Genomic DNA, 72,089 nt, shown 5'->3' on the forward strand with positions numbered 1-72,089 from the left:
GGGGGAGACCTGCATTGTCAGTGGGTCAGAACTGAGGGAGTGCTGCATTTTTAGGAGGTCAGTACTGAGGGGGTGCTGCATTGTCAGAGGGTCAGTGCTGAGGGAGTGTTGCACTGTCAGAGGATCAGTACTGAGTGAGTGCTGCACTGTTCGAATGTCAGAACTGAGGTAGTTCTGCACTGTCTGAGGGTCAGTGCTGAGGGAGTGCTGCTTTTCAGAGGGTCAGTGCTGAGGGAGTGCTGCATTTTCAGAGGGTCAGTACTGAGGGAATGCTGCATTTTCAGAGGGTCAACACTCAGAGTGCTGCACTGTCAGAGGGTCAGTGCTGAGGGAGTGCTGCTGTGTCAGAGGGTCAGTACTGAGGGAGTGCTGCACTGTCAGAGGGTCAATACTGAGGGAGTGCTGCACTCTCAGATGGTCAGTGCTGAGGGAGTGCTGCACTGTGAGAGGGTCAGTACTGAGGGAGTGCCACACTGTGAGAGTGTGTTCAATCTGAAGAGTTCTGTTCTGTCTCTCTCACTCTCTCTCACTGCCTCCGTAGGGTGGAGTCAATGATCAGATTTCTCTGTCAGCTTATGTGACATAAGCTTTACTGGAATCAACACTTTCAGGTTTTGAGATGGTGAGAACTTCAACTCAAACATTGGGAATCTGGGATTGGTGGGAATGAGGCATCTGGGCCAGAGAAACGTGTTGGAACAGGGATTGGTGGGAAATGGGCGCCTGGGCCAGAGAAACATGTCAGATTGGGGTTTGGTGGCAATGAGGCATCTGGGCCTGACAAACCTGTTGGATTGGGAACAGGTGGGAATGGGGCATCTGGGAATGAGAAATATTTTGGATCGGGAATTGGTGGGAATGGAGCATCTGGGCCTGAGAAACAGCTGGGAGTTAGGATTGCGGGACTCAGAAACATGTAGGATCTGGGTTTGAGGATGTAAGATGTCTGTGGTTGGGGGTTTGTGAAGTGTCTGCAGGTGGGGGTTTGGCAATCTGAGGGTGAGGGGTGATGGCATCCTGAGGGTGAGGGGGTGTTGGGTGGGGAGAGTTGTGAGTGGGGACTGTGTGTCCCTTAGTCACTTTCTCCATCGTCTTTCTAGAGTCGGATTACAGACAGAGGCCTGAGCTGCCTGCAGACTGCATTACAGACAGTGAACAGCACCTACACTCTCGCATTGCTCGCCTATACCTTTACCCTGGGCCAGGACCAAGTTGCTAGGAAAATAACTCTCCAGTGGCTGGAAAAGTTGGCCATCAAAACAGGTCTAGCTATGTTCATCCACAATCCCTCTGTGTTTGCCTCCTGCTATTTCTCCCCCCCCTTCCCTCTCATTGGGGTGTGCTGGAACATTGATCTGTTGGCTGTCCAATAACTAATGGTGAACCTCCTGTCTCTGGGTTACAGACAGATTGACTCATTGGCAGCAGGAGGAGACCCTGGAGAGCGAGGAAGAGCATGGTTACTGGTGGAGAGCACCCTCTGCAGACGTTGAAATGACAGCCTATGTGCTTCTAGCCCTTCTCTCTCAGCCACAGGTCCCAGACTCCGAGTTGGACGATGCCACGTCCATTGTTCGCTGGCTGGTTAAGCAGAGGAATCCTTACGGAGGCTTCGCATCAACCCAGGTAATACTCCGTCCTCTGTACCATTTTGGCTATGGGATCTGATCACTCTGCAGAGGCACAGATCATTTCAGGATTGAGTAAAGAAGGTTGATATTGGGGAACTGATAGATGTAGTAGATTTCCAGAAGGCATTTCAGTAATGGGGGAAAAATGATTTAATAGGCAAGTGAGTTACAGGTGGCTTATTCACATGGCTAAGGGAATGCTTGTTGGTCAGAAAATAAGCCGAAAAATGAACAATTGGCAGGTATCGAATGGAGTGGTATAGAACAAGGGACACTACTGGGGGATTAGATATGACCGACTTGAATATCAAGATGGGGACTCACGTGTCGAGTTTTCCTGATATTTTCCCACTCAGTACAAAGGTAAGGGAGACCTGAGAAGCTTACAGAGAATCTTGGCTGTGCTTGGACAAGGATCACAGGCAGTCAGCATGTCGTTACACCAAGGAAGTAGGCAGGCGGACCACCCGATGCTCCCAGTTGTAAAGGAGTACAGCAATAAAATCCCATTCTGATCAGACAGCGGGCTGGAGAGGCCACAGCTGAAATACTACAAGCAGTTTTAACCTCTGCATTCTGGGATTGCAGGCAGTTCATCAGGTTCGGCCCTGGGATGGAGGAGCTTGTCCTGTGATAGGCTGCTGAGTGAATTGGGACAATATTGCCTGGAGTTGAGAAGAACGAGAGGTGATTTCATTGAGACTGACAATGTTCTATAGGGTTAAAAATCACACAACACTAGGTTATAGTCCAACAGGTTTATTTGGAAGCACACCAGCTTTCGGAGCAATGCTCCTTCATCAGGTGGTAGTCAATGTTCTACAGGGGTTAGGTGACAGTGGAATCACTGAGAGATTGTCCTCACCCCGAACCCATCCCGGGTCGGGGAACCTAAAACAGAGTTATGTGGAGATATAGCCTCAGGGGAAGGGGCCAACCTCTGAATGAGATGAGAGGACATTTCTTCCCTCAAAGGGGTGTGCATCTTTGGATTTCTCCAACCCAGGGGGGTGAAGCTGGCCCGTTGTGGAATATAGTTCAGACTGGGCTCTGGTACAGTCTAGTCTGTTGGGTAATGGAGGGATTTGGGAGTGGGGGATAGGGGAGTGAAGTTGAAGCCAATGATCTTACTGAACGGTGGAAAAAATCCTCTACTCCAGCCTTTAAAAGCTCTTGTGTCCAGGCTGGGACCTGTGCCCAGCCTGGGCCTTTCCTAGTGTATGTGTGTCACTGTGTATTCTTGATCGCTGGTGAAGTGTACTGTCAAAATGACTGGCACTTTCTTTCTGCCCCCAGGATACAGTGGTCGCTCTCCAGGCCCTGGCTCTCTACGCTGAGAGGACCCATGTGGATGGCCATCAGAGCTCAGTAACTGTAACCTCAGAGACAACATTCCACAAGGACTTTCATGTTGACACTTCCAACCAGCTGCTGCTCCAGAGGCAGGACTTGGAAGAGATTCCCAGAAAATACAGGGTGCTAATCACAGGGAACAGATGCATTCTTCTCCAGGTCAGTCACTACCTCCTCAATCATCCTGAGGGAGGGACACGGCGGGGAGGCAAGAGTGAGGGGCATGGATAGGGGGGAGTGAGGGGCATGGGGAGGGGGGAGTGAGGGGCATGGAGAGGTAGGAATGAGGGGCATGGATAGGGGGAGTGAGAGGCATGGGGAGGGAGGGTTGAGGGGCATGGGGAAGTGGGGTGAGGGGCATGGGGAGGCGGAGTGAGGGGCATGGGGAGGCGGAGTGAGGGGAATGGGGAGGTAGGGGTAAGGGGAATGGGGAGGGGGAGTGAGGGGCATGGGGAGGCGGAGTGAGGGGAATGGGGAGGCAGCGGTAAGGGGCATGGGGAGGTGGGAGTGAGGGGCATGGTAGGGGAGGAAATGAGGGACATGGGGAGGAGGAGTGAGGGGCATGGGGAGGTGGGAGTGAGGGACATGAGGGGGGGGAGCGAGGACCATGGGGAGGCAGCAGTGAGGGGCATGGGGAGAGGGAGTGAGGGGCATGGGGAGGGGCGAGTGAGGGGCATGGGGAGGGGCGAGTGAGGGGCATGGGAAGGTGTGAGTGAGGGACATGGGGTGGTAGGAGTGAGGGACATGGGGAGGTGGGACTGAGGGGCATGAGGAGGGGGGAACAAGGGCCATGGGGAGGTGGAAATGACAGGCATGGGGAGTTGGGAGTGAGGGACTGGCGAGGCAGCAGTGAGGGGCATGGGGAGGTAGGAATGAGGGGCATGTGGATGGGGGATTGAGGGACATGGGGAGGAAGGTGTGAAGGGCATGGGGATGGGGGTGTGAAGGGCATGTGGAGGTAGCAGTGAGGGGCATGGGGAAGTGGGAGTGAGGTGCATGGGGAGGCAGGAGTGAGGGGCATGGGGAGGGGGAGAGAGGGGCATGGGGAGGGGAGAGTGAGGGCCATGGGGGGGGGAGTGAAGGGCATGGAGAGGTGGGAGTGAGTAACATGGGGAGGGAGGAGTGAGGGACATGGGGAGGAGTGAGTGAGGGGCATGGGGAGGTGTGAGTGAGGGACATGGGGAGTGGGTTGTGAAGACATGGGATGGCAGGGGTGAGAGACATGGAGAGGGGGGAGTGAGGGACATGGGGAGGTGGGAGTGTGGGACATGGGGAAGTAGGAGTGAGGGACATGGGGAGGTGGGAGTGAGGGACATGGGGAGATGGAAGTGAGGGAAATGGGGAGGTGGGAGTGAGGGAAATGGGGAGGTGGGAGTGAGGGGCATGGGGAGGTAGGAGTGAGGGACATGGGGAGGTGGGAGTGAGGGAAATGGGGAGGTGGGAGTGAGGGGCATGGGGAGGTAGGAGTGAGGGACATGGGGAGGTGGGAGTGAGGGAAATGGGGAGGTGGGAGTGAGGGACATGGGGAGATGGGAGTGAGGGAAATGGGGAGGTGGGAGTGAGGGGCATGGGGAGGTAGGAGTGAGGGACATGGGGAGGTGGGAGTGAGGAACATGGGGAGGTGGGAGTGAGGGACATGGAAATGGGGGAGTGAGGGACATGGGGAGGTAGGAGTGAGGGTCATGGTGAGGTTGGAGTGAGGGATATTTGGAGGGAGCAGTGAGGGACATGGGGAGGCAGGAGTGAGGGACATGGGGCGGGGGGAGTGTGGATCATGAGGAGGGGCGTGTGAGGGACATGGGGAGGCAGGAGTGAGTGGCATGGGGAGGCGGGAGTGAGGGACATGGGGAGGTGGGAGTGAGGGAAATGGGGAGGTGGGAGGGAGGGGCATGGGGAGGTGGGAGTGAGGGACATGGGAATGGGGGAGTGAGGGACATGGGGAGGTGGGAGTGAGGGTCATGGTGAGGTTGGAGTGAGGGATATTTGGAGGGGGGAGTGAGGGACATGGGGAGGCAGGAGTGAGGGGCATGGGGAGGCGGGATGAGGGTCATGGGGAGGGGGGAGTGAGGGACATGGGGAGGTGTGAATGAGGTAGATGGAGAGGTAGGAATGACGAGCATGGGGAGGGGGGAGTGAGGGACATGGGGAGGTGTAAATGAGGTAGATGGAGAGGTTGGAATGAGGAGCATGGGGAGGGGAGTGTGAGAGACTCCCCCGGTAAGGGGGAGTGAGGTTTGGTGGGGCGGGGGGGAGTGAGGGACGTTGGATGTTGAGAATGCTGCTGTGGGGAGTAGTCAGTGAGACTTGATGCTATTTTCGACATGAAGTAACTGGTGGTTCTATCTGCAGACTGTTCTCCGTTATAACGTACCCGTCAAACCTCAAGATTCTGTCTTCAAGCTATCTCTAGCAACGTTGGAACAAAATGTATTGGACACTACCCTCCAGGGGGAGCCAACTTACAGGATTTTTCTCAGTATCACGTGAGTCATGAGAGGAGCTTTTTATTATTCATGAGGGGACGTGGATTCATCACCCACTCCTTGTCAATCTTTAACAGATTGGGTTAGGGTTAGGGAAATCCTTGTGCTGTAGGGAGACCCATAATGCTGTTCGGAAGGGAACTCCTGGAGGAATTCCAGGAACTTAACCCAGCAACCTGGAAGGTACAGTGATACATGATCGTCAACCATACAACCAATAAATATGTACCCTCACTCCCACACCAAGTAAATACTAACCATCACACTCAGAGTCACGATGATGAGGGCTGAGAGGGTAACTCATAGGCGGTGGTGCTCCTATGTATGTATCTGCTGTCCATCCAGGTGGAAGTGGTCATTAGTTTGGAAGGAGCTACCCGAAGAAATATTTGTGAATTCCTGCAGTGCATTTTATAGGTAATTCACTGGAAGGAAGACGTGGTGTGAAATACAGGGTCAGTATTAATTGGACATTGGAGTATAGTTCAGTGTTGACCCGTTGGGAGAGTAATGGTCAGTACTCACTGGGTGTGAGAGCAATGATTAACTGGAAATCAGAGCAAGTGTCACTATTTGCTGGATGGGGGAAACAGCGCTCAGTAATTACTGAGTGTGGGAGTGAGAGACTGTGTTTACTGGGCATGGATGTGATGATTTGTCGCTAACAGTGATCATTTATTGAGACTGATGTTCATTAGTTATCAGTACATTAGTTATCGGTATATTGACTGGGTATGAGTGTCTGAATTTACTCTGTGTGTGAGTGTTGGTGTGACAGTCAATACATATTGCCTGGGTGTGGAGTGAAGATCAGAATTTACCATGTATTGGTGTGAGGGGCAGTATTAATTGGGAGTGATAGTGAGTGTTAATATTTACTGAACTTTGAGGGAGATGGTCATAATTTCTTCAATATGAGAATGATAGTCAATATTTACTGGCTGTCAGCAGTATTTATTGGGCTTGAGAGTGATCAATATTTCAGTGTGTCAGCATTTATCAATTGAGGGTGTGATGGCCAGGAATTAATAGGTGCAAGAGTGAGAGTCAATAATTACTTGCTATGAGATTGCTGTGCAATATTTATTAGGCATGAGAGAGGCAGTCAATATTATCTGGGACTGAGATTGAAAGTCTGGGAGAGATGATCAGTATTGACTGCACATGGGATGGATGATAAGTATGGTCTGGGCAGAGGAGTGACTTATTATCTCCTGGGTGTGGAAGCAAGAATCAGTTTTAACTAGGTGTGGGTGAGAAGGTCAGTATTTAATAGGGAGCTTATCGCAGTGAAAGTGACGGTCAGGATTTACTGGGTGTGAGAGTGAGGATCTGTAGATAATAGCTGTGAGAGGGATGGTGAGTATTTACTAAGTGTGGGAGTGAGGGTCTGTAGTTAATGGCAGTGAGAGGAATTGTCAGTATTTACTGGGTGTGGGAGTGAGGATCTGTAGTTAATGGCTGTGAGAGGGATGGTGAGTATTTACTAAGTGTGGGAGTGAGGATCTGTAGTTAATGGCTGTGAGAGGGATGGTGAGTATTTACTAAGTGTGGGAGTGAGGATCTGTAGTTAATGGCTGTGAGAGGGATGGTGAGTATTTACTAAGTGTGGGAGTGAGGATCTGTAGTTAATGGCTGTGAGAGGGATGGTGAGTATTTACTAAGTGTGGGAGTGAGGATCTGTAGTTAATGGCTGTGAGAGGGATGGTGAGTATTTACTAAGTGTGGGAGTGAGGATCTGTAGTTAATGGCTGTGAGAGGGATGGTCAGTATTTACTGGGTGTGGGAGTGAGGACCTGTAGTTAATGGCTGTGAGCGGATGGTCAGTATTTACTGCATGTGCATTTGCGGTTTTGTCATTAATGGCTGTAAGAGGGATGGTCTGTATTTACTGGGTGTGGGAGTGAGGATCTGCAGTTATTGGCTGTGAGAGGAATGGTCAGTATTTGCTGGTGTTGGAGTGAGGATCTGTAGTTAATGGCGGTGAGAGTGATGGTCAGTATTTACTGGGTGTGGGAATGAGGACCTGTAGTTAGTGGCTGTGAGCGGGATGGTCAGTATTTATTGCGTGTGCATGTGTGGTTCTGTCATTAATGGCTGTGAGAGGGATGGTCAGTATTTACTGCGTGTGGGAGTGAGGATCTGTAGTTAATGCTCTGAGAGGGATGGTAAGTATTTACTAAGTGTGCGTATGAGGGTCAGTATTTACTGGTTGTAGGTGTGAGGATCTGTAGTTAATGACTGTGAGAGGGATGGTCAGTATTTACTGGGTGTGGGTATGGGGATCTTTAGCTAATGGCTGTGAGAGTTAGTGTCAGTATTACTGTGTGTGGGAGTGAGGATCTGTAGGTAATGACTGTGAGAGGGATGGTCAGTATTTACTGGGAGTGGGAGTGATGATCTGTTGTTAATGCTATGAGAGGTATAGTCAGTATTTACTAAGTGTGGGTATGAGGGTCAATATTTACTGGGTGTGGGAGTGAGGATCTGTAGTTAATGCTGTGAGAGGGATGGTCAGTATTTACTGGGTGTGGGAGTGAGGATCTGTAGTTAATGCTGTGAGAGGGATGGCCAGTATTTACTGGGTGTGGGAGTGAGGATCTGTAGTTAGTGGCTGTGAGAGTGAGTGTCAGTATTTAAGGGGTGTGGGAGTGAGGATCTGTAGTTAATGGCTGTGAGAGGGATGGTCAGTATTTACTGGGAGTGGGAGGGGGATATGTAGATAATGGCTGTGAGAGGGACGGTCAGTATTTACTGGGAGTGGGAGGGGGATATGTAGATAATGGCTGTGAGAGGGACGGTCAGTATTTACTGGGTGTGGGAGGGGGATATGTAGATAATGGCTGTGAAAGGGACGGTCAATGTTTAGCGTGTGTGGGAGAGAGGATTTGTAGTTAGTGACTATGAGAGTGAGTGTCTGTATTTACTGGGTGTGCGAGTGAGGATCTGTAGTTTTTGGCTGTGAGAGGGATGGTCAGTATTTATTGCGTGTGCATGTGGGGTTCTGTCGTTAATGGCTGTGAGAGGGATGGTCCGTATGTACTGTGTGTGGGAGTGAGGATCTGTAGTTAATGCTGTGAGAGGGATGATCAGTATTTACTAAGTGTGCGTATGAGGGTGAGTATTTACTGGGTGTAGGTGTGAGGATCTGTAGTTAATGGCTCTGAGAGGGACAGTCAGTATTTACTAGGTGTGGGAGGGTGATCTCTAGTTAAATTCATGAGAGGGATGGTCAGTGTTTAATGTGTGTGGGAGTGAGGATCTGTGATTAATGACTGTGAGAGTGAGTGTCAATATTTACTGGGTGTGGGAGAGAGGATCTATAGATAATGACAGTGAGAGATTTGGTCCGTATTTACTGTGTGTGGGAGTGAGGATCTGTAGTTAATGCTGTGAAAGGGATGATCAGTATTTACCAAGTGTGCGTATGAGGGTGAGTATTTACTGGTTGTAGGTGTGAGGATCTGTGATTAATGGCTGTGAGAGTGAGTGTCAGTATTTACTGGGTGTGGGAGGGAGGATCTGTAGTTAATGGCTGTGAGAGTGATGGTCAGTATTTACTGGGTGTGCGAGTGGGACTCTGTTGTGAATGGCTGTGAGAGGGATGGTCAGTATTTACTGGGTGTGCGAGTGGGACTCTGTTGTGAATGGCTGTGAGAGTGATGGTCAGTATTTACTGGGTGTGCGAGTGGGACTCTGTTGTGAATGGCTGTGAGAGGGATGGTCAGTATTTACTGGGTGTGCGAGTGGGACTCTGTTGTGAATGGCTGTGAGAGGGATGGTCAGTATTTACTTGGTGTGGGTGTGAGCATCTGTAGTTAATGGCTGTGAGAGGGATGATCTGTATTTAGTGGGTATGGGAGTGGAGATTTCTAGTTAATGGCTGTGAGAGTGAGTGTCAGTATTTAATGGGCGTGCGAGTGAGGATTTGTAGTTAATGGATGTGACAGGGATGGTCAGGATTTACTGTGTGTGGGAGTGAGGATCTGTAGTTAATGGATGTGAGAGTGTGTCAGTATTTACTGGGTGTGGGAGTGAGGATCTGTAGTTAATGGCTATGAGAGGGATGGTCAGTATTTACTGCATGTGGGAGTGAGGATCTGTAGTTAATGCTGTGAAAGGGATGGTCAGTATTTACTGCGTGTGGGTGTGAGGATCTGTAGTTAATGGCCGTGAGAGGGATTGTCAGTATTTACTGGGTGTGAGAGTGACGATCTGTAGTTAATGGCAGTGAGTGTGAGTGCCAGTATTAATGGGTGTGGGAGTGAGGATCTGTAGTTAATTCTGTGAGCGGGATAGTCAGTATTTACTAACTGTGGGTATGAGGGTCAGTATTTACTGGGTGTGGGTGTGAGGATCCGTAGTTAATGGCTGTGAGAGGGATGGTCAGTATTTACTGGGTGTGCGAGTGGGACTCTGTCGTTAATGGCTGTGAGAGGGATGGTCGGTGTTTACTGCATGTGGGAGTGAGGATCTGTAGTTAATGCTGTGTAAGGGATGGTCAGTATTTACTAAGTGTGGGTATGAGGGTCAGTATTTACTGGGTGTGGATGTGAGTATCTGTAGTTAATGGCTCTGAGAGGGATGGTCTGTATTTAGTGGGTGTGGGAGTGAGGCTCTGCAGTTAATTGCTGTGAGAGGAATGGTCAATCTTTACTGGGTGTGGGAGTGAGGATCTGTAGTTACTGGCTGTGAGAGTGATGGTCAGTATTTACTGGGTGTGGGACTGAGGAGCTGTAGTTAATGCTGTGAGAGGGATGGTCAGTATTTACTAGGTGTTCGTATGGGGGTCAGTACTTACTAGGTGTGGGTGTAAGGATCTGTAGTTAATGGCTGTTCGAGGGATGGTCAGTTTTTACTGAATGTGGGAGTGAGGATATGTACTTAATGGCTGTGAGAGTGAGTGTCAGTATTTACTGGGCGAGGGAATGGGGATCTGTAGTTAATGGCTGTGAGAGGGATGGTCAGTATTTGCTGGGTGTGGGCGTGAGGGTCTGTAGTTAATGGCTGTGAGAGTGAGTGTCAGTATTTACTGGGTGTGGGAGTGAGGATCTGCAGTTAATTGCTGTGAGGGGAATGGTCAGTTTTTACTGGGTGTGGGAATGATCATCTGTAGTTAATGGCTGTGAGAGGCATGGTCAGTATTTATGGGCTGTGTGAGTGACGATCTGTGATTAATGGCTATGAGAGTGAGTGTCAGTATTTACTGGGCGTGGGAGTGAGGATATGTAGTTAATGCTGTGAGACGGGTGGTTAGTATTTACAAAGTGTGGGAGTGAGAATATGTATTTAATGGCTGTGAGAGTGAGCGTCAGTATTTACTGCATGTGGGAGTGAGGATCTGTAGATAATGGCTGTGAGAGGAATGGTCAGTATTTACTCGGTGTGGGAGTGAGGTTCGGCACTTAATGGCTGTGAGAGGGATGGTCAGTATTTACTGGGTGAGGGAGTGGGGATCTGTAGTTAATGGCTGTGAGAGGGATGGTCAGTATTTACTGTGTGTGGGAGTGAGGATCTGTAGTTAATGGCTATGAGAGGGATGGTCAGTATTTACTCGGTGTGGGAGTGAGGTTCGGCACTTAATGGCTATGAGAGGGATGGTCAGTATTTACTGGGTGTGCGGGTGGGGCTCTGTAGCTAATGGCTGTGAGAGGGATGGTCAGTATTTACTGGGTGTGGAAGAGATGACCTGTCGTTAATGCTGTGAGAGGGATGGTCAGTATTTACTAAGTGTGGGTATGAGGGTCAGTATTTGCTGTGTGTGGGTGTGAGGATCTCTAGTTAATGGCTGTGAGAGAAATGGTCAGTATTTCCTCGGTGTGGGAGTGATGATCTGTAGTTAATGGCTGTGAGAGTTAGTGTCAGTATTTATTGGGTGTTGGAGGGAGGATCTGTAGCTAATGGCTCTAAGAGTGTGTCAATATTTACTGGGTGTGGGAGAGAGGATCTGTAGTTAATGGCTGTGAGAGGAATGGTCAGTATTTACTGGGCAAGGGAGTGAGGATCTGCAGTTATTGGCTGTGAGAGGAATGGTCAGTATTTGCTGGGTGTGGGCGTGAGGGTCTGTAGTTAATGGCTGTGAGAGTGAGTGTCAGTATTTACTGGGTGTGGGAGTGAGGATCTGCAGTTAATTGCTGTGAGGGGAATGGTCAGTTTTTACTGGGTGTGGGAATGATCATCTGTAGTTAATGGCTGTGAGAGGCATGGTCAGTATTTATGGGCTGTGTGAGTGACGATCTGTGATTAATGGCTATGAGAGTGAGTGTCAGTATTTACTGGGCGTGGGAGTGAGGATATGTAGTTAATGCTGTGAGACGGGTGGTTAGTATTTACAAAGTGTGGGAGTGAGAATATGTATTTAATGGCTGTGAGAGTGAGCGTCAGTATTTACTGCATGTGGGAGTGAGGATCTGTAGATAATGGCTGTGAGAGGAATGGTCAGTATTTACTCGGTGTGGGAGTGAGGTTCGGCACTTAATGGCTGTGAGAGGGATGGTCAGTATTTACTGGGTGAGGGAGTGGGGATCTGTAGTTAATGGCTATGAGAGGGATGGTCAGTATTTACTGGGTGTGCGGGTGGGGCTCTGTAGCTAATGGCTGTGAGAGGGATGGTCAGTATTTACTGGGTGTGCGGGTGGGGCTCTGTAGCTAATGGCTGTGAGAGGGATGGTCAGTATTGACTGGGTGTGGAAGAGATGACCTGTCGTTAATGCTGTGAGAGGGATGGTCAGTATTTGCTAAGTGTGGGTATGAGGGTCAGTATTTGCTGTGTGTGGGTGTGAGGATCTCTAGTTAATGGCTGTGAGAGGAATGGTCAGTATTTACTCGGTGTGGGAGTGATGATCTGTAGTTAATGGCTGTGAGAGTTAGTGTCAGTATTTATTGGGTGTGGGAGGGAGGATCTGTAGCTAATGGCTCTAAGAGTGTGTCAATATTTACTGGGTGTGGGAGAGAGGATCTGCATTTAATGGCTGTGAAAGGGATGGTCAGTATTTACTGGGTGTGGGGGGGGGATCTGTAATTAATGCTATGAGAGGGATGGTCAATATTTAGTAAGTGTGGGTGTGAGGATCTGTAGTTAATGGTTGTGAGAGTGATGGTTAGTATTTACTAAGTGTGGGTATGAGGATCAGTATTTACTGGATATGGGTTTGAGGATCTGTAGTTAATGGCTGCGAGAGGGATGGTCAGTATTTATTGGGTGTGGGAGTGAGGACCTGTAGTTAATGGCTGTGAGAGGGATGGTCAGTATTTACTGTGTGGGTGTGAGGATCTGTAATTAATGGCTGTGAGAGGGATGGTCCGTGTTTACCGCGTGTGGGAGTGAGGATCTGTAGTTAATAGCTGTGAGAGGGATGGTCAGTATTTACTGGGCGTGGGAGTGAGGATCTGTAGTTAATAGCTGTGAGAGGGATGGTCAGTATTTACTGGGCGTGGGAGTGAGGATCTGTAGTTAATAGCTGTGAGAGGGATGGTAACTATTTACTGGGTGTGGGAGTGAGGGAGTGAGATGGTCAATATTTAGTAAGTGCGGGTGTGAGGGTCAGTATTTAGTGGGTATGGGTGTGAGGATCTGTAGTTAATGGCTGTGAGAGGGATGGTCAGTATTTACTGGGTGTGGGAGTGAGGATCTGTTTTTAATGGCTGTGAGAGTGATGGTCAGTATTTACTGGGTGTGGGAGTGAGGATCTGTAATTAATGCTATGAGAGGGATGGTCAATATTTAGTAAGTGTGGGTGTGAGGGTAAGTATTTACTTGGTGTTGGTGTGAGTATCTGTAGTTAATGGCTGTGACAGGGATGGTCAGTATTTACTGGGCGTGAGTGAGGATCTGTAGTTAATAGCTGTGAGAGGGATGGTCAGTATTTACTGGCTGTGGGAATGACGTTTGGCAGTTCATGGCTGTGAGAGGAATGGTCAGTATTTACTGGGTGTGGGAGTGAGGATCTGTAGTTAATGGCTGTGCGAGTGATGGTCAGTATTTACTGGCTGTGGGAATGAGAATCTGTAGTTAATGACTGTGAGAGGGATAGTCAGTATTTACTGGGTGTGGGAGTGAAGACGTGTAGTTAATGGCTGTGAGAGTGATGGTCAGTATTTACTGGGTTTGCGAGGCGTGATCTGTCATTAATGGCTGTGAGAGGGAGGGTCAGTATTTCCTACGTGTGGGAGTGAGGATCGGTAGTTAATGCTGTGAAAGGGATGGTCAGTATTTAGTGCGTGTGGGAGTGAGGATCTCTAGTTAATGGTTGTGAGAGTGATGGTCAGTATTTACTAAGTGTGGGTATGAGGATCAGTATTTACTAGATATGGGTTTGAGGATCTGTAGTTAATGGCTGCGAGAGGGATGGTCAGTATTTATTGGGTGTGGGAGTGAGGATCTGTAGTTAATGCCTGTGAGTTTGAGTGTCAGTACTTACTGGGCGTGCGAGTGAGGATCTGTAGTTAATGGCTGTGAGAGTCTCTCAGTATTTACAGGGTGTGGGGGAGAGGATCTGTAGTTAATGGCAGTGAGAGGGATGATAACTATTTACTGGGTGTGGGAGTGAGGATCTGTAGTTAATGCTGTGAGAGGGATGGTCAGTATTTACTAAGTGTGGGTATGAGGGTCAGTATTTACTGGGTGTGGATGTGAAGATCTGTAGTTAATGGCTGTGAGAGGGATGGTCAGTATTTACTGTGTGTGGGAGTGAGGATCTGTAGTTAACGGTTGTGAGAGTGATGGTCAGTATTTACTGGGTGTGGGAGTGGGAATCTCTCGTTATTGGCAGTGAGAGTGATGGTCAGTATTTACTGGATGTGGGAGTAAGGATCTCTTGTTAATGGCAGTGAGAGTAATGGTCAGTATTTACTGGATGTGGGAGTGATGATCTGTAGTTAATGGCAGTGAGAGTAATGGTCAGTATTTACTGGGTGTGGGAGTGAGGATCTCTCGTTATTGGCAATGAGAGTGATGGTCAGTAGTTACTGGATGTGGGAGTGATGATCTTTAGTTAATGGCAGTGAGAGTGATGGTCAGTATTTACTGGATGTGGGAGTGATGATCTGTAGTTAATGCTGTGAGAGGGATAGTCACTATTTACTAAGTGTGGGTGTGAGGATCTGTAGTTAATGGCTGTGAGAGTGATGGTCAGTATTAATTGTGTGAGGGAGTGGGGATCTGTAGTTAATGGCTGTGAGAGGGATGGTCAGTATTTACTGGATGTGGGAGTGAGGATCTGTCGTTAATGGCTGTGAGAGGGATGGTCAGTATTTACTGTGTGTGGGAGTGAGGATCTAAAACATAGAACATAGAACAGTACAGCACAGAACAGGCCCTTCAACCCACGATTTTGTGCCGACCACTGATCCTCATGTATGCACCCTCAAATTTCTGTGACCATATGCATGTCCAGGAGTCTCTTAAATGTCCCTAATGACCCTGCCTCCACAACTGCTGCTGGCAACGCATTCCATGCTCTCACAACTCTCTGTGTAAAGAACCCGCCTCTGACATCCCCTCTATACTTTCCTCCAACCAGCTTAAAACTATGACCCCTTGTGTTAGTAATTTCTGCCCTGGGAAATAGTCTCTGGCTATCGACTCTATCTATGCCTCTCATTATCTTGTATACCTCAATTAAGTCCCCTCTTCTCCTCCTTTTCTCCAATGCAAAAAGTCCGAGCTCAATCAACCTCTCCTCATAAGATAAGCCCTCCAGTCCAGGCAGTATTCTGGTAAACCTCTTCTGAACTCGCTCCAAAGCATCCACATCTTTCTTATATTAGGGCGATCAGAACTGGATGCAGTATTCCAAGTGCGGTCTCACCAAAGTTTTATAGAGCTGCAACAAGATCTCACGACTCTTAAACTCAATACCCCTGTTAATGAAAGCCAAAACACCATATGCTTTCTTAACAACCCTGTCCACTTGGGTGGCCATTTTAAGGGATCTATGTACCTGCACACCAAGATCCCTCTATTCCTCCACACTGCCAAGAATCCTATCCTTAATCCTGTACTCAGCTTTCAAATTCGACCTTCCAAAATGCATCACCTTGCATTTATCCAGGTTGAACTCCATCTGCCACCTCTCAGCCCATCTCTGCATCCTGTCAATGTCCCGCTGCAGCCTACAACAGCCCTCCATACTGTCAACGACACCTCCAACCTTTGTGTCATCTGCAAACTTGCTGACCCATCCTTCAATCCCCTCATCCAAGTCATTAATAAAAATTACAAACAATAGAGGCCCAAGGACAGATCCCTGTGGAACACCACTCACCACAGACTTCCAGGCAGAATATTTTCCTTCTACTGCCACTCGCTGTCTTCTGTTGGCCAGCCAATTCTGTATCCAGACAGCTATGTTCCCCTGAATCCCATTCCTCCTGACCTTCTGAATGAGCCTGCCATGGGGAACCTTATCAAATGCCTTGCTAAAGTCCATATACACCATATCCACAGCTTGACCCTCATCAACTTTTCTAGTCACATCCTCAAAGAATTCGATAAGGTTTGTGAGGCATGACCTGCCCCTCACAAAGCCGTGTTGACTGCATTTAATCAAGCCATGCTTTTCCAGATGGTCATAAATCCTATCCCTCAGAATCCTTTCTAACACCTTGCAGACGACAGACGTGAGACTTACTGGTCTGTAATTGCCGGGGATTTCCCTATTTCCTTTATTGAAGAGAGGAATTACATTTGCCTCTCTCCAGTCCTCAGTACGACTCCAGTGGAGAGCGAGGATGCAAAGATCTTTGCAAGTGGCGAAGCAATTGCATTTCTCGTTTCCCAAAGCAGCTGAGGACAAATCTGGTCCGGACCTGGCGATTTGTCAATCTTAATGTTTGACAAAGTTTTCAGCACATCAGCTTCCTCTATCTCTATCCATTTCAGCATGCACACCTGCTCTTCAAAGGTTTCATTCACTACAAAGCTCGTTTCTTTCGTAAAGACGGAAGGAAAGAACTCATTTAGGGCTTCCCCTACCTCCTCAGACTCCACACACAAATTCCCTATGCTATCCCTGATCGGCCTTACTCTTTCTTTGACCATTCTCTTATTCCTCACATAAGTGTAAAATGCCTTTGTGTTCTCCCTAATCCGTTCTGCCAAGCCTTTCTCGTGCCCCCTCCTGGCTCTCCTCAGACCATTTTTAAGCTCCTTCCTCGCCTGCCTGTAATCCTCTAGAGCTGAGCTTGACCCTAGCTTCCTCCACCTTATGTAAGCTACCTTTTTCCTTTTGACAAGAATCTCCACCGCTCTCGTCATCCAAGGTTCCTTTATCTTACCACTTCTTGCCTGTCTCAGAGGGACATATTTATTCATCACTTGCAACAACTGTTCCTTAAACAGTCTCCACATGTCTCTAGTGCCTTTACCATGGAGCAATTGCTCCCAATCCATGCTTCCTAACTCATATCCAATCGCATCATAGTCTCCTCTTCCCCAATTAAATATCCTCCCATTTTGCCTAATCCTCTCCTTCTCCATAGCTATGTAGAATGTGAGGCAGTTGTGGTCACTATCACCAAAATGCTCTCCCACCACAAGATCTGATACCTGCCCTGGCTCGTTTCCGAGCACTAAGTCTAGAATGGCCTCTCCCCTCGTCGGCCTGTCAACATACTGAGTTAGGAAACCCTCCTGATCACACCTTACAAAAACAACTCCATTCAAATTTTCTCCTCGAAGGAGGTTCCAATCAATATTGGGAAAGTTAAAGTCACCTATTACAACAACCCTACTACGTCCACACTTTTCCAAAGTCTGCCGACCTATGCTTTCTTCCATCTCACTGCTGCTATTGGGCGACCTGTAGTAAACCCCTAAAGAGGTGACTACTCCCTTGCTGTTCCTAATTTCCACCCATACTGACTCGGTATGGAGATCTTCCTCGACAATGGAAGCTTCTGTAGCTGTGATACCCTCTCTGATTAGTAGTTAATGCTGTGAGAGGGATAGTCAGTATTTACTAAATGTGGGTGTGAGGGTCAGTATTTACTAGGTGTGGGTGTGAGGATCTGTAGTTAATGGCTGTGAGAGGGACAGTCAGTATTTATTGGGTGAGGGAGTGAGGATTTGTAGTGCATGACTGTGAGAGTGAGTGTCAGTATTTACTGAATGTGGGAGTGAGGATCTGTAGATAATGGCTGAGAGAGGAATGGTCAGTATTTACTGGGTGTGGGAGTGAGGTTCTGCAGTTAATGGCTGTGAAAGGGATGGTCAGTATTTACTGGGTGTGAGAGTGAGGATCTGTAGTTAATGGCTGTGAGAGTGTGTCAGTTTTTACTGGGTGTGGGAGTGAGGATCTGTAGTTAATGGCTGTGAGAGGGATGGTCAGTATTTACTGGGTGTGGGAGTGACGATCTGTAGTTAATAGCTTAGATTAGATTAGATTAGATTACAGTGTGGAAACGGGCCCTTCGGCCCAACAAGTCCACACCGACCCGCCGAAGCGAAAACCACCCATACATTTACCCCTTACCTAACACTAGGGACAATTAAGTATGGCCAATTCACCTGACCCTGCACATCTTTGGACTGTGGGAGGAAACCGGAGCACCCGGAGGAAACCCACGCAGACACGGGGAGAACGTGCAAACTCCACACAGCCAGTCGCCTGAGGCAGGAATTGAACCCGGGTCTCTGGTGCTGTGAGGCAGCAGTGCTAACCACTGTGCCACCGTGCCGCAGCTGAGAGGGGAATGGTCAGTATTTACTGGGTGTGGGAGTGACAATCTGTAGACAATGGCTGTGAGAACACCGCTGGTCACAGTTCTCCATTTTGAGAAGCTTCCTTCCACTGAACCCTGTCTCCTATTGCCCAACCAGTTCTCTGTCCATCTCGCTAGCACACGCTGGAATCCATGTGACTTTACCTTCTTCATCAGCCTACCATGAGGAATCTTATGAATCGCCTTACTTGTGTCCATGTATATGACATCTACAGCCCTTCCCTCATCAATGAACTTTGTCACCTCTTCAAAGAATTTTATTAAGTTTGTAAGACATATTCTTACTTGCACAAACCCATGTTGCCTATCAGTGATAAGCCCATTTTCTTCCAAATAAGTATATATCCTATCCCTCAGCATCTTCTCCAGTAGCTTCCCTACTGCTGATGTCAGGCTCACCAGTCTATAATTACCTGGAGTATCCCTGCTACCCTTCTTAAACAAGGGGACGACATTAACAATTCTCCTGTCCTCTCAGGCCTTCCTGTTTTCAAGGATGTGGCAAAGATATCTGGTAAAGCCCCAGCTATTTCTTTTCTCGCTTCCCTCCGTAACCTGGGATAGATCCCATCCAGAACTGGGGATTTGTCCAACTTGATACTTTTAGAATACCCAACACTTCCTCCCTCCTTCTGCCATCTTAACCTCGAGTTGTCAAATATCTATTCCTAACCTCAAATCTGCCATGTCCCTCTCCTCAGTGAATAACGATGCAAAGTACCCATTAAGAATCTCACCCATTTTCTCTGACTCCATGCGTAATTTTTCCTAATTTGTCCTTGATTGGGCAAACGCTTTCCCTCATTGCCCTCTGACTCCTTAAATATGAATAAGACCCACCTATCTACTCCCCTTACAATTGAATCTTCTATGACTATAGCCCTTCAACTCTTTGTCCCACCCTTCTGTACATCAGAGCCAGCCACAGTGTCATGAACATGGCTACTTCTCCCTTCCCCTGGTGAGCCATCTCCCCCAACAGTATCCAAAATATTATGCCTGTTTTGGAGGGAGATGACTGGTTTCCCTTAACCCTGCTAAGGATATCTCACGACCCCTTTTAGCCCTCTTAATTCCTCACTTCAGATTGTTCCTGCATTCCCAATATTCTTCTAAAGCTTCATCAGTTTTCAGTCGCCTAGACCTTATGTATGCTGCCTATTTCCTCTTAGCTAGTCTCACCTGTCATCCATGGTTCCCTCCTCTTACCACTCCTATCCCTTATTTTCACAGGAACACCTCTCTCCTAAACTCTAGTCAATCTCTCTTTAAAAGCCTCCCACATATCGAATGTGGATTTAGCTTCAAACAACTGTTCCCAATCTACATTCCCCAGCTCTTGCCGAATTTTGGTATATTTTGGCAATCTCCAATTTAGCACTCTTCCTTTAGGACCACTCTTGTCTTTTTCCATGAATATTCTAAATTGTGAGCAATATAGAACATATAGAACATAGAAGAATACAGCGCAGTACAGGCCCTTTGGCCCTCGATGTTGCGCCGATCCAAGCCCACCTAACCTATACTAACCCACTATCCTCCATATACCTATCCAATGCCCGCTTAAATGCCCATAAAGAGGGAGAGTCCACCACTGCTGCTGGCAGGGCATTCCATGAACTTACGACTCGCTGAGTGAAGAACCTACCCCTAACTTCAGTCCTATATCTACCCCCCCTTAATTTAAAGCTATGTCCCCTTGTAATACCCGACTCCATACGCGGGAAAAGGTTCACACTGTCAACCCTATCTAACCCCCTAATCATCTTGTACACCTCAATCAAGTCACCCTTAAACCTTCTTTTCTCTAATGAAAACAGCCCCAAGTGTCTCAGTCTTTCCTCATACGATCTTCCTTCCATACCAGGCAACATGGCAATATTCCCAAAGTCAGCCCTTACTGAAACTTCAACCACCTGACCCGGCTCATTCCCCAACACCCAGATCCACTGTGGACTCTTCCGAGTTGGGGTATTTATATATTGCTCTAGAAAACCATCCTGGATGCTCCTTACAAATTCTGCTCCATCTAGCCCTCTAATACGAAGTGAATCCCAGTCAATGTTGGGAAAATTAAAATCTCCTATCACTGCCACGCTTTTGCTCCTACATCTTTCTATAATCTGTACACATACTTTGTACTTCTGTCTCACGCTCGTTGTTGGGAGGCCCCACATTGTTAATGCACCCTTCCCATTTCTGAGCTCTGCCCGTGTTGCCTCACTGCTTGAGTCCTCCATGGTGCCCTTCTTCAGAACAGCTGTGATATCTTCTCTGACCAGTAATGCAACTCCTCCAGCCCTTTTACCTCCTTCTCTATCCTGCCTAAAGCATTGATTTCATGGGATATTTAGTTGTCAATTGTGTCCTTCCCTCAACCAAGTCTCAGTAATAACAATAACGTCATGCTCCCAGGTACTACTCCAAGCCCTAAGTTCATCTGCCTTAACTACTACACATTTCACATTAAAATAAATTCACCTCAGACCACCAGTCCCTTTGCATTTATCATCTGCTCCCTGCCTACTCTTCCCCATATGCATGCTGACTGCATGATCTAGTTCCTTACAGACTTTAGTTACTACCTTCTTACTGTCCACTAACCTCCATGTTTGGTTTCCATCCCCCTGCCACATTAGTTTAAACCCTCCCCCAACAACGTTAGTAAAAACATCCCCAATGACATAGGTTCCACTCCAGCCCAGGTGTGGGCTGTCCAATTTGTAATGGTCCCCCCATCCCCAGAACCGGTCCCAATGTCTCAAAAATCTGAACCCTCCTGCAGCATCTCTCATTTATCCTGCAGCATTTATCCTGCCTGTTCTTTCATTTGTACTCTGACGAGCACATGGCACTGGCAGCTATGCTGAGATTACTAACTCTGAGGTACTACTTTTTTAACTTGGCTCCTAACTCCCTAAATTCTGCTTGGAAGACCTCCATCCCATTTTTTATCAATATCATTAGTGCCTATATGCACCATGACAACTGCCTGATCACCCTCCCCCTTCAGGATGTTCTGTAGTCAATCTGATACATCCCTGACCCGTGCACCTGAGAGGCAACATACCACTTGGGAGTCTCGTTTCTGACCACAGAGCCACCTATCTACTTCCATAACAATTGAATCCCCGATGACTATAGCCCATCCACTCTTTGTCCCACCCTTCTGTACAGCAGAACCAGCCATGGTGCCATGATCCTGGCTACTGCTACCTTCCCCTGGTGAGCCATCTCCCCCAACAATATCCGAAATGGTATACTTGTTTGGAGGGAGATGACTGCAGGGGACATCTGCACTGCCTTCCTGCTCTTTCTCTGCATTTTGGTCACCCATTCCCTTTCTCCCTCAGCAATCCTAATCTGTGGTATGACCAATTCGCTGAACAGTATCCATGACCTCCTCAGCATTGCTGATGCTCCAAAGTGAGTCCATCCATAACTGCAGAGCCATCATCTGATCTAACAAGAGCTGCAGCTGGATACACTTGCTGCACGTGAAGAAGTCAGGGACATCAGCAGTGTCCCTGAGCTCCCACATTGAGGAGCATAACACAGGTCTGAGATCTCCTGCTATTTTTAATCTTTAAGCTTTATCTAAGTTGAGACTAAAGTTACGAAAAAAGAAAGAAAAGTTTTTTACCAATCAAACAATAAAACAAAATAACAGAAAATCCTTATCTTATCCACACACCAGAGTCCTTTCCTTAGTTCTAGGAGGAGGTTGAGTTGGTTGACCCTCCCGGGTCAATATTTACTGATTAAGACAGTGACTGTCTATTTTTACTGGGTGTGGGAGTGATAGGCATTATTTACTGGATGGGGGAATGAGTGTCTGAATTGATTAGGTATTGGCATCAGTGTCAATATTTACTGTTTGTGAGAGGGATGGTCTGTATTTAAGAGAGAGAGAGGGTCAGTATTTACTGTGTGTGGGTATTGTCTTCACTTCCTGTTCTCCCGTGAGCCTCAATCTCACTTTCTTTCATATTATTTTAGCTACACTGGTGACCGTCCTTCTTCGAACATGGTGATTGTTGATGTGGGACTGCTATCTGGATTTTCAGCTGATAAAGAGTCTTATAGAAATGTGAGTTTGTTCCTCTGCTTAATTTCCCGGACTTTGCTAAAAGTTCCACTCTCTATTCAGCCCCCCATGGTTCATCTTTCTGTCCCTCCTGTGTCACTTTGTATCCAGTTATGGGATACTCTTCCAAAATATCATCCTTTTCCCTACGCTGTGGATTTACACTGCTGTGGTTGGCTGGGACCGCAGAGAAAGATGTTGGGGTGAGCAGAACATTAAACATTTCGAAGAGATCAACAACAGACATCATTACTGGAAACAATGTCAAAGATACCATCACTGTCTAGAATGTATCTCCCGTGTGCAAAGGAATGGCAGGGCTGTGAATGCTGAGGAGAAGAACCGTGAAATTTGGAGCATATCACAGAGTGGTCAGTTGGGCAGATATAATTCAGTCTGGAAAACTGCCAGACGAATACTCTTTTTCCCTTTTCATGGAAGGTGGATGTCACTGTCTCTGCCAGCTGTTTTTTTTGTCTGTCCCAAATTATCAATGTATTTACAAGGCAGCCCCATTCCTGAGGGTCTGTGGACACACACACACAAACAGGCACTTTAGCTCAACTCATCCATGTCGACCGGTTTCCGAAACTGAACTAGTCCCATTTGTCTGTGTTTGGCCCATGTCCCTCTCATTCTTTTCTATCCATGTACCTGTCCAAATGTCTTTTAAATGTTGGAATGATATTCATTCCTACCACATCCTCTACCATGAGCTCGTTCAATTTATGTATCACCCTCTGTAAAAACAAATTGCCACATATGTCTCTTTTAAATCTTTCCTCATTCACCTTGAAACAATGCCATCTAATTTTGGATTCCCCTATCCTGGGGAAAAGATCTTGGTTATTCACCTCATCCATGCCTCTCATAGAACACAGAACATTGCAGCGCAGTACGGCCCTCGATGTTGCACCGACCAGTCATACCAATCTGAAGCCCTACACTATTCCATGTACGTCCCTATGTTTGTCCAATGACGACTTAAATACACTTAAAATTGGTGAATCTACTACCGTTGCAGGCAAAGCATTCCATACCCTTACTACTCTCTGAGTAAAGAAACTACCTCTGACATCTGTCGTATATCTATCACCCCTCAATTTAAAGCTATGCCCCCTCGTGCTCACCGTCACCATACTTGAAAAAAGGCTCTCCCTGTACACCAATCTAACCCTCTAATTATCTTGTATGTCTCTATTAAATTACCTCTCAACCTTCTTCTCTCTAATGAAAATAGCCTTGAGTCCCTCAGCCTTTCCTCGTAAGACCTCCCCTCCATACCAGGCAACATCCTAGTAAATCTCATCTGCACCCTTTTCAAAGCTTCCACATCCTTCTTATAATGTGGTGACCAGAACTGTACACAATACTCCAAATACAGCCACACCAGAGTTTTGTACAGCTGCAGCATAACCTCATGGTTCTGGAACTCGATCCCTCTATTAATAAAAGCTAAAACACTGTATGCCTTCTTAACAACCCTGTCAACCTGGATGGCAACTTTCAAGGATCTATGTACCTGGACACCGAGATCTCTCTGCTCATCCACACTACCATTAGCCCAGTACTTTGCATTCCGGTTACTCCGACGAAAGTGAATCATCTCACACTTAGGACATAGAACATAGAAGAATACAGCGCAGTACAGGCCCTTTGGCCCTCGATGTTGCGCCGATCCAAGCCCACCTAACCTACACTAGTCCACTATCCTCCATATGCCTATCCAATGCCCACTTAAATGCCCATAATGAGGGAGAGTCCACCACTGCTACTGGCAGGGCATTCCATGAACTCACGACTCGCTGAGTAAAGAACCTACCCCTAACATCTGTCCTATACCTACCACCCCTTAATTTAAAGCTATGCCCCCTTGTAATAGCTGACTCCATACGTGGAAAAAGGTTCTCACGGTCAACCCTATCTAAACCCCTAATCATCTTTTACACCTCTATCAAGTCACCACTAAACCTTCTTTTCTCCAATGAAAACAACCCCAAGTGCCTCAGCCTTTCCTCATACGATCTTCCTACCATACCAGGCAACATCCAGGTAAACCTCCTCTGCACCCGTTCCAGTGCCTCCACATATTTCCTATAGTATGGCGACCAAAACTGCACACAATACTCCAGGTGCGGCCGCACCAGAGTCTTATACAACTGCAACATGATCTCAGGACTCCGGAACTCAATTCCTCTACCAATAAAAGCCAGTACGCCATATGCCTTCTTCACCGCACTATTTACCTGGGTGGCAACTTTCAAAGATCTGTGTACGTGGACACCAAGATCCCTCTGCTCATCCACACTACCAAGTATCCGACCATTAGCCCAGTACCCCATCTTTTTGTTACTCTTACCAAAGTGAATCACCTCACATTGAACTCCATTTGCCACCTTTCTGCCCTGTTCTGCAGCTTATCTATATCCCGCTGTAACCTGCCACATCCTTCCTCACTGTCAACAACTCCTCCGACTTTTGTATCATCTGCAAACTTGCTCACCCAACCTTCTAGCCCCTCCTCCAGGTCATTTATAAAAATGACAAACAACAATGGTCCCAAAACAGATCCTTGCGGAACACCGCTAGTAACGGCACTCCAAGATGAACCTTTACCCATCAACTACTACCCTCTATCTTCTTCCAGCCAGCCAATTCCTAATCCAAACCTCCAACTCACCCTCAATGCCATACCTCCATATTTTTTGAAGTAGCCTACCATGGGGAACCTTATCAAACGCCTTACTAAAATCCATATACACCACATCTACCGCTTTCCCCTCGTCCACCTCCTTAGTCACCTTCTCAAAGAATTCAATAAGGTTTGTGAGGCACGACCTGCCCTTCACAAAACCATGCTGACTATCCTTAATCGCATTATTCCTATCCAGATGTTCATAAATCCTATCCCTTACAATTCTCTCCAAGACTTTGCCCACAACAGAAGTGAGACTCACCGGCCTATAGTTACTAGGGTTATCCCTACTCCTCTTCTTGAACAAGGGAACCACATTTGCTAGCCTCCAGTCTTCTGGCACTACTCCTGTAGACAAAGAGGACATAAAACTCAAGGCCAATGGCTCTGCAATCTCCTCCCTTGCTTCCCAGAGAATCCTAGGTTAAATGCCATCAGGCCCAGGGGACTTATCTATTTTCACCCTTTCCAGAATTTCCAACACCTCTTCCCTACATACCTCAAAGCCATTCATTCTACTTAATTGTGACTCAGTATTCACATCGGCAACAATGTCCTGTTCCTGAGTGAATACTGACAAAAAGTATTCATTCAGTGTCTCCCCAATCTCTTCAGCCTCCACACGCAACTTCCCACTACTATCCTTGACTGGACCTATTCCTACCCTAGTCATTCTTTTATTCCTGACATACCTATAGAAAGCCTTAGGGTTTTCCCTAATCCTACCAACTAAGGACCTTTCATGTCCCCTCTTTGCTGTTCTTAGCTCTCTCTTCAGGTCCTTCTTGGCTACCTTATAACTCTCAATCGCCCCAATTGAACCTTCACGCCTCATCTTTACATAGGCCGCCCTCTTCCATTTAACAAGGGATTCCAATTCCTTATTAAACCACGGCTCCCTCACACAACCCTTTCCTCCCTGCCTGACAGGTACATACTTGTCCGCATTAAACTCCATTTGCCATCTGTCAGCCCAGCTCTGCAGCTTTTCTATGTCTCTCTGTAACCTACAACATCCTTCATCACTATCCACAACTCCACCGACCTTAGTGTCGTCTGCAAATTTACTAACCCAACCTTCTACGCCCTCATCAGATCATTTATGAAAATGACGAACAGCAGTGGACCCAACACCGACCCTTGCGGTACACCACTAGTAACTGGACTCCAGGATGAACATTTTTCCATCAACCATCACCCTCTGTCTTCTTTCAGCAAGCCAATTACTGATCCAAACTGCTATACCTCCCACAATCCCATTCCTCCGCATTTTGTGCAGTAGCCTACTGTGGGGAACCTTATCGAATGCCTTGCTGAAATCCATATACACCACATCAACCGGTTTACTCTCATCTACCTGTTTGATCATGGTTTTTAAAACTTCTTTATTGTCATCCGTCAGCCTCCTACGCTCAAGGGAAAAGTGCCCCAGCTTATCCAGTCCCTTTTTATAACTCTAACCCTCCAGTTTTGTTAAAATCCTTGTCAATCTGTTTTTATTTGCAGTCTTTGGCAGTCAGGGACTGTCTGCAATAATTAGCCACGTGGTTTTCAAGGGCTGAGGGTGTCAGTAGATCCCGAGAGATGGCGGGATCCTTGATGGGAGGACATTAGTCCCATATCCTGCAGAGGGGGGTTGGATCTCGGACGAAGGGGACACAGCTTCAGGTTTATAGCTCTCCCAATCGTTGGGGAGGATTAGCTTTTAGCAGGGTGCTTAATCTGGGCCTCACCTGACTGGATAAGGATGGCCAATTTCATTCTTTAAAAAAAATTCATTCATTCATTGCCCTTACAAAAAAAATTCAGAAATGGTTAACTGTCCACCCATAGGCACTCTAATTTCAGCTTCAGAAATTAGCCATAGGTGCTGGATTACTGGTCAAGTTACATTCCTGGTGGCAGCCGAGAAGGTACTGAAGAGATCACTGAAATTCACATGGCTGCTAGATAAGGTGGTTAAGAAGTTATGTGGGAATCTTGCCTTTTTTAGCCAAGCCACAGAATATAAGGACAAGGTTGTTGGAACGGTATAAATCAAAGGCTAGGCCACAGCTAGATTATTGTGTGGAGTTCTGGAATCCGCAGTACAGGAAGGATAGAAAGATGGTATGAATGAGATTCATCAGAAAGCTGCCTGGGATGGAGCTTTGAGGAAACTTTGGTCAGGCTGGGTTTATTCCCCTTGAAGTAGTGAAGGCTGAGAAGGGACCTGATAGAGTTGTATAAGATTGAGGGGCATAGATGCAGTGAATAATTTCTAATGGAAAGTGGGATAGTGTGGATGGTATAAATTGGTTATCAAAACTTGATGGGCCAAAGGGCCCTTTCTCTGTTGCGTAACTCAATAACACACTTTTTCTATCGCTCTCTCTCCCTCTCTCTCTCCCTCTGTCTCAATGATTCAATAAGAAGGCATATGTTCCATTAGTACAGGATTTATAACAAGCAGCATAGATTTCAGTGAAAAGGTAAAATGTTAAAGAGGGGAGTTGAGGCAAATTATTTTTTTTTCAATGAGTGTGTGATGGGAACTTGGAACACACTGCCTGAAAGAGTAGACAGGCAGGAGGCTGGAAGGACACAGCAAGCCAGGCAGTATCAGGAGATGGAGAACTGATTCGGGATATTAAGCATGGCTTTGTGCATGGGAAATCATGTCTCTCAAACTTGATTGAGGTTTTTGAAGAAGTAACAAAGAGGATTGATGAGGGCAGAGCAGTAGGTGTGATCTATGTGGTCTTCAGTAAGGTGTTCACCAAGGTTCCCCATAGGAGACTGCTTAACAAGGTTAGATCTCATGGAATACAGGGAGAACTAGCCATTTGGATGGAGAACTGGCTCAAATGTAGAAGACAGAGGGTGGTGGGGGAGGGTTGTTTTTCAGACTGGAGGCCTGTGACCAGTGGAGTGCCACAAGGATCAGTGCTGAGTCCACTACTTTACGTCATTTACACAAACGATTTGGATGTGAACATATGAGGTATGGTTAGTAAATTTGCAGATTACATTAAAATTGGAGCTGTCATGGATAGCAAAGAAAGTTACCTCAGAGCACAATGGGATCCTGATCAAATTGACTGATCATCTGCTACTCGTCAGCTGATGAGTGGCAGACGGAGTTTAATTTAGATAAATACGAGGTGCTGCATTTTTGGGAAAGTAAATCAGAGTAGGACTTGTATACCTAATGGTAAGGCCCTAGGGAGTGTTGCTGAATAAAGAGACCTTGGAGTGCAGGTTCATAGTTTCTTGAAAGTAGAGTCGCAGGTCGATAGGATGTGAAGTTGTGAAACTTAGTTACAAATCACACAACACCAGGTTAAAGTCCAACAGGTTTATTTGGAAGCACTAGCTTTCGAAGCGCTGCTTCTTCATCAGGTGATTGTGGAGCAGGACCTTAAGACAGAATTAATTACAAAACATGACAGTGATACAATGATACATTGAACAAACCTAGATCGTTAGGTCTTTCATCTTTTCGAATCGATTTGCTGGTTTCGGGTCATTAATATGTAAATCCCTGAACTTCTTTTAAGTCACATTCTCAAGATAACTTAATGTTTTAGAACAAAGGGTGACATTTCAACTTAGACAATGCCTTAAAAGTGTGAGCTTAGAGTCTGTCTATATCCCAATCTTGAGTCAGACTGGTTCTATTTCCAAAATAGGAATTTATAAAATATTACAAATATTATTGACTGCATGCAGATTCTTCAGTTTTTGAGCAAAATAGAATGTATGTGCAAATATAATTCTGAAAATATAAATTCACCCCATTAACCTATGTGTGTGTGTGTAGGAGAGCGACAGAGTGAGTGTGTGTATGTGAGTGTGTGAGTATGAGTGTGAGTGCACATGAGAGAGTGTGTTTGCGTATGTGCAAGCTTGGTGAAGTTTGTGTGTGTGAGTGAGTGAGTGTGTGATGGGGTATAACCCTGTGGGAGGGTTCATGGGTGTGAGTGTGGGGGCGGGGGGAGCCGTACGTGTGTATATGCGGGAGGGTCTGAGAGTGTGTGAATATGTAAGAGTGATGATGGACCGGTGGGGAAGAGGGGGGGGAGTTGTTGATGCAGAGAGAGTGGACCGCTGCACTTTCAGAGAGGGTGAGATTGAAGTGGGGGCGAGGAGTGAGATAGCCAATGTCACATCAGCAGCCTGCAAAGCGGTCTAGGGCTGGTACAAGGCCGATGGGATGTGACAGTCCCAGCCAAACCCTCTATCTGCAGCTCCCCCTACACCCATCCCCAGTCCTGAAGAAGAGTTACACCCAAAATGTCAACTTCTCCACCTCCTGATGCAGCCTGGCTTGCTATGTTCTCCCAGCCTTCTGCCTGCCTACTTTGGATTCCAGCATCTGCATTTTTTTTGTCTCTGAAAGAGTGGATGAGTCAGACACTCTTGTAATATTGAAACTGTATTCAGATATTCACTTGTGTTGATATAATCTGAAGGGCTATGAATCAAGAGCTAGAAAATGGGACTTGTGTCATCAGATATTTATTGGTCAGCAAGGACAGGATTAGTTAAATAGCCTCCTTCTATGCTATGAATCAATGAGAATAATGTTGTTGGAATGGATTGCAGGATTGAAAAGTAGGAAAAGCAGGACTGTTGAAATGAAAGTGTGGGATTAGAGGCAAAATAAAAGACATATTTGAAATGTAGTGAAGAGAAAAGATAGATTGTGGATAGGACAATAGAAAGGGACTGAATTAGGGGCACTGGCTAAACTCCTAACTAACAATGGAGTCATTTTGCCAATGATGAACGTGTGTGAAAATATGAACATTATTGTCATGTTTTGACAGTTAGAGGAGAAATTCTGAAATTTCTTTGGTAATGAATGATCATGTCCTGGCTACAATGAGTTTCACTCTTGCTGTGCATCTCAATGATCTGCATTCAGGGAGAAAGGTTGAAATCTGAAAAATTCACCCTGCTGGATGGCCATCAGCAGGTTTAATCCAGGGATCGGCATGTAACAAAAGAGAAGAGCAGTGGAAAGGCCCAGGTAGTGTTGTCATTAATGATCGAAAAACTTGTATCATCCACATTGGAAATCTGATTGTTATGGGTGCCTTCCTCAAAGCTAATTAGCACCAATTATACACTTACAGAACATGAGCAAGTCATAGAGAGAGTTAAGGCATGTGACCGTTCACAAACATCAATAGTGGGGTATGTGTTGCTGGAAAAGCGCAGCAGGTCAGGCAGCATCCAGGGAACTGGAGAATCGACATTTCGGGCATAAGCCCTTCTTCAGGCTTATGCCTGAAACATCGATTCTCCTGTTCCCTGGATGCTGCCTGACCTGCTGCGCTTTTCCAGCAACACATTTTCAGCTCTGATCTCCAGCAGACCTCACTTTCTTCTCAATAGTGGGGTAGCATGATTACCCAGATTTTGACAGAGTAAGGACTGTTTGACTATGGACAAAGTTTACAAACTTAGTAAATGGTGCCAAAGTTATTTTCCCCAGAGGCAGCAGCTTGATGTTGGCAGCAATGGTACCAGAAAGGTCCAGTGAAAAGAAGACTATCACCACTATATGGAGAGCCAGTGGTGAAAGCAAAGGTTAGTTACATTTGCAAGGTGACAGCCAGGAAAGTCAGATTTATAGATTGACAAAATGAGGTAAAGAAGTAGAGGAGAAAGTGAGGACTGCAGATGCTGGAGATCAGAGTCGAGAGTGTGGTCCTGATTGAAGAGCTTATGCCCGAAAGGCTGCTCCTCAGATGCTGCCTGACCTGCTGTGCTTTTCCAGCACCACAGTCTCGACTAAAGAAGTAGAGGGCCAGTAAACACAATAAGAGTTCTGAAAGAGAACCTGGAAATGAACAGGGCCTTAGGAGTATATCACAATGTTACGCAAGAACATTTGATTGCAATCTGTGGAACACACACCACATGGAAGCCCTTATGCTTGAGAGGTTTTAGTGGCTACAAACACTTTAAAAGATACGTTGATAGAATAAACCTAACAGAAGGAGTTGGTGAGTTGGGTGTGTAAACTGAGGTACCAGAGAGGGTATACCTATACTTATCACATAAATGGATAAATAGAGAAAATGTGCCTCCCAATGAGACAGAGAAGGCTAAAACTTGACTTTAGGAGGCTTTGAGTTTCAAAGTTGGTGACCAAGGTCTAAGAAACGTGATCTTGGTGATCTTCTTTAGTGGTTAGCTTCAAACACCTAGTAAGTCAATTCACGTAACCTCCAAAATACACCTTCGTGTTTCCATCCTTCAATGACTCCATGAATAGAAAGCTAGTGCCTTTTTTATGATGTTTGCAAATCTTCCAGGTGGCTAGTCAAAAAAGGCAGCATTTTATCATCTTTAGTAGGGCAAGAGTCTCGTCTATTGGTTTGAGAAGGCAAAGAAAGTTCTTTAAAAGTATCTCAGCTGCTGAAACACTGAGGCTAGTGAAGCAATATATGTAGGGGTGCACATAGGCCAATCTAAAAAAATAGCTTTCTCTACAGACTGTTATGTGGATAGCTGGCCTCCTTTGGACAAAGTCACTCAGCAAAAGGGTTTTGCTGAGGATTGACCTTGTCCATTTGAAGGAAAAGTTGTAAAGTAGCACGAATTCACAATTCAAGTGTGCCAACGCAGTCATCCATTGTCAGGTTACTGTTCACAAATGCTTGCTCAAAAAAAAATGAGATCATTGAAGAGGGACAACTGCTGGGATGAGGAGCAAAAACAATGAAAAAGAAAAGTTTTGTTCTGACCATTTTGTCACTAAACATGATATTGTTGAAAGAAAATAAAATGATAATACAAAAGGCTGTTGTAAAGCAGAGGAAATAGAGTTGTTTTGTTTATTTTCCGTCAGTCTACGTTCAATGATTGTTTGCATGTGTTGAAAAGTTCCATTTAAGTAAAAGTGAGGAATCTGTCAGTGCTGTTAGAGTAAGCTACTGACTGGGGTTAGCTGTTTAATTCAGTAACTGTGTAAACAGAAAGAGGGGACAGCAGTGTGTTTGGATTAAAGTCCTACCTGCCCCATCAATGTATCATGACATATCTGAACATTTTAATTTAGAAATAAGTAGATAAAGGGGAATTGATGGTAATGGGGTGAAGATGAGCTGTGTGACTGAGTAGTCCTAAACTGTCCACAAGTAAAATATGTTTTGAGCTCTATTTTGCCAATATGCTTTGACCCAAATTGAAACCTACTAGCTTCCACAATCATTGTGATGTCACTGCCGAATACACCTTTTAACAATTCTGCAGGTACTGTTCCCTCTTTGACTTCCTGCATCACTCTGCAATGAACTCTGTCCCTCCCCAAGTGAATGTAGGAAATACAGTGCTTGGCCTTTCATTTACTGTCTCTTCCCCCTCCAGATTCCCAGCCATTCTTTCTGATTTTACTTGTACTTCTTTCAATCTTATCGACAGCTGCTTTCCTTACACTAGGGTAAACACCTCAGCACTGTCCACAAACATAACCCTCAACTTCCAGTTGCCCGTCAGTGTAATTTCTGGCTTTGCTCTCAATCTGAACTCCTGACCTTGCTATGCTATATAAATCCAGTGAAGTCAATGCAAGCTCCTGGAATGACAGCTCATCTCCCAACTCAGTACTTTTCAACTTCCCAGACTAAATTAGATCAAGGATTTAAGATCCATAACCTGTGCTCCATTTTTATTCTATTTGTCTGTGGATTTTTTTTTGCTCTATCGTTCTCTCTCTTTCTCTTACTCCTTTTCAGATGTTCAGGAGTTTGACATTCCCACGTCTTATGGCCATTATTTTTCTGTCTTTGATCTTTCATGGTACAATGAATTGTTCTAGTTTGTCGCAGCAAGTTTAAGCATAGGGAGATGATGTTGAATCTGTGCAAGATACTTGTTAGACCTCAGCTGGAGTGGTGTGTACAGTTGTAGGCACATATCATAGGGGCAATGTGAATGCATTGGAGAAAGTGCAGAAGCGATTTACAGAACGCTTCCAGGAATAAGAACTTTCAGTTTTGAGGAAATATTAGAGATGTTGCGACAGTTCTCCCAAGACAGAAGTTGGAGAGGAGAACGGACAGAGATTTTCAAAATCTTGAATGGAATGGAGAAGAAAGGAACAAAAACAAGATTTACTGTGATGTGCAAATGAAGCAAGGATGATGTAAGAAAATAGGTCTTTTCACTGGGGTGGGGGAATTCAGAATTAGAGGGCATAGATCTAGGATGAGAGGGGAAAGATTTAAAAGGGACTGAAGGGACAGATGTTTCACGCAGAGGGTGGTGTGTATGTGGAATGAGCTGCCAGAGGAAGTGGTGGAGGCTGGTACAATTACGACATCTAAAAGGCATCTGGATGGGTATATGAACAGGAAAGGGTATGGGCCAAGTGCTGGCAGATGGGACTAGATTGTTGTGGTTCTGTTCGCCGAGCTGGAAGTTTTTGTTGCAAACGTTTCGTCCCCTGGCTAGGCGACATCATCAGTGCTTGGGAGCCTCCTGTGAAGCGCTTCTTTGATGTTTCCTCCAGTGTTTATCGTGGTCTGTCCCTGCCGCTTCCGGTTGTCAGTTTCAGCTGTCCACTGTAGTGGTTGGTATATTGGGTCCAGGTCGATGTGTTTGTTGATGGAGTTTGTGGATGAATGCCATGCCTCTAGGAATTCCCTGGCTGTTCTCTGTCTGGCTTGCCCTATGATAGTAGTGTTGTCCCAGTTGAATTCATGTTGCTTGTTGTCTGGGTGTGTGGCTACTAAGGATAGCTGGTCGTGTCGTTTCGTGGCTAGTTGATGTTCATGTATGCGGATTGTTAGCTGTCTTCCTGTTTGTCCTATATAGTGTTTTGTGCAGTCCTTGCATGATATTTTGTACACTACGTTAGTTTTGCACATGTTGGGTATCGGGTCCTTCGTTCTGGTGAGTTGTTGTCTGAGCGTGGCTGTTGGTTTGTGTGCCGTTATGAGTCCTAGGGGTCGCAGTAGTCTGGCTGTCAGTTCCGAGATGCTCCTGATGTATGGTAGTGTGGCTAGTCCTTTTGGTTGTGGTATGTCCTCGTTCCGTGGTCTTTCTCTTAGGCATCTGTTGATGGTGAATACCTTGTATAGGTGTTCCTCTTCTTCTTTTTGCAGTTCTGGTGTACTGCAGTGTGTTGTAGCCCTTTTGAATAGTGTCCTCATGCAGCTTCGTTTGTGTGTGTTGGGGTGGTTACTTTCATAGTTTAGGACTTGGTCTGTGTGTGTGGCTTTCCTGTATACCCTTGTAGTGAATTCTCCGTTTGGTGTTCTCTGTACCATCACGTCTAGGAATGGGAGTTGGTTGTCCTTTTCTTCTTCTCTCGTGAATCGGATTCCTGTGAGTGTGGCGTTGATGATCCTGTGTTTTTTCTATTTCCGTGTTTTTAATGATTACAAAGGTGTCATCGACATATCTGACCCAGAGTTTGGGTTGAATTTGTGGTAGGACTGTTTGTTCTAACCTTTGCATAACTGCCTCTGCTATGAGTCCCGAGATTGGTGATCCCATGGGTTAATTTAGGCTATCTGGCTGACACAGTTGATTTGGACCAAAGAATCTGTTTCCGTGTTGTATATCTCTTTGACTCTATAAGGATTCTATTTCAAGAACTATATCCCATTCAAAGACAATGATATCATCTTTGACCAAGACTGCCACACATAATTCCTTTCTACCCACCGGGCTATTACTGAAAGTTTTATAATGCGGGCTATTATGTATCCAGTTCTGTTCTATCAATACGAGCATTGGTTAATGGTTAGTAGTTAATGGTTCATTAATATTCATTGTTGTAATTAATAATGTTTTTCAATTACGGTCATTCATTTCAGAGTGTGGACAGTTTCAAAATAAAAAAAGTTGAACTGCAAGATGGGCACCTGTTTCTGTACCTTGATCCAGTGAGCACTGGGTGATGCTGAGAGGGGAGGAGGGGTGGGGGGGAGAGAGAGAGAGAGAGAGAGAGAGAGAGAGGTGGGTGAGTGGGTGAGGGAAGGAAAGCAGGAGTGGAAGAGGTGAGAGGGACAACTGGAGGAAAGGGAGACTGTGTAGGAGGGATGGAAAGGGACATATCAGTGACTGAGCGAGGCAGAGAGACAAGTCACAGAAATGTATAGAGCTGGTGCAGAGAGAGAGGCGGGGATTGAGAGAGAAAGGGAGGGTTGGAGAAATAGAGAGAGGGGAAGGGAGAGAAGCAGGATTAGACAGCAGAGGAATAAAAGGAAGAGGATTGTAGAGTGGGGTAAGGGAGAGTGGAGTAAGGAAAGAGAAGCAAAAGTAGATAAGATGAGAGAAAGCAAGAGAGAGGGGAGGTGGCAGAAGGGAAGAGAAGCAACATTAGATAATAAAAGAGAGAATGAGAATAAGAGGGAGAGATAGGGAAGGGGAGGGTGGAAGGAGTTGTGTGAAAAACAGAGACAGTGAAACAGAGATGAAAGTCTAAGATCTGGAAGCTGACATTTCTTCTGCAGTGACAATACTGTTTTAGTGGTGAGTGGCCTGATCTCATCTCTCTCTCCAGATGGAAGTGAACAGTCTGCTACAATTATCCATTGACACCATCCATCAGTTCAGTGTAGAAAACCTGCAGCCTGCCATTGTGAAAGTTTATGATTACTACCATACTGGTAAGCTCCATTTATACAGCATTCCTCAATCCTCTGTTATGTTTCTACACCAGCCTCCATCTTCTCAGGTAGAGAGTTCCAAACTCATACAACTCTCTGAGAGAAACAAATTTTCCTCAATTCTGTTCTGATGAGTGACACCCTCATTTTTAAGCAGTGCCCTCTAGTTCTAAACTCACCCCCATCAGGATATATCCTTTCCACACTCACCTCACCTTTTCAAGATCATTCAGGCTCTTAGACATTCCAATCCTGTCAGTCCTGACACATCGAACCTCCAGTGAAAACAAACTCAGTCTCTCCAACCTTTCCCCAGGCAGTAGGGAAGTGGAGTATCAAAAGACATTGGTGAGACCATGCTCGAGTACTGCATACAGATTGGTCCCTTACTTGAGGTGAGATGTAATTGCAGTTCAGAGGAGATTCATTAGATCAGTTTCAGAGTTGAGGAGTTTGTCTTGTAAAGAGTGTGAGCAGTTTAGGCTTTTACTCTCTGTAGAATGATGGGAGGGGATCTAATGGAAGCATATAGAATGACAAAGTCAACATACAGTGTTTATGTCCCCTTGTGGGTCAATCTAAAATAAGAAATCATCAATTTAGGAGGAGTGGCAGATTTAAAATGAAGATGAGAAAGAATTACTTCTCTCTCAGAATCTGTGGAATGCACTCCCCAAGAGTTCAGTGGATGCAGAATATTGACCAACTCTAAGGAGGAGATAGCTTTTTAATTAGTGACAGTTTGAAGGGAGTGTGGAGGAAAGTGATGTTCAGGCTGAGTTGAAATGAACCATGGTACTATTAAATGATGAGCAGCCTTGAGGTTCTGAACAGTCTACTCCTGCCCCTAGTTACTCGGTTCTCAAAGACAACCCACATAATTCTAGCTATCAATCCAGTACATCTCCTCTGAGCCAACTCCTGGGAATCTACATCCTCTCTTTGACAAAGAATGCAAAGCTGTGCACAGTATTTGTGATTTTGAATGGAATTTCTTCCCAAATCTGCATTCCAGCCACCCCCAGCCAATGATACCCACATAGCCTGAGTCATTGAACAACCAAACAAATTGTGCATGTTTTAAATGAATGACCATGTCTGGAAGTCAAATCCTTATTGAGGGCAAGGGACATTCTGGTCAGTTAGGATGTATCACCAGTCATTCAGGGGTTTGACCAATTTTCCGCCAAGGAGATTTACACGGTCAGTCAGGTGCTTGGTTCTATTAGAGTCCAAGGATCTGTACTGGGCCACTGGACACCTCCATGTCAAGTGCAACCACTCTAGGGAATTACATGTAGGTCAATTGGTGCAGGGTGTTGTGGTGACTTCAGTTTCAAGGATGGGCCACCTTTCACTGAACTGAGTAAAGGAAGGGATTGCATGTGATAAACATGGATGGAACAACAGTTAATGCTGTTGGAGGAGCAGGGAAGACAGTGAGGTGCTCTAAAGGAGTAGGAAGTATATAGAGATCAGGAACAGCGTTTCTTGAAATTCTTTATTTCACTGTAGATAGTGGATTGGTTCTTTGGAATTTTCTTAACAGAAGAAAACTAATTTCAACTATTCTGAAATATCTGACACAGCTTCTCTATTGGTCCAGTCTTGCACTAGAAACTATGGTTTCCTCCTACACTTCAGCTAGGTCTGCATTCATGTCACATGGTTGACTTTATTTATGTTTAATGCACTAGTCTTAGAGACCCAGTCTTCTCCCTGTCAAACTTATAGCATTGAACCCTATGATACTCATTGCTACTTTGAGGTGCTTCACTCTGGAATCATGAATTAATCCTGTTAAATTACACAATACCAAGCCTCTAGTCAGTTTCACAATATGCAGTTTTAAGAAACAGTCTTGAAAGTGTTCCTTGAAGTTCTCACTGAGGTTACTGCTATCAATATGATTTCTCCAGCTCATATATACATTGTTGTAAATGATTGTCTTCCCTTTACCATCAGCACTCAATATTCATTCTTACATTCTTTGTCCCACATTGTGGTAAATGTTGGGGAACTGTTGACCACTTCCATTAGTGACTTCTTTCCTCTACTATTCCTTGTCTCCACCCAAATCAATTCTCCATCCTGGTCTCCTGAACCAGGACCATCTCTATCCATCTGTCAATGCCATCCTTGATTAATAGTGCTACCTGCCACTTCCACAATTTTCCGATTTTCTATTCTACTCAAGTGCTATATTCCCCTCAATCATTGTCATCATGAAACCATGCCTCTACAATAGTAATAGATCATATTTATTTACTTAATTGCAGGCTATCAGTTTACTTTCTTTATGATGATTTCTATATACATTCAGTTACAGAGGTTTTAGCTTTGCTATCATTATAATATCTGATCTAGCCCTTCCTGCCAATCTCTGACCTTTAATTTCTGTTAGTACTTTGCTCTCTTGTCATGACCATGCCTCTTGATTTGCTACATCTATCAAGCTTGATTCCTCATCCTGCTTGGTGCCAGGGATTTGATCATCTGCTCAGGGCTGAAGAAGAACTTGGGCTAGGAAGGGGAAGATCCTATTGTAGTGGTCCAGATATTGGCAAAAGTGAGGACTGCAGATGCTGGAAACCAGAGTTTACATCAGAGTGGTGCTGGAATAGAGTTATTCCTGATGAAGGGCTTTTGCCTGAAACGTCAATTTTCCTGCTCCTCAGATGCTGCCTGACCTGCTGTGCTTTTCCAGCACCACTCATTATTTACTTCCTTAATTATGTAGTTTGCAAGAATATTGGTCCCATCATGATTCAGGTACAGATCATCCCAATGGTTTAAATCCCATATTCTCTGGTATTGATATCATTGGCTCATGAATGGCAACTCATTTCTCCCAAGCCAGTTGTTGAACACAAATTTCACTTCCATAGTCTTATGTATTCTTTGTCATTTGCATGTGTTCAGTTAAGAATCCAGAGATCACTAACCTTGTGGTTCTGTTTAATTTGATGCCCAGCTCCTCACATTGCCAGGGCTGAATCTCTTCCTTAGTCCTCTTCATGTTGTCACTACATGGACCACTACAATGGGATCTTCCCCTTCCTACTCCAGGTTCTTCTTCTACCTTGAGCAGATGATTAGATTAGATTACATTACATTACATTACAGTGTGGAAACAGGCCCTTCGGCCCAACAAGTCCACACCGACTCGCCGAAGCGCAACCCACCCATACCCCTACATTTACCCCTTACCTAACACTATGGGCAATTTAGCATGGCCAATTCACCTGACCTGCACATCTTTGGACTGTGGGAGGAAACCGGAGCACCCGAAGGAAACCCACGCAGACACGGGGAGAACGTGCAGGCTCCACACAGCCTGAGATGATCAAATTCCTGGCACCAAGCAGACAGCCCAGATTTATATTCATCACCACAGAAAGCAGTCTTTTTGCCAGCCCTCACTGGAGTGACATGCTGGAAGTCAGGCCCAGCTTTACTGGAGTCATCATTTAAAGTTAAAGATTTTAAAACACACACAGCATTCCACAATCTACCTAACTTTTATACTGAAGTTGACAGAAAACACACACCAAGTTTGCATATTTACAAAGAATGACTTGTTTTTTAAAAAAGGTGATTAGATCCTGAATGCAGTCAAGCAGTTATCATCTGTTAGCATTTAACATGACTAATTAATACACCGATCCTTTTGCATAGGTAGGTATAAAGACAGACAGGGAAATGTTGTCAGTTATTGGCAGAGGAAGACTGGGAATGCAATCTATTATGAGATGGTTAAAGCTCATTTTCTCAGTCATCCCTCTCCAGATTCTTTCACTGGCTTGCACGAGGCATAGCGTGACTGGTTCCCCAATAAAAAGTCTCTGATTTATCTGTCAAAATTCACAGTTTACAGTGACTGCTGCAGGAAAGAGAACCAGTTTACTTTCAGATTTAAAGAGAGTTCTGACTACAGGGGAATACAGCGGTAGATCTTGAGCTGGGGAGATCAAATCTATTCTCTGGATATTGTAACCAGGCCCAAATTGTTTAGTGCCTGAGAACCAGTCATATAGTTGTTGGCAGGCAATGTGTACCTGCCAATCAGAATTGATCACTCGTCTGTAGACTAATCAGTTTTTTGTTGTCAACAAGTGCTTCACCTTGAATACTGCTTGGCTCCATTTTGTCTGAAGATGCTTCATTGCTTGTTGAAACAGTTGTTTAAACAATACTGACCAGAAGCATCAGGTTTGCTGACCATCCGAAACACTCTCCGGCCCCTCGGCTGCTGCCTGACCTGCTGTGTTTTTCCAGCATTTTATGACTTTGATGTCCAGCATGTGCAGTCCTCACTTTCTCTCTGATTCTATCCTGGTGTTTATTCATGGATTTTTATTTCTTCTACTTCAATCCATGGTTTGATTTCTGTATTTTTATTTTTCCCGCGTCGAACACTGGTGTTCATTCTCAGATTTTTATTTCTCCTGTTTCTAACCTGGTGATGATTCCTGAGAATCTGGTTTTCTTCACCAGTTTCTATTCTTTTCATTTTGTTCCAAGTGTGTTTGTCCACTGGGGATGCCAGTCTGTTTATCCTTGTCTATCCCTCCACGCACCAATCCTTCTCTTCCTTTTGTTTCTGTCAGATGACTCAGTTGTCGCTGAATATGAAGCACCAAAATGACTGGAAATCGAGGTGAATCAACTGACTGCAAACTCACGGTCAGTATCAAGCAGTTCAGATTCTGGAAAATCCACTCTTCTTCCCTCTCTCACTTTATCTCTCTCTGTCTATCCCAAATCCTTTCTCAATGACTGCCTCAATCTGTTTCTCTCCCACTCCCCTAACTTTCTCCTCCTTCACTTTCTCCCTGTCATTTTCTCCCTCTCCTTGTCTTTCTGCCATTCTGTTCTCATCCCTTCCCTTGGTCCTTCTTTTGCACCCTCTTTCACATGATTTCTCTCTCTCCCTCTGTTTCTTGCCACCTGTCTCACTGTCTTTGACAGTATTGCAACATACTCTGATTTAACTGACTGAAAAGCGAATTTCCCACTGGGATACTCCTCTTTGCCTGAAACCTTCTGAAATGTTCTATTTAATTGGTGCCTTTGATGGTTGCAATGAAATTAAATGATATACTTACTCAGATATACTAACTCATCTAACTCCTGAGTAGACTTCTCTTACCCACCACCAATGACACTGCGCCATCCTGGGACCCTCTAAAATCACAGTCCCGACATCGGACCAGGACCCTACAAAGCATACACTGAAACACACAGACACACACACATTCAAGACACACAGGCACACACAAATACTGACACAGACACAAACACAGAAACACAGATACACACAAACCCACACAGACGCGCGCGCACACACACTGACACACAAACCACAACGCCCATCTGGTACACTACCGACTTGATACCCTCCTCTTATGCACTTGGCACCTTTCCATGCACTTGTCACCCTATCCCAAGGCCCCCTACCCCAAACTCCCCTTCCAGAATCATCGTCTGTGATGTGCTATCCATTTTTCAACATGGCTGTCCACGTTTCTTGATGTTTAAATTTCTGAATTTGACAGCTGACTATTGTGAAAAGGGGGAAAAGTTTGCCTTCCCCTGACTGTTCTATTTTACAAGGGGACTGCCATAATGTTAAAGGTTCAGATGGAGAGGGATTTCTTAAATGCGTACAAGACAATTTTCTGATTTAGTATGTGGGTGTAACTACTAGAGAAGGTGCAAAACTTGACCTACTCTTGGGAAATAAAGCAAGGCAGGTGACTGAGGTGTCAGTGGGGGAGCACTTTGGGGCCAGCGACCATAATTCTATTCGTTTTAAAATCATGATGGTAAAGGATACCCCAGAGCTAAAAGTTGAAGTTCTAAATTGGAGAAAGGCCAATTTTAATGGTATTGGGCAAGAACTTTCGAAAGCTGATTGGAGGCAGATGTTCGCAGGTAAAGGGATGGCTGGAAAATGGGAAGCCTTCAGAAATGAAAAGAATCCAGAGAAAGTATATTCCTGTCAGGGTGAAAGGGAAGGTTGTTAGGTACAGGGAATGCTGGATGACTAAAGAAATTGAATGTTTGGTTAAGAAAAAGAAGGAAGCATATGTCAGGTACAGATTGAGTGATCCTTAGAGTATAAAGAAAGTAGGAGTATACTTAAGAGGGAAATCAGGAGGGCAAAACAGGGACATGAGGTAGATTTGGCAAATAGAATTAAGGAGAATCCAAAGGGTTTTTACAAATATATTAAGGACAAAAGTGTAACTAGGGAGAGAATAGGGCCCCTCAAAGATCAGCAAGGCGGCCTTCGTGTGGAGCCACAGAAAATGGGGGAGACACTAAATGAATATTTTGCATTAGTATTTACTGTGGAAAAGGATATGGAAGATATAGGCTGTAGAGAAATAGATGGTGACATCTTGCAAAATGTCCAGATTACAGAGGAGGAAGTGCTGGATGTTTGAAATGGTTAAAGGTGGATAAATCCCCAGGACCTGATTAGGTGTACCCGAGAACTCTGTGGGAAGCTAGAGTAGTGATTGTTAGGCTCTTGCTGAGATATTTGTATCATCGATAGTCCAGGTGAGGTGCCGAAAGACTGGAGGTTGGCAAACGTGGTGCCACTGTTTAAGAAGGGCGGTAAAGACAAGCTCGGGAACTATAGACCGGTGAGCCTGACCTAAGTGGTGGGCAAGTTGTTGGAGGGAATCCTGAGGGACAGGATGTACATGTATTTGGAAAGGCAAGGACTGATTCGGGATAGTCATCATGGCTTTTGTGCATGGGAAAGAATGTCTCACAAACTTGATTGAGTTTTTTGAAGAAGTAACAAAGAGGATTGATGAGGGCAGAGCAGTAGATGTGATCTATATGGACTTCAGTAAGGCATTCAACAAGGTTCCCCATGGGAGACTGATTAGCAAGGTTAGATCTCATGGAATACAGGGAGAACTAGCCATTTGAATACAGAACTGGCTCAAAGGTAGAAGACAGAGGGTGGTGGAGGGTTGTTTTTCAGACTGGAGGTCTGTGACCAGTGGATCAGTGCTGGGTCCTCTACTTTTTGTCATTTGCAAAAATGATTTGGATGCGATGATAAGAGGTACAGTTAGTAAGTTTGCAGATGACACCAAAATTGCAGGTGTAGTGGACATTAAAGAGGGTTACCTCAGATTACAACAGGATCTGGACCAGATGGGCCAATGGGCTGAAAAGTGGCAGACTGAGTTTAATTCAGATAAATGCGAGATGCTGCATTTTGGGAAAGCAAATCTTAGCAGGACTTATACACTTAATGGTAAGGTCCAAAGGAGTGTTGCTGAACAAAGAGACCTTGGAGTGCAGGTTCATAGCTCCTTGAAAGTGGAGTCACAGGTAGATAGGACAGTGAAGAAGGCGTTTGGTATGCTTTCCTTTATTGGTCAGAGTACTGAGTACAGGAGTTGGGAGGTCATGTTGCGGCTGTACAGGACATTGGTTAGGCCACTGTTGGAATATTGCATGCAATTCTGGTCTCCTTCCTATTGGAAAGGTGTTGTGAAACTTGAAAGCGTTCAGAAAAGATTTACAGGGATGTTGCCAGGGTTGGAGGATTTGAGCTATAAGGGAGAGGCTGAACAGGCTGGGCTGTTTTCCCTGGATCGTCAGAGGCTGAGGGGTGACTTTATAGAGGTTTACAAAATTATGAGGGGCATGGATAGGATAAATAGGCAAAGTCTTTTCCCTGGAATCGGGGAGTCCAGAACTAGAGGGCATAGGTTTAGGGTGAGAGGGGAAAGATATAAAAGAGATGTGTATATGAATAGGAAGGGTTTGGAGGGATATGAGCCGGGCGCTGGCAGGTGGGACTAGATTGGGTTGGGATATCTGGTCGACATGGACAGGTTGGACCAAAGGGTCTGTTTCCATGCTGTACATTTCTGTGACTCTAACTATCAAAATTGATGTTTGGCTCTGCATTTGTGAAGGACACCTTATCAGAAACTTGCCTTAGAACCAGGGATTTCGCTTGTTGTTAGTTGTTGTTTATGGGTGCCACGGTGGCTCAGTGGTTAGCTGCCTCACAGGTGCCAGGGACCCGGGTCCGATTCCAGCCTCGGACGACTGTCTGTGTGGAGTTTGTACGTTCTGTCCGTGTCTGTGTGGATTTCTTACGGATGATCCGTTTTCCTCCCACAATCAGGTTAGGTTAGGCAAATTGGCCATGCTAAATTGCCCATAGTGTTCAGGGGTTTGTGGGTTAGGTGCATTAATCAGGGGTAAGTGTAGAGTAATACGCTAGAGGGTTACTCTTCAGAGGGTCGGTGTGGACTTGTTGGGCCGAAGGGCATGTTTAAAATAGACAGTCCCAATCTGAGTGTGATTATCACGTCCCACAACACCTGACCCAATGTCTTCTACATATGCTCCATCCACAGTCAGCACATTGTTGCAGAGATCAGATCTCTGTTTTATTCTCTGGTGCTTTTTCCACAGGCACACATCCCAATGAGACTCTGTTGGTCACTATGGATACGGAGGACAACATGCAAAATCTGGCAACTTGTTCCACCATGATCTCATTGGGTGGTATCCAGTTTAACAGTAAAAATCTTGTTCAAAGAGGATCGTGTTTGCTGTCTCAGTTTCTCTCAGTCTGACTGCCTGTGCTACACACACGCTCATGCATTCTGAGCCAGATTTTCACACACGTTGTCCTGTGTACCTACTCACATAGTCACTATTCTACATATTCCTATTCTAAGTCTTACAATTTAAACTCAATTTCCAACATTAATTTGTCATTTGAGACTTTCACCAATAAGGCATCAGGAGATGATGCAGTAACTCAGGAATGTCATCCTGTCATACTCCTATTTCTACGGTTCCCCTTATCCACAAGAGCTATATCTACTGCCTCCATGAAACCACAAATATTTTATTTCAGTTACTTTCTGTGGTTGTGAATGTGACAGATGCACCACTCTCTGGGTGAAGTAATTTCTCTATATCTCAATCCTAAAGGATTTGTTCCCCAATCCTAAACTATGATCCCTGATACAGGATGCCCCCATCACTGGAAACATCCTTCCTGCATTAAACTGCTGGAATTTTACAGGCTTCTATATGATAACATTCCAGAGAATAAAATCCAGACAAACACTATCTCTCCTTGTACTCCAGTCCTGCCAGCTCAGGAATCCATTTGGAAAAACTTCATTGCACTCTCTCGGCAGGAGGAACATCCTTCCCCAGATAAGGAGACCAAACTGCACTCCATATTCTCCAAATGGCTTTGCCAATGCTCTGTATAATCGCAGCAAGGCATCCTTGTTCCTGTATTCGAATCATCTCACTCTAGAGTTTTCGAAATAGCTGGGTTCCATGACTTAATCTCCAACCCATTAGGAACTGCTCCAGAGACTAAAGAATCTTGGAAGATGATCAATACTGCAACCATTACTTCTCAAGCCACTTCCTTAGGTGCTCTGTGATAATCCCCAGATTATCAGGCCCTGGGGATTTATCAACCTTCACTTCCACCAATTTCTCCAAACCAGTTCTCTAATGATAGAAACTTTCCAGTTAAATTGTATTGCAAGTAGAATGGTTGGATCATATTGATCAACCTAATGGCAGGGGCTGACATCAAGGCAGACTATGATGCCTCACTCTAGTCGTTCTATTTACAGCTTTCCTCCCTTCACTAATCACCGTATTTGCTTCACAGTTGCTGCAGATTACATAGAACACAGAAGAATACAGCGCAGTACAGGCCCTTCGGCCCTCGATGTTGCGCCGATCCAAGCCCACCTAACCTACACTAGCCCACTATCCTCCATATGCCTATCCAATGCCCGCTTAAATGCCCATAATGAGGGAGAGTCCCTACTGGCAGGGCATTCCATGAACTCACGACTCGCTGAGTAAAGAACCTACCCCTAACATCTGTCCTATACCTACCACCCCTTAATTTAAAGCTATGCCCCCTTGTAATAGCTGACTCCATACGTGGAAAAAGATTCTCACTGTCGACCCTATCTAAACCCCTAATCATCTTGTACACCTCTATCAAGTCACCCCTAAACCTTCTTTTCTCCAATGAAAACAACCCCAAGTGCCTCAGTCTTTCCTCATACGATTTTCCTTCCATACCAGGCAACATCCTGGTAAACCTCCTCTGCACCCGTTCCAGTGCCTCCACATCCTTCCTATAGTATGACGACCAAAACTGCACACAATACTCCAGGTGCGGCCGCACCAGAGTCTTATACAACTGCAACATGACCTCAGTATTCCGGAACTCAATTCCTCTACCAATAAAAGCCAGTACGCCATATGCCTTCTTCACAGCACTATTTACCTGGATGGCAACTTTCAAAGATCTGTGTACATGGACACCAAGATCCCTCTGCTCATCCACACTACCAAGTATCCGACCATTAGCCCAGTACCCCATCTTTTTGTTACTCTTACCAAAGTGAATCACCTCACACTTAGCTACATTGAACTCCATTTACCATCTTTCTGCCCAGCTCTGCAGCTTATCTATATCCCGCTGTAACCTGCCACATCCTTCCTCACTGTCTACAACTCCTCCGACTTTCGGATCATACGATTATTTTTTATTCACGAGATGAGGGCAGCTTCCTTCCCTAAAAGACATTAGTGATTCAAATGTGATTTTCCCAAGAATTGACAATGGATACATTCTTAATTTGAAATCTTTCTTGGAATCAAATTCCACCATCTACAGTGGCAGGATTTGAACCCAGATCACCAGGAAATTTCCTGGGTCTCTGAATTAATAGCCCAGCAATAATACCACTAGACAATTGCCTACCATGAGCTATATCTCCAGGAATAAAATTCTCCCAATAGCGTCCTCACTTCCCTGGCCAGTGATTGTGGCATGTTTTTGATGGCCTGGGGAGAGTTTCCTCCCTTATGAACTCAATGTCCCACATATTCAAGTTGTGGTAGTCTCATTGTGCCAATTGTTTTCTGATTTACTTTAATGCCTGCCTCCTCTGGGGCCTGCAAAGTACATATTACAATGCTTATGAATGTACTAGGCCTGTTGTGGGATCCCTGTTGGACTCTGCTCTGCCTGTCTTGTTTTCTTCCAATGTGGAAGTGAATTTGTCCATTCATCATTGTGGCCAGAGTCACAAGGATCCCCAGCACAGAAAAGGCTCCCTCAGTATGTCAAATCTTCACAATCGAAAACAAATTAAGAATCCGTGAAACCATTGTCAGTTGTCGGGAAAACCAATCTGGGAAAACCAGTCATCTTTATCTGGTCTGGGCTAAATGTGACCTTTGAGCCACAGCAATGTTGTTGACTAGATGGAGGATGGGAAAAAAACTTGTAGCTGGAAGAGCTGCTCCTTTAAGATATGTTCAGTTTGGAGCTGATTTCCTCAACTTCCAGGAGCAGTAATTACAATTTTATAAGCTGCTACATTGGTTTGGAACTTTGGGAAACAAAGGTCAAACAATGGATATTAAAAAGGAAGGAAGCGAGGCAAAGGCAGCGATTATATGGTGGCAAGTGAATCTATGAAAAAAGAAAGCTCACTGCTGTCTGACCCAGCAGTGAACCTTCACAGATAATGCCTCTGCTGTTTGATTTCAAGAGCCTGCGGGCTTCACATTCCTCTAAGGAAAGCAAACAAACAGTGAAATTCACAGCTGACCTTGGAGAAACCAGTGTGGAGAGATCATAGAAAGGGAACAACCAAGTGGCTAGATCTACAATAGTGAGTAGAGTGGAATGTTTTTGATTATATGTTTTCATGGCAATCTGTCTCTTGATTAAACTTGAAAAATATGAACCATAGATATGAAGTTAGGTGGAGCAGTGGTTTTAAAGCAGCAAGACTGTGTTACTTCCTGGGTCTGTCCTGTGTTACTTCCTGGGTGTAAAGATGACCTTTAGTAAGGTGATGTGCTCTTCCTGTCGGATGTGGGGGATTAGGGATAGTTTCCATGTTACTGATGATTCGGTGGAGTAGCAGATAGTGAAGGGGACTGTCAGAGAATACAGCAGAATATAGACAGATTGGAGAGTTGGGTAGAGAAATGGCAGATGGAGTTCAATCCGGGCAAATCCGGGCAATCGGTGGCACGGTGGCACAGTGATTAGCACTGCTGCCTCACAGCGCCAGAGACCCGAGTTCAATTCCCATCTCAGGCAACTGTGTTTGTGGAGTTTGCACATTCTCCCCGTGTCTGCGTGGGTTTCTTCCGGGTGCTCCGGTTTCCTCCCACAGTCCAAAGATGTGCAGGTCAGGTGAATTGGCCATGCTTAAATTGCCTGTAGTGTTAGGTAAATGTAGGGGAATGGGTCTGGGTGAGTTGCTCTTTGGAGGGTCTGTGTGGACTTGTTGGGCTGAAGGGCCTGTTTCCACACTGTAAGTAATCTAACCTAATCTAAGTGTGAGGAAAGAAGGAGGTTGAGGGGGACCTGATTGAGGACTACAAAATCATGAGAGGTAGAGACAGGGTGGAGAGCAAGAAGCTTTTTTCCCAGAGTGGGGGACACAATTACCAGAGGTCATGAGTTCAAAGTGAAAGTGGAAAAGTTTCAGGGAGATATACATGCAGAGAGTGGAGGGTGCCTGGTAGAGGCGGGAATGATAGCGTCATTTGAGATGCGTCCAGACAGATATGGGCAGGGAGCTAAGGAACATAGATCTTTAGAAAATATGCGTCAGGTTTCGATAGAGGATCTGTTTCGGCACAGGCTTGGACGGCCGAACAGCCTGATCTTATGCTGTAAAATTCTTTGTTCTTACTTCCACCAAAGGCCCCAAAGGATCCTTCCACACCTGGCAGAGATTTTCCTGCACATCCAAACACTTCTCTCTCGATGTGGTTCTCTCTACATGGCAACTTGCAGAATGTTTTAGAGAACATCTCTGGGACACACGTACCAAACAACCCCACCGTCCAGTGGCTAACCACTTTAACACGCCCCCCCCCCCCCCCACTCCATCCAAGGACATGCAAGTCTTGGGCCTCTTCCACCACCAAATCTAAGCCACTCAAAGCCTGGGTGAAGAACTCTCATGTTCCATCTTGGGACCCTCCAATCACATCGCATCAACGTCAATTTCACCAGTTTCCTCATCTCCTCTCCCCCCATCTAATCCTAGATCTAGCCCTCCAAATTGGCACCACCTTCTTGAACTGTCCTACCTATCCATCTTCCTTCACACCTATCTGCTCCACCCTCCTCTCTGACCTACCACCATCACCCCTCCACCTCCATGTACCTATAACTTTCCCAGTTACCATCCCCCAGCCCCACTCCCAACTTTCTATTTACTTCTCATTCCCCTTTCCCCCCATTCCCCTCCCCAGTATTCCTGATGAAGGCTTATGCCCAAAACATTGATTCTCCTGCTCCTTGGATGCTGCCTGACCTGCTGTGCTTTTCCAGTGCCACAACTTTCAACTGTTAATCCAGAGGACCAGGTAATGTTTTGGGAACCAGGGTTCAAATCCAGCCTCAGTAAGCAGTGAAATTTGAATTCAATAAAAATCCAGAATTAAGACTCTAATGATGGCCATAAAACCATTGCCGATTGTTGGAAAACCCCAACTATTTCACTAACTAGAGACGGAAACTGCCATCCTGACCTGCTCTGGCCTTCATGTGACTCCAGACCCACAGCAATGTGGTTGACTTTTAATTGCTCTCTGGGCAAATAGGGATGGGCAATAAATGCTGACGTCGCCAATGATGCCTGGTGTTGGCATCCGTTAGTCTTATGAGACCATGAATCTGCACCAGGAAAGTCTCACTTCAATCTTTGTTGATGGAGCAGTGTCTATTGTAGCTGTGGAGGCCCACGTGGGAGTGGCCAGTGATGCCTACATCCTGCGAAGGAATTATATAAAAAAAGAACTGGAGTTACGTATTGAAACATCAACAGACATAATTACATAGCAGCAACTGATACAGCCTGATAAGTACACTCCCACACATAACCGAAGCTGGAATGGACAGATTGACAACTACACTCTCAAATTCATATTTCAGAAACTGACAGGTACAGAGTGATTACTATATTTACATAGCAGAGACTGACGTATTGACAACTTCATGCAAGAATTGATACAACATAAACTGACATAGAGGTTGATAACTAAACGCACAGGCTGATACATAGACTTAGACATTCACATAAATACATTGATAATGGGGTGGGGAGTTCAGAAGTAGAGGGCTGGGGGGGGGGGAGCTGAGAGGGGAAAAACTTACAAGGAACATAAGTGGCAACTCTTTCATGCAGAGGGTTGTGCGTGTATACAATGAGCTGCCAGAGGGAAGTGGATGAGGCTGGTACAATTACAGCATGTAAAATGCATCTGGATGGGTATATGAATAGGAAGGGTTCAGAGGGATATGGGCCAAGTGCTGGCAAATGGGACTCAATTAGGTTAAGATATCTGGTTGGAATGGATGAGTTTGACTGAAGGGTCTATTTCCATGGCTCTGTGACGATAACTGCACACAAACAGTGATGTCACAGAAAATGATATTAATAGATTGATAAATAAACTCACATTTTCACAGAACAGAACTGACAGATACATATTGATACCAAATTGAAATGTTCACACAGCAGAAACAGACATGTACAGATTGATAACGACATTCACATATTCACATAGCAGAAACTCTCAGACACAAATAGTCACAAAATCAAAACTGACTAGTAGAGATTGATAACCACACTCACACATTAAAACGCAAAACTGAGAGTTACAGACCGATAACTTCACTCAAGAATTGACATAGCAGAAACAAAGATAAACAGTATGAAGAAAAGGTCCATAGCTACAGTTGTACATTGACATTGCAGTACCTGATCACATGAGAAAGGTCATGTGATACACACAAGTATCTGCATAGCAGAAACTGACAGAAACATAACACTCCCAGTTTCACAAAACAAACTGACATGAACAGTTTGATAATGTGTGATTGTGAATACCCACATATTCAGAGCAGATCCTGACAGGACTGGCCTGGTAGCAACATTCAACATGGTGGTGCTGGCACGTTAGGCAGCGTTCGGGCTCCTCGACCCATCCACTTTGGGTGGCAGCTTCTTCCCTTCTTCCCTTACCCTTGCTTTGATTTTAAAATTTTTTCTTCTTCTTCTTCCTGTTGGCAGCAAAGAAGGTGACATTGTGGAGAAGGGGTTCTTTTGGTAAGGCAGTGATCTGGCCTGGCCTGACAGTGGAGCTAGGGATGCCTGGTTGGGGTCGGCTCACAGCAGGGACTCTTGTTTATCAGTGTAGCAACAGTTATTGGTTGTGGTAGGCCCGGAGCCGGATTCTCCTGTTTATGGTAGGCCCAGAGCTCAGATTTGCCTGGTTCTGGTAGGCCCAGAACCTGGGTCTCCTGGTGAGGTAGGCCCCGAGCCCAGCTCTCCTGTTTATGTTAAGCCCAGAACTGGCTTCTCCTGGTTGTGGCTGACTCAGAATCCGGGTCCACATGGTTGAGGCTGGCCCAGAGCCTGGGTTCTCCTGATTGTGATAGGCCTGGAGCTGGGTTCTTCTGATAGTGGTAGTCCTGGGGCCTGTGGTAGGCTTGGAGCCCATGCCTCCTGATTGTGATAGGCCTGAAACATGGGTCTCCTGGGTTGTATGCCTGGAACCAGGGTCTCCTTGATTTTATTAGGCCCGGAGCTCAGGTCTCCTGGTTTTAGTAGGTCTGGAGCTGGATTCCTCTGGTTGTGGTGAACATGGAGCCTGGGTCTCCTGTTTGTGATAGGTCAGGCGCCTGGGTGTCCTGGTTGTGGTAGGTCTGGAGCTTGGGTCTCCTAGTTGTAGTAGGCCCCAATCCAGGTCACGTTCTTGTGGTAGGCCGGGAACCCCGATCTCCAGTTTGCAGTGGGCCGGGAGCTGCATTCTCCTAGTTGTGGTAGGTCCGGAGTTTGATTTTCCTGGTTCTTGTAGGCCCGAAGCCTGTGTTCTCCAGGTTGTGGTAGGCCCAGAGCCTGTCCTTCAGTTCCTGATGGCAGTCAGAGAGGTCACAAGGTTACATATTTGGGTGGTTGCTTTACTGAAACACTACTCAGGTCGTATCTCCTACCCATTCTCCTTCTTCTTTTGTGTTTCATTTTTTCAGCAGTCCATTTGGGAATTTAGAATAATGGGAATGGAGGTTATGGCAGTTGAATGTTCTTCCTGCAGTATGTGGGAGGTAAGGGTCATCCTTAGTGTCCCTGCTGACTTCATCTGTGGGAAGTGCACCCAACTCCAGCTCATCAAGAACTGTGTTAGAGAACTGGAACTGGAACTTGATGAACCTTGGATCATTCAGAGGCAGAGGGGATTATTGAGAGGAGTTACAGGGAGGTAGTTACTCCACAGCCATGTGAAGAAGGTGGATGGGTTACCGTCAGGGGTAGGAAAGGGAACCGGCAGGCATTTCACAGATCTCCTGTGATGGTTCCCCTCAACAACAAGTGGGACTTACCAGGGATAAGCAATGGGGCACAGGTCTCTGGCGCAGAGTCTGTCCCTGTTGCTCAGAGGGGAAGGGGGAAGAGGAGCAGACCTTTAGTCATTGTGGACTCCATAGTTAGGGGAACAGATAGGATGTTTTGTGGGAACGAGAGAGATTCACAGTTAGTGTGTTGCCTCCCAGGTGTCAGGGTTTGTGATGTCTCTGATTGTGTTTTGGGGATTCTTGAGGGGGAGGGGGAGCAGCCCCAAGTTGTGGTCCATATCGGCACCAACGAAGGAAGAAAGGTGGGATCGAAGGCAGAAATTCAGGGAACTTGGGTGGAAGCTTAGCCTGAGAACAAACAGAGTTGTTATCTCTGGTTTGTTGCCCATGCCATGTGCTAGTGAAGCAAGGAACAGAGTGAGAGTGGAGCTGAACACATGGCTGCAGGAATGGTGCAGGAGGGAGGGTTTTGGATTCTTGGATAATTGAAGCTCTTTTTGGGGAATGTTGGACCTCTAAAAACAGGATAGTCTTCACCTGAACCAGCGGGGGGAGGGAATTTATGAATGCTCTTTGAGGGGAGGAGTGGTTTAACTCATGCAGCCAGGGATGGGAATATGAATTTATCCCTGTGTACAGGAGGTTGAGGGTAATGAGGTCAGGGATAGGTTTACCAGGTTGCAAGAGGACACCGGCAATCAGGAAGTTGGTTTGAAATGTGTGTACTTCAATGCCAGGAGCATCCGGTGGGTGAACTTGCAGCTTGGATTGGTACCTGGGATTTCGATGTTGTGGCCATTTCAGAGACATGGCAATAGGAGGGACAGGAATAGTTGCTGCTGGTTCCAGGATTTAGATGTTTCAGTAAGAACAGAGAAGATGGTAAAATAGATGGTGGTGTGGCATTGTTGGTCAAGGGCAGTTTTACAGCAGCTAAGAGAACGTTTGAGGACTCATCTATTGAGGCAGTTTGGGCTGAGGTTAGAAATAAGAAAGGAGAGGTCACCCTGTGGGAGTTTTCTATAGGCCTCTGAATAGTTCCAGAGATGTAGAGGAAAGGATAGCGAAGATGATTCTGGATCGAAGCGAGAGTAACAGAGTAGCTGTTATGGGGAACTTTAACTTTCCAAATATTTACTGGGAATACTGTAGTTCAAGTAGTTTAGATGGGTCAGTTTTTGTTCAATGTTTGCAGGAGGGTTTTCTGACACAGTATGTAGGCAGGCAAACGAGGGGCGATGGCCAGAATGGATTTGGTACTGGGTAATGAGCCCGGCCAGGTGTTAGATTGGGAGGTAGATGAGTACTTTGGCGATAGTGACTACAATTCGGTTATGTTTGCAATAGCAATGGGCAGGGAAAGAGGTATAATTGGGAGAAAGGCAATTATGATGCAGTTAGGCCAGATTTAGGATGCATAGGATGGGGAAGGAAACTACAGGGGATGGACACTCTTGAAATGTGGACCTTATTCAAGGAATAGCTACTGCGGGTCCTTGATAAATATATACCTATCAGGCAGGGAGGTAGTTGTCAAGAGAAGGAGCCATGGTTTACTAAAAAGTTTAAAGCTTTTGTCAAGAGGAAGAAGGCATATGTGAGGATGAGGCGTGAAGGATCAGTTAGGAGGCTTGAGAGTTATAAGTTAGCCAGAAAAGATCTAAAGAAAGGGCTAAGAAGAGCCAGGATGGGGCATGAGAAGTTGTTGGCGGATGGGATCTAGGAAAACTCTAAGGCCTTCTCTAGGTGTATCAGGAATAAAAGAATGACTGGAGTAAGATTAGGGCCAATCTAACAGACAGCAGTGGAAAGCTGTCTGTGGAATCTGAGGACATTGGAAAGCACTTAATGAATACTTTCATCAGTATTCATGTTGGAAAAGGGCGATGTTTGTGAGAATACAGAGATGCAGGTTGCTAGATTAGATGGGATTGTGCTTGACAAAGAGGAGGTTTTAGCAATCTTATCAATCCTGAAAATTGATAAGACCCCTGAGCCGGATGAGATTTATCCTCGGATTCTCAGGAAGGCAGGGAGGAGATAGCTGAGCCTTTGGCTTTGATCATTATGTCATCATTGTCAACAGGAGTCATGCCAGAAGATTGGAGGATAGCAAATATTATCCCCTTGTTTAAGAAGTGGAGGAGAGACAATCCTGGTAATTATAGGCCGGTTAGCCTTACTTCGGTTGTGGGTAAGGTGTTGGAAAAGGTTAAAAGAGATAGGATTTATGATAATCTGGAAAGGAATAATTTGTTTGGGATAGTCAGCACAGTTTTGTGAAGGGTAGGTTGTGCCTCACTAACCTTATTGAGTTCTTTGAGAAGGTGACAAAACAGGTGGATGAAGATAAAGTGGTTGATGTGGTGTATATGGCCTTCAGGAAGGCATTTGATAAGGTTCCACATGGTAGGCTATTGCATAAGATATTGAGTTTTGGAATTGAAGGTAAGTTAGTGGTTTGGATCAGAAATTGGCTCACTGAAAGAAGACAGAGGGTGGTGGTTGATTGGAAATGTTCATCCTAGAGCTCAGTTACCAGTGGTATGCTGCAAAGATCTGTTTTGGAACCACTGATGTTTGTAATTTTTATAAATGATCTGGATGTGGGCATAGAAGGCTGGATTAGTAAATTTGCAGATGACACTGAGGTAGGCAGAGTTGTGGATAGTGCCGAAGGATGTTGTGGATTACAGAGGGACATAGATAAGATGCAGAGCTGGGCTGAGAAGGGGCAAATGGAGTTTAATGTGGAGAAGTGTGAGGTAGTTCACTTTGGAAGAAGTAACAGTAATGCAGTGTAATGATAAAATTCATGGTAGTGCAGATGAACAAAAAGATCTCGTATCCAGGTGCATATATCAGGTGAAGGTTGCCACCCAGGTTGATAGGGTTGTTAAGAAGGTGTGTGGTGTGTTGGTGTTTGTAGGGGGATTGAGTTTTGGAGCCACGAGGTCATGCTTCAGCTGTACAAGACACTGGTGCGGCCGCACTTGGAGTATTGTGTACAGTTCTGGTCACCGCATTATAGGAAGGATGTGGAAGCTTTGGAAAGGGGTCAGAGGAGATTTGCTAGAATGTTGGCTGGTATGGAGGGAAGGTTTTACGAGGAAAGGCTGAGGGAACTGAGGCTGTTTTCGATTGCAGAGAAGAAGGTTAAGAGGTGACATAATCGATACGTATTAGATAATCAGAGGGTTAGATAGGGTGGGCAGGGAGAGCCTTTGTCCTCCGATGGTGAAGGCTGACTCGGGGGCCATAGCTTTAAACTGAGGGGTGATAGATCTAGGACAGATATCAGGGATAGCCTTTTGTAGTAGACTTGTCAATGTTAAGGGCGTTTAAATGGGCATTGGACATAAATATGGATAATAATGGAACGGTGTAGGTTTGGTGAGCATCAGATTAATTTCACAGGTCAGCGCAACATTAAGGGCTGAAGGGCCATGTTCTGTGTTCTCTGTCTCCTGATTGTGGTAAGCCCAGAGCCTGGGTCTCCTGGTTCCGGTATGCCTGGAGCATAGGCCTCCTGGTTGTGGTAGACCTGTCACTGGATTCTTTTGGTTGTGGTATGCTGGGAACACAGGTCTCCTGGTTATGGTAGGCCAGGAGATTCTGCTGATTGCGACAGGTCTAGAGCTGATTCTCCTGGTTCTGGTAGGCCCAGAGCCTGGGTCTCCTGATTGTGGTCAGCTCAGAGCCCATGTCTTCTGGTTGTTGTAGGCCTGGGCCCGGGTGCCCAGGTTGTGGGCGGCCTGGCGCTGGAACCGGGTTCTCCTGGTTGTTGATCAAGCAGTGACGGATGGGAGCAGGGGACTCCTTGTTGTGGGGCGAGTGTGGGTCCAGCTGGAACCTGGTGTCCATCGGCAGGGTGGCCCCAGCAAGAACGAGATGGCACCTGGAGAGTTGCAGCTCCTACGTTGGTGGTCCAGTATGGGCAGTGCAGGTGTCGATGCTCAGCCAGCTCGGGGCTCATGGTAGAGGCTGTGGAATAAAGATGGACTTTCTATCAGTGTTATCTTTTTATCTGCAAAGTATTCAAATGGTGCCATTTGTAGCAATTGAAGCCTTTCACCGTATTTGACTGTGTTGTTCATTGCAAAGTATAGGTGACAATAAATCATCATTCTTCATTCAGTCTTTGGCTCCTCAGCACAGCTTACAGCTTCCTAGTTTCACAAGAATCGTACAACATGGAAAAAGGCCTTTTGGTCCAACTCGCTCGTGCTGACCAGGTTTCCTAAAGTGAACTAGTCCCATTTGCCTGCATTTGGCCCATATCCCTCTAAACCTTTCCAATCCATGCAGCTGTCCAAAAGACTTTTAAATATTGAAATTGTTACCAGTTTCACCACTTCCTCTGGCACTTCGTTCCATGCACATGCCACCCTCTGCATGAAAACATTGCCCTCCAGTTCACTTTTAAATCTTTCCTCTTTCATCTTAAACCTCTTTGGTTTCAGGCCCCCCTACCCTCGGGAACAGGTCTTTGCTATTCACTTTATCCATGCCCCTCATGATTTTATAATCCACTATAAGGTGGATTATAAAATCACTCAGCCTCCTACACTTCAGGGAAAAAAGGTCCCAGTTTGTTTGGAATGCAGTGGCCATGAATGGTATTATTGCTAGGCTATTAATCTGGCAACCCAGCTAATGTTCTGAGGACCTAGGTTTGAATCCCAGCACAACAGATGATGGATTTTGAAATCTGGGATTAAGGATCTAATGATGACCATGAAACCATTGTCAATTGTCAGAAAACCCCATCTGGATCACTAATGTCCTTCAGGGAAATAAATCTGCCATCCTGACCTGGTCTGACCTACATGTGACTCCAGACCCACAGCAATGTGGTTGACTCTCGGTTGCCATCTGAAGTGGCCAAGCAAGGTATTCAGTTTTACCAATCACTACAAAGTCCCAAAGAAATTAATCACCTGGCATCGATCTCGGCACAGGAAAAAACACTAGTGGAAACAGCAGAAACAGCCCTGCAAAAGCCTTGCCCAATAACATCTGGGGGTTAGTGCCAAAGGTGGGAGAGCTGTCTCGCAGACTAGTCAAGCAACAGCCTGACATCGTCATACTCACAGAATCATATCTTACAGATAATGTCCCAGACCCCATCATCACCAACCCTGGACAGGACAGACCCAGCAGAGGTGGTGGCACAGTGGGATACAGTTGGGATGGAGTTGCCCTGGGACCTTAACATTGACTCTGAAGCCCATGACCTTTCATGGCTTCAGGTTAAACATGAGCAAGGAAACCTCCTGCTGATTACCACATAGCGTCCTCCCTTGGCTGATGAATCGGTACTCCTCCACGTTGAACAATACTTAGAGGAAGCACTGAGGAAGACCAGGGCACAAAGTGTACTTTGAGTGTTAGATTACAATGTCCACCACTTAGAGCACCTCAGCAGCAGAACTAATCATCAAAGTGGTTGTGTCCTAAAGGACATAGCTGCTCGACTATGTCTGTGGCAGGTGGTGAGAGAACCAACAAGAGGGAAAAAGCATACGTGGTCTCACTATTACCAATCTGTCAGCTACAGATGCATCTGTCCAGGACAGTATCGGTAAGAGTGACCACCGCACAGTCCTTGTGGGGCCACTGCCTTGCCTTCACAGTGAGAATAATCTCCATGTGTGAGGCACTATCACTGTGCTAAATGGGACAGACTTCTAACAGGACATTGTCGTCGATGTGAATACTGAGTCACAAATAAGTAGAATGGATGGCTTTGAGGTATGTAGAGAAGAGGTGTTGGAAATCCTGGAAAAGGTGAAAATAGATAAGTCCCCTGGGCCTGATGGCATTTATCCTAGGATTCTCTGGGAAGCAAGGGAGGAGATTGCAGAGCCATTGGCCTTGATTTTTATGTCCTCTTTGTCTACAGGAGTAGTGCCAGAAGACTGGAGGATAGCAAATGTGGTTCCCTTGTTCAAAAAGGGGAGTAGGGATAACCCAAGTAACTATAGGCCGGTGAGTCTCACTTCTGTTGTGGGCAAAGTCTTAGAGAGAATTGTAAGGGATAGGATTTATGCACATCTGGATAGGAATAATGTGATCAAGGATAGTCAGCATGGTTTTGTGAAGGGCAGGTCGTGCCTCACAAACCTTATTGAATTCATTGAAAAGGTGACGAAGGAGGTTGATGAGGGGAAAGCGGTAGATGTGGTATATATGGATTTTAGTAAGGCGTTTGATAAGGTTCCCCATGGTAGGCTACTGCAGAAAATACGGAGATATGGCATTGAGGGTGAGTTGGAGGTTTGGATTAGGAATTGGCTGGATGGAAGAAGACAGAGGGTAGTAGTTGATGGCAAAGTTTCTTCATGGAGTGCCGTCACTAGCGGTGTTCCGCAAGGATCTGTTTTGGGACCATTGCTGTTTGTCATTTTTATAAATGACCTGGAAGAGGGGTTAGAAGGTTGGGTGAGCAAGTTTGCGGATGATACGAAAGTCAGAGGAGTTGTTGACAGTGAGGAAGGATGTGGCAGGTTACAGCAGGATATAGAGAAGCTGCAGAGCTGGGCAGAAAGGTGGCAAATGGAATTCAATGTAGCTAAGTGTGAGGTGATTCATTTTGGGAAGAGTAACAAAAAGATGAGGTACTGGGCTAATGGTCGGATACTTGGTAGTGTGGATGAGCAGAGGGATCTTGGTGTCCATGTACACAGATCTCTGAAAGTTGCCACCCAGGTAAATAGTGCGGTGAGGAAGGCATATGGCGTACTGGCTTTTATTGGTAGAGGAATTGAGTTCCGGAGTCCTGAGGTCATGATGCAGTTGTATAAGAGTCTGGTGCGGCCGCATCTGGAATATTGTGTGCAGTTTTGGTCGCCATACCATAGGAAGGATGTGGAGGCACTGGAACGGGTGCAGAGGAGGTTTACCAGGATGTTGCCTGGTATGGAAGGAAGATCGTATGAGGAAAGACTGAGACAATTGGGGCTGTTTTCATTAGAGAAAAGAAGGTTTAGGGGTGACTTGATTGAGGTGTACAAGATGATTAGGGGGTTAGATAGGGTTGACAGTGTGAACCTTTTCCCGCATATGGAGTCGGGTATTACAAGGGGGCATAGCTTTAAATTAAGGGGGGGTAGATATAGGACTGAAGTTAGGGGTAGGTTCTTCACTCAGCGAGTCGTAAGTTCATGGAATGCCCTGCCAGTAGCAGTGGTGGACTCTCCCTCTTTATGGGCATTTAAGCGGGCATTGGATAGGTATATGGAGGATAGTGGGTTAGTATAGGTTAGGTGGGCTTGGATCGGCGCAACATCGAGGGCCAAAGGGCCTGTACTGCGCTGTATTCTTCTATGTTCTATGTTCTATGTTCTAGATCAAGCAACTCCAGACTGGGCATCCATGAGGCACTGTGGGCCATCAACAGCAGCAGGCCTGTACTCCAGCACAATCTGTAACCTCATGGCCTGGCATATCGCCTACTCAACCATTACCATCAAGCCAGGGGATCAATCCTGGTTCAATGGAGAGTGCAGGAGGGCATGCCAGGTGCAACACCAGGCAAACCTCATGATGAAATGACACCCTGGTGAAGCCATCAGACAGGATGCCTCGATGCCAAGCCACAAGTGGTAGACAGACCTAAGGAATGTAACAACCAATGGATCATATCAAAGCTCTGCAGTTCTGCCACATCTAGTTGTGAATAGTGGTGGATGCTTAAACAATTCACTGGAGGAGGGGGCTCCACAAATATCCCCATCCTCAATGATGGAAGAGCCCAGCATCTCTAAGATCCAACTGACCTACACACCCTACATTTAGCTATCATCCATGTGCCTATCTAAGAGTCGCTTAAATGTCTGACTCTGCTACCACTGCTGGCAGTGCATTCCATACACCCACCACTCTCTGTGTAAAGAACCTACCTCTGACATCTCCTCTAAACCTTCCTCCATTCACCTTAAAATTATACAGCCTTGTGATAGCCATTTCTGCCCTGGGAAAAAGTATCTCTGACTATCCATTCTATCTATGCCTCCCATCATCTTGTATACCTCTATCATGTCACTCTCATCCTTCTTCACTCCAATGAGAAAAGTCCCAGCTCCCTCACCTTTACTTCATAAGTCATGCCCTCCAGTCCAGGCAGCATCCTGATAAATCTCCTCAGCACCCTCTATAAAGCTTCTGCATCCTTCCTATGATGAGGCGACCAGATCTGAGCACAATATTCCAAGTGTGGTCTAACCAGCGCTCTATACAGCTGCACATCAGGCAGCATCCAAGGAGCAGGATAATCAACATTTCAGGTAGGAGCCTTTCATCAGGCCCCTGCCTAAGACATTGATTCTCCTGCTCCTCAGATGCTGTCTGACCTGCTGTGCTTTTCCAGCACCACTCTAATCTCGACTCTGATCTCTGGCATTTGTAGTCCTCACTTTCACCTTTATAGAACTGCAGCATAACATTGTGTCTCTTAAACTCAATCCCCCTGCGAAAGAAAACCATATGCTTTCTTAACAACCTTATCCACTTGAGGGATCTATGGCATCAAGGAGCCCTGGCAAAACTGGAATCAATGGGTATCAGGGGGCAAACACTCCAATGGTTGGAGTCATACTTGACACAAAGAAAATGATCGTGGTTGTTGGAGGTCAGACATCTCAGCTCTAGGACATCTGTCTAGGTGTTCCTTGGGGTAGTATCCTAGGTCCAAACATAAATCATAGAACATAGAAAAGTATAGCACAGAACAGGCCCTTCAGCCCACGATGTTGTGCCAAGGATTAATCCTAACCTAAAACAATATAACCTATCCTACACACTCCTTAATTCACTGCTATCCATGTACATGTCCAGCAGTCGCTTAAATGTCCCCAATGACTCTGTTTCCACCACCCCCGCTGGCAACGCATTCCATGCATTCACAACTCTCTGCGTAAAGAACCTTCCTCTGATGTTCCCTCTATATCTTTCTCCTAATATCTTAAAACTATGACCCCTCATGCCAGTCAATCCTGCCCTGGGGAAAAGTCTCTGACTATTGACTCTATCCATGCCTCTCATTACCTTGTACACCTCGCTTCCTTCTCTCCAGAGAGAAAGTCTGAGCTTAGTTAGACAAGCCCCTCCAGTCCAGGCAACATCCTGATAAACCTTCTTTGCACCCTCTCCAAAGCTTCCTTATCTTTCCTATAGTAGGGCAGCCAGAACTGGACACAATATTCCAAGTATGGTCTCACCAGGGACTTGTAGAGCTGCAGCAAAACCTCGCAGCTCTTAAACTCGATCCCATGTTAATGAAAACTGAAACATTATATGCTTTCTTAACAACCTTATCTACTTGGGTGGCAACTTTGAGGGATCTATGTACCTGCACACCAAGATCCCTCTGTTCCTCCACACTGCCAAGAATCCTGTCTTTAATCTTGTATTCAGCTTTCAAGTTCGACTCCAGGTTGAACTCCATTTGCCATTTCTCAGCCCAGCTCTGCATCCTGTCTATGTCGTGCTGCAGCCTACAAGAGCCCTCGATACGCTCAAAGGCACCTCCAACTTTGTGTCATCGGAAAATTTACTAACCCACCTCTTAACCTCCTCATCCAAGCCATTTATAAAAACTACAAAGAGCAGAGGCCCAAGAACAGAGCCCTGCGGGACTCCACTCAACACTGTCCTCCAGGCAGAATACTTTCCACCTGCAACCACTCTCTGCCTTCTGTCAGCCAGCCAATTCTGAGTCCAGATAGTCAAATCTCAGGAAGTATCCCATACTTCCTGATTTTATGAATGAGCCTACTATGGGGAACCTGATCAAATGCCTTACTGAAGTCCTTATACACCACATCCACTGTCGACCTTCATCAACCTGTCTCGTCACCTCCTCAAAGAACCAAAGAACTCAATAAGATTTGTGAGGCACGACCTGCCCCTCACAAAGCCACACTGACTGCCTTTAATCATGCTATGCTTTGCCAAATTGTCATAAATCCTATCCCTCAGAATTCTTTCCCAAAACTTGCTGACCACAGACGTAAGACTGACTGGTCTGTAATTGCCAGGGATTTCCCTATAATCCTTCTTGAAAAGAGGAACAACATTCGCCTCCTTCCAATCCTCCGGAACGACTCCCATGGACTGTGAGGAAGCAAAGATTTTTGCCATCTTTAGCTGCATCATTAATGATTTTCCTTTCGTCATAAGGTCAGAAGTGGGGATGTTTGCTTTGATGATTGCACCATTTGTGACTCCTCAGACACTGAAACAGTCTGTGTTATAATGCAACAAGATCTGGACAATTTCCAGGCTTGGGCTGATAAGTGGCAAATAACGTTCATGCCACACAAATGGCAGACAATGACCATCACCAATAAGAGACAATCTAACCAACACCCCTTGACATTCAATGATGTTATCATCACTGAGTACCTGGAATAGTGTGGCAAGTAACTCACCTCATGACTCCTGAAAGCCTGTCCACCATCTACAAGGCCCAAGTCAGGAGTGTGATGGAATATTCATCACTTGCCTGGATGAGTACAGCCCCCACAACATTCCAGAAGCTTGACACCATCCAGGACAAAGCAGCCCACTTGATTGGCATCACATCCACAAGCATGAACACTCAGTAGCAGCAGCATGTACTATCTACAAGATGTTTTGCAGAGATTCACCAAAGATCCTCAGACACCACCTTCCAAACCCACGACCACTTCCATCTAGAAGGACAAGGGCAGCAGATACATGGGAACACTTTCACCTTACGTTCACCTCCAAGCCACTCACCATCCTGATTTGGAAATATATTGCTGTTTCTTCACTGTGGCTGGGTCAGAATCCTGAAATTCCCTCCCTAATGGCATTGTGGGTCAACCCCCAACAGGTAGTCTGCGGCAGTTCAAGAAGGCAGCTCACCACCACCTTTTCAAGGGCAACTGGGAATTGGCAATAAATGCAGGCCCAACAAACGACCCCCACATCCCACTAAAAAATGAAGACATAAAAATGTAACCTCTCCTTATAACTCAAACCCTCCACTCCTTTTTAATCTTTGTGGCACCCTTTCCAAGTTTAACCACATCCTTCCTGTAGAAGGGTGAGCAGGACACAGCACTGCAAATGTGGCCTCACCAATGTCTTGTTCCCTCTCCTGTCATACTCTTACTATTTTGTTTGACACCAGTTCCCAGTTATTGATTGCAGTAGAGCTTTGCAAGTCCTCTGCACAATTGTAAAATGACACAAGGTTAGAAGGCAATGAATGTTGCAATTAGATTGGCTCAATTCTGCATAGAATTGTGACAATATGTAGAATTGATATAAGCTCATAGACAAGCAACCACGACACATAGTGGAAAGAAAAATCATTCAGTGACTATCAATGGGAATACCATCACCTTGCTCAGTGTCTCATCGATGGGTCAGTGAAAAATAAAGCCTCGGAGTAGGAGGAGGCCATTCAGCCCCTTGAGGCCTGCTCCCCCATTACATTTGACCATGGCTGATCAGCCTCACCTTCACCTTCCTGCCCTCGCTCCCTTTAATCCATCACTGATTCAAAACCTGTCTGTCTCTTCCTTCAATTTATTCAGTGCCCAGGCACCCTCCTCACACTCTGGGGGGAGTGAATTTCCACAAAGTCACACCTTCCCTCTTTCAGAGAAATCATTCCTTCTCATCTCTGTTTTCAATCTGCCCCAGACCCTTATCCTGAAATGACTTCACGTTCTAGGTTGTCGCAAACGAGGAAACAGCTTCTCTCCATCTCCACTGTCGACCACCCCACCCCCCACCCTTTCATGCTTTATATCCCTCAATTAGTTATCCTCTCATTCTTCTAAACTCCAGAGGGGATTGGCCTGAACTGCTCAGTCTCTCCTCATGACAGACCTCTCATCTCCAGAATCAGAACCCAAAACTGGTTCCAATTAGCAGTGTTAACCATTGAGCCACCGTTCCAATTATGTAAATGAGGCCTGTTTCTCTCCAATTCAGAAGGCCAATGGGAGATCTGATTGAAATCTTCAAGATATTGACAGGAAAAAACAGGATAAAGATAAACTATTTCCACTGGTTGGGGATTCTAGAACTAGGGGCGTAGTCTTAGATTGTTCAGGAGGGATTTTCCGAAACACGTGGGCATGCATACAGTCTTGCACACCAACAGTGCTTATACACCCAGACATAGCCTCATGCACACCGGCACAAAGACACATGCACACATACTGACATGTACACATCCAGACACAGTCATACACACACAGACACACACACACACACCACTGCACAGATGGGCACACAGAAACACATGCGCACAGTCACACTCTCACACACTCAGATACATAGTCACAGACACAGTCACAGACACATACACACACACACACGCGCACACACAGAAGAGTGGCAGAGTGTACTATAAATGCTATGCACCTTAACAATTAATACAAACTCTCTCTGTGCCAGCTTTGGATGTTGTGAGGTTTTGCTGTCTGCTCGAGTGAGTGAAGGGTCTTTGCTGGAGCAGGCCCATTGCCCAATCTGCTCCGAGCCTCACAGCTTCGGGTTGTGGACACATAGCAAACATACACTGGGTTCAAATCCTGCAGGTTTCCTTTTCAAGCTATACTGGGAGAGTAATTACTGGGAGAGTGATTACTGGGAGAGGGATTACTGGGAGAGTGATTACTGGGAGAGGGATTACTGGGAGAGGGATTACTGGGAGAGGGATTACTGGGAGAGGGATTACTGGGAGAGGGATTACTGGGAGAGGGATTGGAGTCAGAGCAATGAGGGGTGTGCATAGCTGCTCTCTGAGCCTCACAGGCAGTAGAATAAAATACAACTCAGCAATCCCAGAACGTGGCTGTGGGGAGACAGAGAGAAACAAAAGGAAGTAAAGGGCTCTCAAAACCCATCCCCCTACATCCAGCACTGGAGGTCAGGAGGCCAACTCGAGAAAATAGCAAAATAATCGCAATGGAGGAATGATAGATTTACAAGTTTGATGCAACAAATAGGGCCTGTTTCAATGCTGTATGACTCTCTATAACTCAATGTCTCTCCATGACCCTCTGCGATTCTCTATGGCTCTTTGAAATGGGCCTCACTTGCTTCGTTTCTGTCTTGTCCCATTCCTTGAGGCTTTACAAACAATCTTTGATCTCTGCTGACGTCAATTGTGGTGTCTTCTTCCTCCTTCTTTGAGTGGCAGACTGACTTCCTGTGGTCTTAGTGTAACAGCCAAATCAGCATCTCTTCCCTAGTGTCTGAGTTTGCAGCTTAATACTTCCTGTCAAATTAACGGAACTCTTCAACTCCATTCTTCACTTAGGCCTCAAATTGTAGGGTTACATTTAACCAGCCATAACTCTGTTCCTCAATGTGGGATATAAATGAATTAATGTTATTTCTGCAAGTATAAATTCTGATACAGAACAGGAATGAGAAAATACATATTCAGCAAAAAGAAAGGATATGTTAGCATGAGACGTGAATACAGAACAATGGTGGATGTGTGGGCAAACAGGAAAGCATCTGTTTCTCCCTTACACGGAGACACAGGAACAAACCCTAATCAAAGAGGTCAAAGTGGCCTCTGGATGGAAATAGATGCTGATAGAAGAAAAGATATGCCTAATCAATAATCTATAATAGACTGACGTCAAACACCCTTATGGGAGTCAGAGATAAGAGTTTGTCACGGACAAGACAGGATAAACAGAAGTTGTGGGATAAGTCTTAAGGAAATGAGTGATGTAAGCGAAGCAGGGAACAGACAATGGAATAAGGAAAACATATGGGAAAAAAACAGTATAAATTGCAAGGGTTTTTTGGGATATACTGTGCATTTTGTCATTGCCTTACCTGGTAATGAGACAAAGCACCCACCTATAGGTGTATAAATAAACGGCGGATTCAGATATTTGTCTCGGACTGAAATTATTAAAGTGAGTGAGCTTTTGTTTCTCACAATTGGGGGCTCGTCCGGGATTTTCTTCCATCACCGGGGGGGAGTGGCTGGCCTTGGACACTGGGAAGACCCGTCCCGTTCCCCATTGAGGAGCGGTCTCGTGTCCCGGTTTGGTCTGCTCCCTTGGGTGACTGATGTGAATCCTATAAGAGAGACATCTGAATCAGACAGTGATAGGAGCTCGATAGAAGATACGGTGATAAAAGGGGCCAGGCAACTCTGTGCACAGACCAAGGTAAGAAAATTGACTTTTAAGTATTGCCTTGGTGGCCGGGATTGAGTTTTAGTAGTTAATAAGGGACTAACGAAGGAACTCACTATGGCTTGCGCTGTGGGTAAGGAAAAAGCCTCCGGGGAAACAAAGTAAGGAAACGGCAATGGAAATGGAGGCGGCGTCCCTTACAACATTCCTCCGGAAAGTCCTTTGGGCAGGATGTTGTGGAAATTGGCAAAATAATACTTGCACAAGGGAGAAAGATGATTAAATATTGTTGCTATGTATGGACTAAGGAATCCATTCTTTGTCCCGCTGTCTTCTGGCCAAAGTACAGATCGGACGAAGACTGGGTTTGTGAATATCTGAGTTTATATGTCGATGTGCGAGAGAGAGAGAGAGAGAGAGAGAGAGAGAAAACGTACAGAGCTGTACAGCTGGTAGGAAGTTTAACCCTTTGTGATTTGGTTTGAGTGAACATTTGTTTGTTGGTGATTGAATGTTTGTGTTTTATTCCCTGGAGCTTGTGTTCCAGGACTGTTTTGAATCTGATTTTGGTATGGAAACTTAACATGATTTCTTTTAAGGTTAAGGATTCTATTGTGATTATGAAGAAAAAAAAAGGAATAACTCCTGTTCTTTTTACAGATCATGACTGCCTTATTATCACTAATCTCTTTTATCTTTTCATAAAAGCGATTTATGGAGGACAGTTGAAGTTTCAGTTCAACATTAGATTGTAGTAAAAGCAAAATTCTATGGTTAATATCTGTGACCTTGGATTCAGCCATTGTTCATGCATTAGAAGTTTTTTTTAAAAAAAAAACTTGAGTAGACAAATTCTTTTAAGGCAAGCTCTGATTATTTTACGACTTATAGTATTGTAATTGAGCAATGATTGGTCAGGACTATTTAAGAAAACTAATTTTGGATCTAAATTAAAGGACTAAAACTGGGTAATTACAGTGAATTGCAAAATTGGGAACTGTATGCATTTTGCATTTTGACTATTAAATACTGAAGAAATGAACGTAAATATATATAAATATATTTATAAGTTAGGAACAGGCTTTGAAGGTTAGTCAAGCATGAATTGATGAATTGGTGTTTGAAGTTATGGGGAGCTAGAAATATTGCAATATTTCTTTAAAAAAAAGAAAAAGGGGAAAAACGTAACGACTTATCCCCTTTGGGAAGTACCCATAGGGGACAAAGAGATTGGGTTTGTAAGTGCGCCCCTCACCAGTGGGGAGGTCAGAACATTTAAAAAGGAAATGGAGGTCCTGGTTGAGGATCCGGTGGGTTGTCTGAACAAATTGATCAATTTTTGGGGCCCAGTCTGTATATCTGGGCTGAATTAATGTCTATTTTGAATCTACTATTTACTGGGGAAGAAAGGGGACTTATACGAGGAACTGCCATTAAAATATGGGACAGGGAACACCCGATTGGAGATGGGGATGCTGGACAGGGAGAGGTGAAGTTTCCCCTCAGAGACCCCCAGTGGGAAAACCAAAACCCGGAGCATACAGAAGAAATGAGGGGATTGAAAGACCTGATTCTAAAAGGAATAAGAGAGGCAGTTCCGAAGTCACAGAATTTGATTAAAGCCTTTGAAATTAGACAGGAGAAGGATGTGACTCCCTCAGCTTTCTTGCAAAGATTAAGGGACTCAATGCAGAACTACTCTGGAATGAACCCTGAGGACCCAGTGGCACAGGGTCTTTTGAAAGTACATTTTGTGACAAGAGCATGGCCAGACATACAGAGAAAGATACAGAAGATAGAAGGATGGAGCGAAAAACCATTAGATGAATTGTTGAGAGAGGCACAGAAAGTATTTGTAAAAAGGGAGGATGAGAGACAAAAACAGAAGGTGAAAATGATGGTAGCTACGGTTGATGGGGTAATTAAGGGGAGAATGGAACCAATAGTGGGCAACCGGAGCAGCGGGTGGCAGCATGTAGGACAGAGAGGAAGAGGGAGAGGGAGAGGACAAGGGGGAACATTTGATAGAGGGTTTGAGTGACAGGGGCAGAGATGGAAGTCGCTACAGGCAGGATGCTATTATTGTGGAAAGATAGGGCATTTTAAGCGGGAGTGTCCTGATCTACAAAGGGAAGAAAGGGCAATTCCACTTATGAATTATGATGAAGAATAGGGGTGTCAGGGGTTCCTGCCCTCGGGGGCCCACCAGGAACCCTTGATAAACTTGAAGGTGGGACCCTGTAGGGAAGAGGTAGTCTTCCTAGTAGATACGGGGGCAGCACGGTCATTGCTGAAATTTAAAACAAAGAAAGTAGAAATGTTAACACGGTCAATTATTGTTTCTTTGTTTCAGGGGTAAAAGGGGAAGGATTTATTGTTCCAGTATTTGAACCTATGATGATAGAAGATCCTAAGGATAGGATCACAGGGGAACTGCTGTATATCCTTGATATAGGAAGTAATTTACTGGGGAGAGACTTAATTATCCTTTTAGGACTGGAGATTGGAGTTCAGGAAAAAGAATTAGTTGTACAACTGGCGATGTTGACAGAGGATGCAGAGAGAAAGATAGACCCTATTGTATGGGCTAGAGAAGGGAATTGTGCAAAACTACAGATCCCTCCCCTTACAATAAATTTAAAACGAAAAGGAGACGTTATCTGTGAACGACAATATCCTATTTCCATAGAAGGTAAACGAGGACTGCAGCCAGTAATTGAGGGACTGATTAGAGATGGACTATTGGAACCATGTATGTCTCCTTATAATACCCCAATTCTACCAGTGCGGAAATCTGATGGAACTTATCGATTGGTGCAGGGTTTGAGAACATTAAATTGGATAGTACAGGTCAGGCACCCAGTGGTGCCAAACCCCTACACGTTATTAAGTAAGATCCCTCATGATTACAGATGGTTTAGTGTGATAGATTTAAAGGATGCCTTTTGGGCTTGTCCCTTGGTGGAGGAAAGATTTGGGACTATCCCCCTATGAAATCTTATTTGAATTACCTTATCTTGGAACGCAGGGAGAATTGCCAATTCCCAAAACTAAAGATTTGTTTTTAAAGAAGTATATACTGGGCTTGTCCTCCTCTTTATCTTTCCTCAGAAAACAGGGTCTATTGGCACAGACTCCGCCCCTTGAATTTGCTGTTCATCCCATCCGGCCAGGAGATTGGGTCTTAATAAAATCATGGACAGAGACTAAGCTGCAGCCAGACTGGGAAGGGCCGTATCAGGCTCTTTTGACTGAAATGGCAATAAGGACGGCGGAGAAAGGCTGGATTCATTACACTCGGATCAAAGGGCCAGTGGACCCTCCAGTTGAGGAAGAAGTCTGGACAGCTGAATCAACGCAAGACCCGCTGAAACTCAGATGAAAGAGACTTTGAGTAACTGACTATACAGTGGCGATGCGAGCGCGGGATTATTTCTGTAAGATTGGATATTAAGCCTTTTTGTGTTTTAGCATAACGATCAGAATACTGGGAATGCTTAGAGTTATGATGCTAGCCCTCTTGGTATTGGGATTTTGTCACATATCATTTTCATATGTATTATTAATGGTTCCTGAGTCTGATAATCCACAAGTAATAGACACTGATATATGTAGCTTAGTAAATTGTGGGAATGTAGCTAATCAGAGACAATACCGCAACTCAGAGATACATCTTAAGTCCTATGGGGATGGCCTCGGGGATGGTACCTGGTATAATGGTCTTGTCACAATACACCGGGCCCCCTTTCGACCAGCACCGATTGTCCCGATAAAAAGTGTAACCCCATATATTTAACGATAAGGAAAACCACATGGCACGGAGCGGTTTTGGGAGGTGGCACTTATGAGGTACAATTAAATGAAACATTTGGGATTGAAATGAAAGCAAATGGGAAGGAGTTTGTGGGCTGTTGTTTTCGAATTAGCGTAGGACAGGGAAAACGGGTAGAATTACTGGGTAATGAGATACAACCTTTCACCCCTCCCGATGATCCTAAAGTAGTAAAAATTATAGAGGTAAAGGATTGAAACAGACCATCGAGACAGAGACTGGGTACGGGGATGCAAATGCCTGGGTTGAATGGGTAAAGTATACTGTAAAAAGTCTGAACAAAAGCAATTGCTATCCATGTGCCTCTGGTAGGCCAGTGGCCCAGGTGGTTCCCTTTCCGCTCGGGTGGAAGCAAGACAGGAAGGGCATGAAATGTATGATAGCCCTGTACCAGGATGAGACTGCATGGAATGATAGGAATTGTACCTCCCTATCTCTGATGTTCCCTCCCTTGGAGGAGAAAGATGCAAAAGTTCCCCCCACATTTTCCGCCGCAGTTGGAAATCACACGTCATGTGTGCACAGGCGAGGTACAAGTCGGTCGAGATATTTGGGGGAGCTGAAATTATGTACAGAGATTAAGAATGTTACCGAAACGGAGAAGGGAGGGAACTACTCAGCATTAAAGGTTCCCCGAGCGGATCTGTGGTGGTACTGTGGAGGAAAAATATTGAGACCCACCCTACCTCCGGATTGGAAAGGGATATGCGCAATTGTACAATTGGCAATTCCATTTACCTTGGCATTTGAGAAGGAAAAGATCGTAGGGAAAAAGGGAAGGGGTAAGAGATTACTGTTAGATATTTCTTTTGATGACAGGATTTATCTCGATTCGGTAGGAGTCCCGAGGGGAGTACCTGATGAATTCAAGGCTCGTAATCAGATTGCAGCAGGCTTTGAGTCAGCTCTCTTTTGGTGGGCAACAATTAATAAAAATGTAGACTGGATAAATTACATTTTTTATAATCAACAACGATTTATAAATTATACAAGAGAGGCGGTTAAAGGAATATCAGAACAGCTTGATGCGACGAGTAGGATGGCATAGGAAAACAGAATAGCCCTTGATATGATTTTAGCAGAAAAAGGGTGTGTATGTGTGTGTGATGTTAGGAGGAAGCTGTTGTACCTTTATTCCTAATAATATTGCGCCTGATGGTTCAATTACTCGGGCCTTACGGGGATTGACTACCTTAGCAGAGGAACTGGCTGAGAATTCAGGAGTAGACGCACCTCTCACGGGATGGCTTGAATCCTGGTTTGGAAAATGGAAGCGGGTGGTGGTTTTTATCCTTACTTCCCTGATAGTAGTAGTCGGGGTATTGGTGGCCATTGGCTGTTGTGTCATACCCTGTATACGAGGGCTCACCCAGAGGCTGATTGAAACAGCCTTGGTGAAACGAATGCCCCTGAGGGGAATCAGACAGAGGAACTTTATCAACTAAATAATAAGGAGATGAGTGAGACTAAGATGGATGAAATCTCTGAAATGATGCTTGCGAATTTTGGGAACAATGTTTAAAAAAAAAAGAGACAAAAATGCAGAAGATAACAGATAGTAATGAAAAGAAAAAGGGGAAATTGTGGGATATAAATGAATTAATGTTATTTCTGCAAGTATAAATTCTGATACAGAACAGGAATGAGAAAATACATATTCAGCAAAAAGAAAGGATATGTTAGCATGAGACGTGAATACAGAACAATGGTGGATATATGGGCAAACAGGAAAGCATCTGTTTCCCCCTTACACGGAGACACAGGAACAAACCCTAATCAAAGAGGTCAAAGTGGCCTCTGGATGGAAATAGATGCTGATAGAAGAAAAGATATGCCTAATCAATAATCTACAATAGACTGACGTCAAACACCCTTATGGGAGTCAGAGATAAGAGTTTGTCACGGACAAGACAGGATAAACAGAAGTTGTGGGATAAGTCTTAAGGAAATGAGTGACGCGAGCGAAGCAGGGAACAGACAATGGAATAAGGAAAACATATGGGAAAAAACAGTATAAATTGCAAGGGTTTTTTGGGATATACTGTGCATTTTGTCATTGCCTTACCTGGTAATGAGACAAA

At 45.4% G+C, this 72,089-nt stretch overlaps 1 protein-coding gene across 1 annotated transcript; it reads left to right on the forward strand.

The window, feature by feature from the left end:
- Positions 1–604: 604 nt before the first annotated feature.
- Positions 605–44,996, forward strand: LOC122544176 (pregnancy zone protein-like). The gene is made up of 10 exons (XM_087976546.1): positions 605–622; positions 1,101–1,263; positions 1,406–1,626; positions 2,928–3,143; positions 5,334–5,467; positions 22,190–22,280; positions 34,791–34,859; positions 35,480–35,585; positions 40,196–40,271; positions 44,049–44,996. The coding sequence occupies exons 1-9, from the start codon at positions 620–622 to the stop codon at positions 40,231–40,233; spliced, it is 1,041 nt and encodes a 346-aa protein (XP_087832672.1). The 5' UTR covers positions 605–619; the 3' UTR covers positions 40,234–40,271; positions 44,049–44,996.
- The last annotated feature ends 27,093 nt before the right edge of the window (positions 44,997–72,089 follow it).

This window comes from Chiloscyllium plagiosum, unplaced genomic scaffold, assembly GCF_037043375.1.
Source record: "Chiloscyllium plagiosum isolate Xiang-an unplaced genomic scaffold, Cpla_swu_hap1 HiC_scaffold_29, whole genome shotgun sequence".
Classification (NCBI taxonomy): Eukaryota; Metazoa; Chordata; class Chondrichthyes; order Orectolobiformes; family Hemiscylliidae; genus Chiloscyllium; species Chiloscyllium plagiosum.

Bases quoted from the DNA above. Each gene is read 5' to 3' on its own strand.
- LOC122544176 (XM_087976546.1), top strand. The intron at 1,627-2,927 runs GTAATACTCCGT...TTCTGCCCCCAG, and splicing joins GAGGCTTCGCATCAACCCAG to GATACAGTGGTCGCTCTCCA. The intron at 3,144-5,333 runs GTCAGTCACTAC...TTCTATCTGCAG, and splicing joins ACAGATGCATTCTTCTCCAG to ACTGTTCTCCGTTATAACGT.